Source organism: Dermacentor variabilis, chromosome 1 (genome assembly GCF_050947875.1).
Source record: "Dermacentor variabilis isolate Ectoservices chromosome 1, ASM5094787v1, whole genome shotgun sequence".
Lineage (NCBI taxonomy): Eukaryota > Metazoa > Arthropoda > Arachnida > Ixodida > Ixodidae > Dermacentor > Dermacentor variabilis.
Genome location: NC_134568.1, coordinates 274,226,762 through 274,298,850, shown reverse-complemented (window position 1 = coordinate 274,298,850; position 72,089 = coordinate 274,226,762). Strand labels below are relative to the sequence as shown.

The 72,089-nt window shown below is 46.1% G+C and overlaps 1 long non-coding RNA gene across 5 annotated transcripts; it reads right to left on the bottom strand.

Annotated features, from left to right (window-relative positions):
- Nucleotides 1-17,813: 17,813 nt before the first annotated feature.
- LOC142564852 (uncharacterized) lies at nt 17,814-53,736 on the bottom strand. Of its 5 annotated transcripts, XR_012824695.1 has the most exons (6): nt 53,584-53,736; nt 52,142-52,181; nt 48,711-48,866; nt 40,019-40,227; nt 34,027-34,143; nt 17,814-22,060 (listed from the first exon to the last, which is right to left on the bottom strand). It is a non-coding gene; the product is annotated as an uncharacterized LOC142564852 (long non-coding RNA). The 5 variants fall into 5 exon arrangements; XR_012824692.1 differs by lacking the exon at nt 52,142-52,181; XR_012824697.1 differs by lacking the exons at nt 52,142-52,181; nt 53,584-53,736 and adding an exon at nt 52,508-52,623.
- Between the last annotated feature and the right edge of the window lie 18,353 nt (nt 53,737-72,089).

Genomic DNA, 72,089 nt, shown 5'->3' with positions numbered 1-72,089 from the left:
AATCGAGATCGAATTAGGCTCTTATAAACATTCATCAAACACTTCCTGTCGCTACCCCATGTTGAGTGGGATAGAATTTTAAGTAGGTTCATTGTCCTTAGACATTTTTCTTTAAGATATTTAATGTGCTGTATAAAAGTAAGCTTGGAGTCTAGTATAATACCTAGAAATTTGTGTTCTTTGTTGATAGGTATTTGATGTCCACAGACTTGAACACAAGGATCTGGAACCAGGCCTCTCTTTCTAGTAAAAGGAACACAGGAACTTTTGTGGGGGTTGATTTTGAATCCGTTTTCGTCTGCCCACTTGGAAACCTTGTTCAAGCCCTGCTGTACCTGTCTCTCGCATACTGTGAGGTTGCAGGATTTGAATCCTATTTGTATATCGTCTACGATGTGGGGTTTCCGGCTCTCGCAGTGGTTGTGTGGAGCCACTGCGTTGTGTTGCCGGGAGCTCCGTGTCCTACTCCTCCTTGCCTGGACGGGGTGGCAGCGGGTCATAAAACACTGTCGCTCTGCTGTCATCCCGCCCACGCGAGGGTCAACAGGCTTTCGCCATTGGCTAACATTTTGGCGGGATTCGGGCCCTGCTTGCGTGCACGGGGAGACCACATCGGGGCGTCTGAAGGTGCGTACGTGTTCCTCTCTGCCGGCGGCGGCCCCCTTTGTCCGCCGCCGGCCGATGGTTACTTGGGCTCGTCGGGGTCCCGGCCTCGGCGGGCGCGCGCGCACTCTTCCGTCGTCTCGATGTCCTGAGGCAGCGTCTGCCGATTGTGTTCCCGTCTGTTTGTCTGTCGTTTCTTTCTATTTCCCTTTTCTCTGCTGTGGGGCGGGCGATGGCAGGCGCTGACCGAAGGATAGGCAACCTCTTACTGCTTTGGTTCTTTGTTCTTTGTTCCTCGTTTCTTTGTTCTCTCTCTGTCACGGTGCGCCGTTAGCGGCCATCGGCGACCGTTTGACTATGTTTTGTGTCATATGTATGTCATAGTATGTCATGTAGTATGTCATATGTATCATATGTCATACTATGTTTCATGTTTCTATGCACATAGAAACATGAAACTTCATATGTGCACTCTTCAAACATTCAGAAACATACCTAGTTAGTTTTAGTTCTCTCAGTACAGTATCTTTCTTGCAAATCACCTCCCAAATTTATAAAAAAAAAAATGCATAACGTTTTTTCATTGAACTTATAAAAAGACTGATCACATATTTGCAATCAGCACACTAAACTAAATACACATGAATGCCTTTATAACGAAGTGCTTGGGGCTTCTCAAATTGTTCTTTATACAGGTCATTTCGCTGTAAATGTCGCACACCGCGCAGCTTGCAATAGAACCGAGAAAGAAGTATTCTTTCGTTATACAGCTAGGCGATTTCGTTGCAGAGGCCTCTGTTGTAGAGGTGCTCGACTGTATGTGCTGAAAGTTTCAAATCTCTAGAGTAATAACAATAAAGGTCTGCTGGGGCACCAGGTCCCCCCTCAAGGATTGTCAAATCATCTCTTTGTAGACAACACAGTCGCTCCAGACACCCAACCTGGCAGGCACATACGCTCTGCATTGGGTGTACTTGTGGAGGCAGAATTCTCGCACCTTCGCTCTGAGGACATCATTGAGCCAGCAGTTGGTCCCACACCATGGGTGTCCAGTATAGTTATTGTCCCCAAATCTCATTGTCCTGATACTATAATATGCATCGACATGCGCAGTGTCAACACATCCATTCAACGAGAAAGGCACCTGTGCCCAACAGGTGTAACAGTTTCCTCCAGCCTTGATCTGAAACATGGCTACCATCAACTGGAGCCTGATGACGCCTCCAGACAGCTGACCACATTTTCCACACATATTGGCCTGTTCCGCTACAAGCGTCTCAACTTCAGCATCTGCAGTGCAGCAGAAATATTTCAGGACACCACCTGCCAAGTGCTCAATACCATATTTGCACGATTCTATTGCACACTTTTTTTTTATTAAAAGGTGCGTTCAAATGTGCATGCGTGTTACAGTCGTAACTACTTCTACTCAATATAAAAAATGAAACTGAGCCTAACTAAAAAAAAAAGAAAAAAAAAGCTCAATGGAAGGTAGCTAGCCACACTGCCATCGAAAGGATCACCTGAGGAAAGCGATGCTCAGAGACATTGCAAGGTGTGTCCATGGTGCGTGCGGTGCCCTCCCGCAGACGGTGGTTGCACAAGCCTTCAAGAAGTGTGGCATTTCTAATGCATCAGATGGAAATGAAGATTTTTTTCTGTGGTCGGTAGTCAGCAAAAAGGAGGTGTTATCGGGCTGCGATAGCAACTAGCTGCTAAGATTCAGCTGTGTGCGTGCTGGTGTGCCTTTGTATGTTACATAAGATAGTTTCTACACACTACGCATCAACTCAGGTTTCGTTACTTGATGTGTGCGGTAGAATCGACACCAAGTTATTTTTTTTAATTATTTGGGTGGTAATATAACTGTGCGTCACAATCGGTGGCGTGGTAGAATCGTCCAAATACGGTAATAGTGACGATGTATTGGTCTTTGGTGCAATTGAAGAAGAACACAACACTGCATTGGATGCCGTTCTTTGCAGAATTTGAGAGGCAGGACTAACGCTAAATGAAAAGTGCCGCTTCCATCAGAGAGAGATAGCATTCTTTGGGCTTGTGTGTTCAAAAGAAGGTGTACACCAAGACCCACAGAAGATTGAAGCCTTCTTGCAAGTCAAAACACCACAGTCACTACAAGAAGTTAAGTCTCTGCTCACCATGGACTCAGGTCGTTTACTGTGAAACCTCTACGCAAACTGACACTCAAGAACACAACTTGGGAATGGACCACCCGCCACCAGAGACCTTTGAAAGTTTGAAACTGGCCATGTCTGATGCTTCTACACTGGCCTACTTCGATCAATCTAAACCCACAAAACTTGTTGTCAACAGAAGCCTACATGGCCTTGGTGCAATTCTGACACAAAGGGAAGACACAGACATTGTGGCGATAGCATATGCGAGCAGAGCGCTGATGCCACTTGAAAGTCGCTGCTCTCAAATAGAACAGGAGATGTTAACAGCAGTGTGGGCAATGGAGCACTTTCAGCTTTACAGATCAGAGGCCTCTAGTTAGCATTCTGGGAAACCCCAGATCCATGCCATTTGCTCGCATACAACATCTTGCTCTCCGCATACAGCAGTATGCATATGACGTGCAGCACACTGCTGGCAGCAGTGTGCTGCCATATCTGGTGGAGGTGTGGGGTATGATTCCAAGCCCCACACATGCCAGGGAAGGTAGCCCGGATCCCCAAAGTTTGGAGCCAACGAAATTAACACCTGTCCACCAAAGCACGAGCTGCCACATACGAGGTCAGGCCCCCCGAGTTTGGTCCTCTCGCCGATTCACCAAGGGCAGCGGCAGCAGTCAGCCCAACCAGTGCGATGGCTACTCAGGTAACCCCTCCTCACGTTGTGGTTGACTCACTCCAGATGCTAGAATCCTTTCACGGAGACACATTCGAGGATGCCAAGGACTGGCTCGAAAACTTCGAGACAGTCTGGCCGGTCTGGGACCAACATCTCATCATCTGTGGAACACAAGTGGTGCAAGCAGCAGACAAGCTTGCCAAGGACTTTGACTTCAAAGTTGGTGGACACCTTCCCCTTTCGGGGCCATGTGAAACTAAATGGTGAAGTGTGCCGAGGTGTGGTCAGTGTACGGGCTGACAAAACTTCCGCATCCCTAACGGCTAAGCTTGAATGGCGAGAGGGCAATATTGCCTTCATACAGAAACTTGGTGCATGCAATGTAGCGGTGGTGACCTTCGTGGGCCAGCGGTTACCACGTTACATACACTACAACTGCGAGTGTACCCTGGTCAGGGAATACAAAAGGACCATCCCCACCTGCAACATATGTGGCACGAGGGGGCACCATGTGGACAATTGCCCCCACCCAGATGTAGGACGGTATGGATATTGTGGCCAGCGCACTGGAGCTTTGAAGCAAGGCCTGGCAGAGCACGAGTACACCCCGACATGCATGATCTGTGGAGGGGCCCACCTCACTGGCTCCATAGATTGTGCAAGCAAGTTTTGGAAGCTACAGCGGCCAGGACAACCTACACAGCAACGAGGTCCTTAGACTCTTCATTACAACCCTCCCTCAACTTCCCGCTGTAGTAGCCCTCCAAGAGCCGGGGGAGGGCATCACTTTCACGAACTACATAAGCTATCAGCAGGATGCAGAGCTGTATCTGTGTCCATAAAAATTATACGGCCTCCTCGGTGGACTTGGACTGTAACGTAGCTTTTTTGTATGTGATGGTAACCCTTCTTCCGCTTCGAAAACACGATCCCCCGCTTCACATTCTAAATGTGTATAGCTCACAAAAACTACCAAATGTCACTTTTGCTGATCTCTTCAGCAGGGCACTAAAGGTGGTAAACAGGGAACCCCTCATAACTGTTGGGGACTCCAACGCCCCCAGTCGATTATGGGGCTACCACTAAGAAGAGAAACGCCGCAAATCCAGCATCTTGAGTCATCATTACTGATTTGAGGGGTGCTTGCCGCAATATAGAAGAAGGCCAAATCCCATATCATGCATTCCAAATCCCTAAGAAATGTGAGAACCAGGGATTCCAACCCCGGTGCTCCATCATTTGGGCCCCAGCTCATCAGGGAATAGAGGGGAACGAAGTAGCCGACGCTACAGCCCGCACGCTTCATTTCCGGGCGTCGCCTCTATCACCTGTCGACGAGGTTCCTGAATTCAAACCAGCAATCACCTTTAAAGAAATCGCACAGCTGTATCAGCTTAATCACGGCAGATACTTCCCCCCTTGCAAAGGCCTCGAAAAGACGGAGGAGCGCTGGCTTCTCCATCTCTACACGAATACAGTACTGTGCCCAGCGGTGCTGAAACACTTCAACCTGGCATTTTTGGGCGAGTGCCCGCACAGTGGGGAGGTGTTTGCGGATACATACCACATGGTGTGGACATGCCCCTCCAACCCTGCTTTCCCCCCAAACCCCCCCCTACCCAAGAGGACTGCAAGGCCGCCCTGCTCGGCTGCTCAACCCTCCAGGACCGACGTAGCCTGGTGGCCCAAGCCAAAGCCGCTGCAGAAGCCACGGGGGTCCCGGACTAGGGACCCCCCCCAATACCTTGTTAGGGCTAGGCCCTTGGGCTCAGCTCACACCTCTCCTGTAAATAGCAGAAATAAAGTTAATCACCACCACCACCACTGATCTACTCTTACAGCTAGGAGTGCACAATCCCCGTGCCGAAATCATCGAGGCTCAGCTCATGGCACAGATCGCATGCCTATCAAGGATCAAAGTTGGCAGAGAGATTCTCATCAAGCTCGGCTTCAACACTATAGCAGAAAGGGACAATGTACTGCCATTACCTAAAGTCATGCGAGAAGCAATTAAAGTGCTCCCCTTCCCAAGAAACGTATACACCCAATCCACAATCAAGGAAGAAGACTCGCCCACGCCAGAGCCCTCGGGGCAGACGTGGAAAGGTTTCCCGACCAGACAGCTTTCGTGGATGCAGTCTACATACCGGGAAAGCACGCCTACTCGGTAGCAGTAATCGACGGACACAGGCGAGCGCACGACTCACTCATGCTTTATACCAAGAAGCCAGAGGTAGCTGAAAAAGCAGCGATAGCACTAGCTCTCAAACACTCGAGCTTCACAACTGTATACAGCGACTCTAGAGCAATCACTCGAGCTTTCGCCAGGGGCAGGACAGACAAGACGACGCTAAGAATCTTAGGTGGAAGTAACATCATCAATCAGTCCATCCTATGGTTGTCAGCATACGTGGGCAGCTTAGGGGGCGGCCTGCAGAATCTCAACACGATCGCACACAAGGCGGCGCAAGGACTCATTGACCGGGTCCCTACGGTTTTCCCCGCCACCCCACATATCGAGTACAGGGATCAATTATTCACTTACAACGAGCTCACTAAGCACTTTTATCTAGGCAGACGAGAGTCCCCCCTCCTGAATAAGAAATTAACGCACAGCCAGCAGGTCACGTTAACACTTTCTCCAAACGAACTCATACCCCAACCCCTGGCGCATGAAGCACACTGACCCAGACTACAATGGACAACATGTGTGTGAACATTGCAGTGAACGTTGTGGGGATCACATCCATGCTCTTGGGACAAAGGAACGACATCACAGTAGTGCAAACAATCACAAGGGCATTTATTGCACCTTTCATAGATCAATGCCTGCTAGCTGAGTTGCTATCCACAAAATATGCCAATGGGGGCGCGACAAATCACGGAGTTCCAGCTCACCACGACCGGATAGCGAGCGAATATGTTAGGCCCATGCTGGATCCCAACGCCTGGTCATTCGCGCGTACGGTCACGCGAATGGTGGTGAGTTCAAAGGAGGCCACGCGAGACGGTCTCACAGAAGCATGGATCGGCGCACGCGCGGGACATCCGCAGCGTTCGCCGACCCGCAACCCAAGACGAAGCGCCTTGTCTTTTCGCACCCAAGTAACCCCACTGGTAGATAGCGTTAGCAGCGCAATACTCGCGCCATCTCTCGTACTGCGCCTCCAGCAGACCAACTGCCGCAGGCATCACACAGGCCACGCAGCGAAGCCGGATTGCAGAAGACGGGAGCTATGCGGGAAAACAACATATCAGGGGACGCGTGAGAGTCGCGCATCCCCACATCCCCCCCAACCTTAAATCACTACATATTCCGACGAAAGATACCACACGGTCTAACATGAACGCGTGCTTCGCGAACAAGGTAGTACATGCAACATTGGCCGCGCCGAGGAAATGTCCACACGCTGTCCATAACATGCGAGCCGACATTGTCCTTGGGTACACCGCTAGCGTCCACTGGTCACAGCAGCAGGTCTGCAGACTTGTTGGCATGATTCCAGGCCAGAACTCTGGAAACAGCAACGCAGTAGTCGGCACGAGCAAGCATCGCTCGCGCCCTGCTGGCGAGAGTCGCAGTAGCTGTCGGTGACTGCCAGCCCTTTTCTCCGCCACCGAGGGTTGCGAGCCGGATATAGGCGGCCGCCGAAGTGGCTGCGCCGAACTGGCCACAGCATCACCATCGCCCAGGGTGGCTAAATCGTATTCCGGGGCAGCAGCGCAGACGATGTGCAGGTGACAGCAAACCAGGGGTGACTCTAATCACGCTGCGTACACTCAACAACGTGTAGACTTGAACCATATGCTGTGTGGTTGTGCATCGAGTGACGCTTACGCCAAGAACAAGGAACATTGGGACAAAGTACTAAAAAGTGCTTCACTACATGACCAACTTCGGGCTGTCCAGGAGGCCCGCGCAGCAGAGGAGAGAGCTCCGGGCTCTCTGTGCCGACGTGGGAGGTGCCCTCTACACCTGGCGCCTAGTCGAGTGTCCTTCACGACCCCTACTTTGGGAAATAAAGTTTTACCACCACCACCACCACCACCACCTAACAACCAATCTGAGCACGTCTCTGTGAGTAGAGGTGTGGCTGAAAGGTTCAACCGGGCGGAGATATGCGTGTACAAAAAGGAGCAGTCAGACTGTCACTGCAGTAGAATGTGCCGCAAGAGTGAGGGAAAAAGGAGGCTGGCAATTCTTCCTGCATTTACGGCCTCCTTTTCAGGCACGAAAAAGCAAGCAGTGGGGACACAAAGTGGCAGATGACAACAGAAGGTAGCGTATGCCTGGCGCCCTTTGTTGCCTTTGGTGACGCCCAAAGGCCTTTAGACAGCAAGCCAATCGAGTGTGCATTAAGAGGTAATAATTGTCGAATTAGGTGCATCCATAAGTTTCTTGATTGTTGTAAAAAGGCTGATGATGATGTATGGCATATTGTGGCGCAAGGGCCAGGTATGGCCAAAGAGCGTCATGTCTGTGCTAATGAGTTTGCAGTGTACTTATGATTACTATGGAGTTGGTGTGAGGTGGCTGTAAAGAGGCCTTAAAATATACACTCTAAAGCGCGTAAAATCTGTATGATAAAATTATGGCGATGACGTATGACTTGTACTATGAAAATTTAGATGCATATAAAAAGAATGATACGATAGGTAAAATATATCAGATTATGAGAAATGCCAGAGCACTACTGCCTCCTTAGAGCCCTTGAAACACAAGGGCCTGGAGGCATGTGCTATGCAAAACAATTATCGCAGTGGCATCCTCTCGAGAGAGGAGGCGCTACGAATTCATGGGACTAATAACATTTAAGACCACATCTCTCAGAAAACCTAGCACTGAGTCTGTATTAAAAAGAGGTTCTGGACCAAGAAGCATTGCAGGATGAAGAGGAATGTGCTGTCGGTATGCTAATGAAAAATGTCTCTTTCTCTCAGATTCGGCTTCCCGACACTCCAGGAGGACGTGGAGTACGGTCAGCCTCTCCCCGCATCTACCACAGGTTGGAGGCTCACTTCCGGTCAGTAGAAAGTTATGGGTGCCACATGTGTGTCCTATTCTTAAACGACAGAATAGGACATCTGTTCGGCGCGATTTTGTTGTAGAGGGCCAGAGTCCTAACTGTGGCTTTATTAGGTGGAGCTTATTATCTTTTTCCGCGTCCCACATGCGTTGTCAGTGGGCCCGCAGCCGCCTTCGCAAGAAAGGCCTCAGATCTGTGACAGGCACCTCAGCGGTAGGGTTGACGGCTTGCGATGCTATAGACGTGGCCATCTCGTCCACCAGAACGTTGCCCTCAATGCTCCTATGGCCAGGCACCCAGCATATAATGATATGCTGGTTAAATATGTATGCTTTACACAAGACGGAATATAGTTCCTTAAGTACTGGATTTTTGTGTCTATAGGGTGACATCAAGGCCTTCACGACGCTTAGGGAGTCTGTATATATCGCTGATTTTTGAAGTTTCGATTTTCCCATGTGATTTACAGAAGAAAGTACTGCATAGGCCTCGGAAGCTCGAGGAGTGGGACACACACGCATTTGATCACTAAGCTCCCTCACACGAAGCGAGAAAGGCCATCTTACAGAGGGACGGTTGTGGAAAAGTGTAGTACATGTCATATCGTTAACAGTGTGAAAACATCGATGTTGATGATTGGAATGTATTTTCAGGAAATATGTAAGGCTGATGTAAGTTCTTTGTAGATGGAGGGACCATTCATTTGATTCCGCGTATAAGCTTTCAATCGGGCTAGTTCTGAAAGCGCCAGTGGCTAAGCGGATACCTAGATGGTGGACAGGATCTAGGATCTTTAGTGCGCTCGGAGTGGCTGAGTTATATACGATGGCGCCATAGTCCAATCGAGATCGAATTAGGCTCTTATAAACATTCATCAAACACTTCCTGTCGCTACCCCATGTTGAGTGGGATAGAATTTTAAGTAGGTTCATTGTCCTTAGACATTTTTCTTTAAGATATTTAATGTGCTGTATAAAAGTAAGCTTGGAGTCTAGTATAATACCTAGAAATTTGTGTTCTTTGTTGATAGGTATTTGATGTCCACAGACTTGAACACAAGGATCTGGAACCAGGCCTCTCTTTCTAGTAAAAGGAACACAGGAACTTTTGTGGGGGTTGATTTTGAATCCGTTTTCGTCTGCCCACTTGGAAACCTTGTTCAAGCCCTGCTGTACCTGTCTCTCGCATACTGTGAGGTTGCAGGATTTGAATCCTATTTGTATATCGTCTACAATGTGGGGTTTCCGGCTCTCGCAGTGGTTGTGTGGAGCCACTGCGTTGTGTTACCGGGAGCTCCGTGTCCTACTCCTCCTTGCCTGGACGGGGTGGCAGCGGGTCATAAAACACTGTCGCTCTGCTGTCATCCCGCCCACGCGAGGGTCAACAGGCTTTCGCCATTGGCTAACATTTTGGCGGGATTCGGGCCCTGCTTGCGTGCACTCCGGGGTAAGCGCGCGCAAGCCGGGCGCACGGGGAGACCACATCGGGGCGTCTGAAGGTGCGTACGTGTTCCTCTCTGCCGGTGGCGGCCCCCTTTGTCCGCCGCCGGCCGATGGTTACTTGGGCTCGTCGGGGTCCCGGCCTCGGCGGGCGCGCGCGCACTCTTCCGTCGTCTCGATGTCCTGAGGCAGCGTCTGCCGATCGTGTTCCCGTCTGTTTGTCTGTCGTTTCTTTCTATTTCCCTTTTCTCTGCTGTGGGGCGGGCGATGGCAGGCGCTGACCGAAGGATAGGCAACCTCTTACTGCTTTGGTTCTTTGTTCTTTGTTCCTCGTTTCTTTGTTCTCTCTCTGTCACGGTGCGCCGTTAGCGGCCATCGGCGACCGTTTGACTATGTTTTGTGTAACTAGCTTCGTATTCGGACGTGACGTCAAAACTGATGATTCTATTGAGTCCCAGCTCAATAAATGTTCTTTGTGACCTCTCGAGAGCTTTGCCTAGGGTCTCCCTTGCTGCGCGCGCGGTCTTGCCTTCCCCTAAGCTGTGGGGGCCGGCGGGGCGCATACGCGCGCAGCTGCGCGTCGGCACACGGAGTGGACCAGAGCAGGCGCGGACGCGCGGTGCCTTGCACGCATGGCGGCTCGGAGTGCTCGAACCCGCGGTGGTCGTCCGGCGCGCGAGGAATCGGAGCGTGCGCGCCGTGAGTGTCGCGGGTGAAGACCACAATTTGGCGCCCAACGTGGGGCCAGGGGCCTAATCAGCCTCTGGCCGCCGAGTGTCCGGGCTGCTGCGTTGCAGAGCCTGCGTTGCGAACGCGCTTTGTCAACCGAGCCATGTTTATCATCTGTGTGCCGAATTCGTCTATTTTCTTTTCACTCTTTCTGTCATACCTTGCCTCAGTAAAAGTAGCGTGGTAAGCGTATCGGACCACCGCTTCGAAGTTCCTCGCTGCGAAGCGCGGACGAGGAAAGGAGTCAAGTGGCCGCCAAGATGCTGCAGTCGTCATCGATTGTGGAGACCATGCGGGGCCGGAGGTCTCGCCGATTCGTACCGGGAGGGCTGACTTTTCCGTCCTTCCATCTGCTCAACGATTCGGTGAGTCCGACGGATTTTCGTGGGTCTCTAGCATCATTACCATTCTGGCGGCTGCTAATTGCGCGGACTGCTTGGGGACAGTGCCTCAAACGCCGGCTAATTCTGCAAATATACGCACCTTTGCTATTGTTGGCGCGGCTCAGTGGCCTGCCCGGCAGTTTTCAGTTGCTGCGTGCCTTTCCTCGCAAAATTCAAGCCGTGATAGCTGACGCACTATTAATATGCCCTCTGTCACCGAAAATCTCCATTTAGGCAGACGGGTTAGTGGTGGTGCTTCTGCACCATCAATTGAGGGGCAAAGCTGGCAGCGCAATAGCCGAGCGGAGACAAAGGCCGCGAAAGAAGCCCACTCCGCGAAGAGGCAAGCGGCTCGGACATCCCACCGTCGCGCGCGCAGAAGGGGACGCTCCCCCGCAACCCCGCGGCGATGACGGGGAGGACAGGCCGGGTGGAATGCCAGACGGGGGAACGAAACCCACCACCCCCACTACAGGGTGTCGGAATCGTCTTTTTGTATTTTTTTTAAGCGGCCCAAAGAGCGCCAAAGGGACCGCAGAGTGACCCGTTTGTAAATAATTGTAAATAGTTCTTCGATGGCCTCAGGGAGGCGGAGCGCCGGAACGTGGCTGGTATTGCACGGGCGCGGGCGCCGTAGCGTTGCTGGTATTGCAACGGGCGCACGGGGCTGGATACAGCGTGTGTCGCTGTTGCCCCGGGTGGGTTCGCTCTGCGAGGTCACAACGAGCTCGGCCGATGAATATCGCGTGCCACCCGCTAACACTGCAATCTGAGAGCTGTGTTCAAGGTGGTGACCCCAGGCGCCGGAGAAACGAGATTTAGCGCCACTCCGGCAAGTATCGCACGGTCATCAGAGCGCCAAGGTTTTCGTTAAAATCGATTCGCGCTGTGACTTGGCCCGGCGTGGAGCGACTCTTCGTCTATCGCCGCACCTTCCACGTCTGTTCATCACATAGACATTGCGTAGTCGAACTTAATTTTGATTGGTGCCGCGGATGGACAGTGTGCGTCCGTGGAAGGAATTTCCGCTAGCGTCGAAGTCGTATGTCATCGCGCTAGTGAAGACCACGTTTACTGTGTCCGGCTGAACTCAGACGGAGTAACCATTTATACTGAGATGAGGCATGCCTATGGGTATCCACAACTTTGGATCAGCTACCCATTTCTCTTCAAAAAGCTCTTAGCTATCCACTTTGCTGCAATCAAGCAGGCTGCTATCCGTCTTTCTCTGTCCTTGTTTTCCCTTTGTTCAGTGTTTCTTTGCTACACTACTTGTTTCTCTGTGTCTTACCTAGCCGTCTTCATTTTGCTTTTGTGTATGGGTTTCCTTAGGTATGGTTCGTGTTGCTTTTGTGTTAGTCATTTATTTGTATCTATGTGTTTTGCGTTTCGAGAATGTTTCGCGTGTGTTTCCGCTGCCGTGTTGCGTCAACGGGTGATGTCAACCTGGATCGAAGCCTGGCGACGGTGGGGCTGTGGATCGGGCTGTGCGGTCACGACGATTGGCGCGGATCATGGCTGTACAATGGAGCGGACACTGCCAGAAGCACCGGCACCAGAAGCCGTTGCCGGACGCTGTTAGAATGGCTTGGAGTCGCACGCGTGGCTCGCCAGAGATATTTAGCACGGACATTCTCTGTACATCTTCTTAACCGTTTGTTATTCTCTTGTGTTTTGATTGATTGTATAGGCCAACGTTTTGTCATTTTCCCTTGTCCGCGTTTGTGTCCGACTGTCATTATGTCTCTAAGCGTTTGTCTTTTACTGTTACTCTTACATTTTCTTCGGTGGATGCTTTTATTGTGCATGTTCGCGTTAAAGCATGGGTTCATGTGGACTTTCTTTCGTGTTGCTGTTGTGTACCTCAGAAGTCCCTATTTAATTTATTCTAATAGCTTGCTTTTCTTCCTTTGATGTCTTTTTTTACTTATGTTTTGGGGGCTGGTGATTTTAGGTTCAAACTGCCAATGGATAGCCCCGGGTATTGGCAATGTAATGAATATTTCTTTGTTCTTTGTTTTCTTTTCTTCTTTGGCTGACATCGGAGCCACCAGCCTTTGCATTGGTAGGGAGCATTTAAGGAGGGAGGGATGTGGGGTTTCCGGCTCTCGCAGTGGTTGTGTGGAGCCATTGCGTTGTGTTGCCGGGGGCTCCGTGTCCCTCTCCTCCTTGCCTGGACGGGGTGGCAGCGGGTCATAAAACACTGTCGCTCTGCTGTCATCCCACCCACGCGAGGGTCAATAGGCTTTCGCCATTGGCTAACATTTTGGCGGGATTCGGGCCATGCTTGCGTGCACTCCGGGGTAAGCGCGCGCAAGATGGGCGCACAGGGAGACCACATCGGGGCGTCTGAAGGTGCGTACGTGTTCCTCTCTGCCGGCGGCGGCCCCCTTTGTCCGCCGCCGGCCGATGGTTACTTGGGCTCGTCGGGGTCCCGGCCTCGGCGGGCGCGCGCGCACTCTTCCGTCGTCTCAATGTCCTGAGGCAGCGTCTGCCGATTGTGTTCCCGTCTGTTTGTCTGTCGTTTCTTTCTATTTCCCTTTTCTCTGCTGTGGGGCGCGCGATGGCAGGCGCTGACCGAAGGATAGGCAACCTCTTACTGCTTTGGTTCTTTGTTCTTTGTTCCTCGCTTCTTTGTTCTCTCTCTGTCGCGGTGCGCCGTTAGCGGCCATCGGCGACCGTTTGACTATGTTTTGTGTAACTAGCTTCGTATTCGGACGTGACGTTAAAACTGATGTTTCTATTGAGTCCCAGCTCAAAAAATGTTCTTTGTGACCTCTCGAGAGCTTTGCCTAGGGTCTCCCTTGCTGCGCGCGCGGTCTCGCCTTCCCCTAAGCTGTGGGGGCCGGTGGGGCGCATACGCGCGCAGCTGCGCGTCGGCACACGGAGCGGACCGGAGCAGGCGCGGACGCGCGGTGCCCTGCACGCATGGCGGCTCGGAGTGCTCGAACCCGCGGTGGTCGTCCGGCGCGCGCGGAATCGGAGCGTGCGCGCCATGAGCGTCGCGGGTGAAGACCACAACGTATACGGAATAAAAGATGGCCGGTGGCAGTGAAGCACGTAGTGTGTTCATCTTAACGATAAAGAGAGTGCAACTCAGCACGCCTCCCTGGGGTACACCAGTTTCCTGCGTAAAAGGACGTGACAACGCATTACCAACTTTTACTCGGAAGGTACGATTTGACAAATAAATAGCTTTCTATTAGGACGAGCATATTGCCACGGATGCCAATTCCCGACAAGTCTCTCAAGATTCCGTAGCGCCACGTGGTGTCGTACGCCTTCTCCATATCGAGGAATACGGATAGGAAATATTGTTTATGTAGAAAGGCGTCGCGAATGTTTCCCTCAATGCGCACAAGGTGATCGGTTGTGGACCACCCTTGTCTAAAGCCACACTGGAAGGGATCGAGAATATTGTTGAGTTCAAGGAAATGTACAAGTCTGCGGTTAACTATTTTTTCAAAAAGCTTACAAAGACAATTTGTAAGAGCTATCGGGCGGTAACTTGCCGCCAAGGAAGGGTCTTTACCCTGCTTAAGAACAGGGACCACAATTGCTTCTTTCCATGTGGATGGGAGGTATCCCGCAGCCCAAATAGTGTTGAAAAGTGTGAGAAGTGTAAGTTGTGTGTCAGTATGTAAGTTTCTGATCATGTCATACATGACTCGGTCAGGTCCCGGTGCAGTGCTTTTGCATGTGTTCAATGCAGCTCTCAACTCGGCAATACAGAAAGGCTGGTTATACGGTTCATTCTGTCTGGATTTTCGTAAGATTGGCTTACGTTCTTCTATTTCTTTAAGTTTAAGAAAGGATTGGGAATAGTTGATTGAGCTTGACACGCGCTCAAAGTGCTCCCCAAGTGAGTCTGCCTGACCTTGCAGTGTATCGCCCTGTGTATTTACTAGAGGGAGTGAATATGTTTGTCGCCCTCTAATTCTATTAACCCTGTTCCAGGCTTTGGCTTCATCTGTATAGGAGTTGATACCGGATAAAAACTTCTGCCAACTCTCTCTTCTGGCCTGTCGGCGGGTTCGCCTGCCTTGAGATTTTACTTTTTTAAATTTGAGAAGATTCTCCGCAGTGGGGGAGGCGCGTAGCAACCCCCACGCTTTGTTCTGATTCCTACGAGCGATTCTGCATTCATCGTTCCACCACGGGACATGCCGTTTGCATGCCGAGACACTTATTTCACGTATGCATTTAGATGCGGCATCTATTATGACTGCTGTGAAATACTGCACAGCAGCATCAATTTCTAACGAGGGCATCTCATCCCATGATATACTAGATAAGTTTCGGAATCTCTCCCAATCTGCTGTGTCTATCTTCCACCTAGGAGCTTGTGGAGGATATTCGTGTTCTTTAGATGTTCTTATGAGTATGGGGAAGTGGTCGCTTCCGTAAGGATTGTCGTTAACTTCCCATTCAAGTTCCGGCAGTATTGACGGGGAAACTATACTAAGATCAATTGAAAAAAAGGTTCGGTTTGCGAGACAGTAATAAGTGGCTTCCTTCTTATTCAGCAGACACGCACCGGACGAAAAAAGGAATTGTTCAACGAGGTGACCTCGCGCATCAGTACGAGAGTCGCCCCACAGGGAGCTGTGCGCATTGAAATCGCCAAGAACAACATAAGGTTCTGGCAATTGGTCTATAAAGGATTGGAATTCATGTTTCGTTAATTTGTAGTGTGGGGGTACGTAAAGCGAGAAAATGGTGACGAGTTTATTGAGAAGAACAGCTCGAACCACCACTGCTTCAAGGGGCGTTCGTAGCTGTAAAGGTTGGCATGCTATAGTTTTATGAGTGAGAATCGCAACACCACCCGATTATGCGACGGCATCATCGCGATCTTTGCGAAACGTAACATACGTACGGAGAAAGTTTGTGTGTTTGGATTTTAAGTGTGTTTCCTGTAAACACAGCAATTTCGGATTATGTTTGTGGATGAGTTCTTGCAAATCATCAAGGTTTCTAAGGAGACCTCTGATGTTTCATTGAATAATTTGTGTATCCATATTTAAAGAAAACTGGTGCTGTGTTTACGGAAACGGAAGTGATGCCTTAGGTTACAGAGCTCTTTCGAGGCCCTGTAACGGGGGTTCTGCTCTTTCTGGAGCGTTCGAGCGAGTCTCGGCGCTCCTTAGGCGTTTGGTGCGCCTTGACGACAGGTGTAGTGTCCATTGCCTCCTGAGAGACGCCGCACAAGCGCTCTTGCGAGCGTGAGCTTTTCCGAGAGAGTCCTGCCCCGGAAGGCAAGACCCCTGTGCCCACCAGCCCGGAGGTCGATGGGGCTCCCTGAGGGATTTGGCTGCGCTGGCCATTGCCAGCGCTGGAAGAGGCCTCGGAGCTTGGGGCAGCCTCGGCTGCGCCTACCTTCGGGGTCGATGGTCCCCTCTGCTGTGTTGACGGAGCAGCGTTAGCTGCAGCCGCCGCGGGGGCAGATGGCGTAACTGCCGACTCACTGCCTGTGGGTCGGACAACCGCCGGAGGCCATTGTGACGCTGCCCCCTTACGCGCCACATCGGCAAAGCTGCTCTTAGGTAGGTATGATACCCACCTACGTGCCTCCTTGAAAGATATGTTTTCTTTGACTTTGATTGTCACAATCTCTTTTTCTCTTTTCTAGGACGGGCAGGACTGCGTGTATGCGGCATGCTCGCCCTCACAGTTGACACAATGTGGAGTGTTCTGGCACGTTTCGGAGGAATGTTCTTTGTCACTGCACTTGGCACATGTCAGCCGGCCTCGACAGTTCTGTGAACTGTGGCCGAACCTTTGGCACTTAAAGCATCTAAGAGGATTGGGCACGTATGGCCTAACACGAAGTTTGATATAACCGGCCTCGATGGACTCGGGGAGGACACTTGAACCGAAAGTGAGTATCAGGTGTTTTGTTTGGATTTCTTTTCCATCTCGCCTCATCTTAATTCTTTTGACATTTATAACATTCTGTTCACTGAAGCCCTCCAAGAGCTCAGCCTCAGTGAGCTCCAGGAAATCATCGTCCGAGACAACGCCGCGTGAGGTATTCATCGTGCGGTGCGGGGTTACTACTACTTGGGTGTCCCCAAATGATACTAGCTGAGGCAGTTTCTCAAATTGCTTTTGATCGCGGAGCTCCAGGAGGAGGTCACCGCTAGCCATCCTCGACACCTTATATCCTGGACCAAAAAGTTCGGTAAGAGACTTAGATACAAGGAACGGGGAGATTGTTCGCACTTGTTTAGCTGGTTTTTCTGCGTGTATTACATGAAAACGAGGAAAATTGTGGACTTGGCGTCCGAAAAACTGAAGGATCTCTTCGGTGCGCCTTCGTTTCTGAGGGCGATCAGGGAGTTTAGGAAAAGCGTTTTCCATGAGTACAGTTGGGTTTTCGGCCGCGATGCCGACCACCCACCATGGAGCCCAACAGGGGGACGTGACAGGACTTTCTGCTAGAGAAACCCTGCCAACGCCAGCCGTACATCGCTGCTATAACCAAATACAGCATAACCAAGGCTGGCTAACACAAGGTTAACACAAGGTTAACCCTTGCCGCCGGGAAACTAGGAAGTGAGGAGAAGTGATGAGAAGACAGGAAAGATGAAAAAGGCGAGAGAAAAAGACGAAGATTGGAGAGGAGGACAGGAAAAGGCGACTGCCGATTTCCCCCGGGTGGGTCAGTCCGGGGGTGCCATCTACGTGAAGCAGAGGCCGAAGAGGTGTGTTGCCTCCGCCAGGGGGCCTTAAAGGTCCAAACACCCAGCATCGGCTCAACCTCCAGGATCCCCTTTTCCCCGGACACGGCTAAGCCGCGCACGGCTACACGCGGAAGGGTCCAACCCTCGTGTGCTCGGGTACGTGGTGTCGCAACACACCAAACGCCTGCTGTAAAAAGGCTCCTTTTCATTCTTTGCTTTTCTTCGAGGGAGTTTTTTTTTTTTTTTTTTTTGTCCGTTTTGAATTCATGTTTAAAGCCATTAATGTTGGGTTTCAATACATTCGCAGTCTCTCGACCCCCGTGGCTTTCTTGGAAAAAGGAAACACAAAGACGTTAGGCATTAGGCTGGTTGAAATACGCACTGAAGTCTGGTTTTCTCCTTTGTTAGTTTTCAGGAATCTCGAACGAGGGCTGCAGGTACGATTCTGATGGGGTTTTACGTCAAGGACAAGTGGACTTGGCAGTTCTCGTGTTTGGTTGGGTGCTCTCTGTTTGTTGTGCCTTTGGCTTGGCGTGGTTTATTTCCAGAAGGTGTCACCAGGCAGGCCTTGGAACGATAGGCGGAATGAAACAGAGGCACGAGGCCTACCGGTCTTTTCGAGGTGCTTGGATACTGCAACCCCTTCGAGACCTCCTGTGGCGGTGGACAGGCTGTCATGATCAACCTGTCAAGAGTGAGAGACATTCAGGCGTACATTCCCATGACAAGATGATTTGCCTTGTCCCAGAAAAGGCTGATCAGTAAGCCTGTACCTCGACCTGTCAAGTGTGAGAAGCGTTCAAGCGGGCGTCCCCATGTCATCATAATTGCCCTCTTCTCCGAAACAGCGTCATCCTTTTATTCTCTGAGCTGACACAAAAGGACAGACGAAGAGAATACAAACCGTAGGTCAGGAGCTCAACGGCAGAAGCTGACGAAAGCACTAATATACTTCCACAGGCTTCCGAAGGAAACGTCGACGACCACAAGGCTGCCAGTGGTTATTTAAGGCCGTCCTGGCACCCGTGTTAATCAGAGCTACTCGAAACTCGGATGAGAGTCATCACCATGCACCAATGAAGTGAATACAATCTTTTCTACTTATTTTCATCATCACGATGCCCGGCTTCGTCATCGTTTCCTGATTCTTGTGGTGAAGACCCACCTCACCCGGTCGAGATCGTAACACTGGCTAATGTCATGAAGCTTTGATCTATGAACTTGTTGATACTAGACATTGGCAAGTTCACAATAATGGAAAGGGAATGGTAAGAAACACGTTAAAAAAAGGCATAGCATATGCTCATGTTTGAGTTAGCGCCAAACAATAAATGTATACTGGATTAGGAATAATAAGCAGCAGGAAATTGCTCACTGACATGACGGTAAACATGAAGTGCGATGCAAGTTGAGAAATAATCATACTGACACGTCCAAGAATTTAGAAGAAATGAAAACAAACAAGATTGAATCGTCGCGACGGCATATCACAAGTTGCCGTATGTATCGAAGTCCCTTATAACAAACTTATTTTTTAACAGCTCTGATAGCGTCCACGCAACAATGGTTGCTTGTGTACTGTTACATGCTCATATGCTGTGGCCTAAATCTCATGGAACGGTATGAAAACATGCTCGCAGTGAAAGCGAAACATTGTGCGTGGACATGCATACAGGCGCGCAGTCAGTAAGAGTGAACCCTTGCGATCACTGCATTGAGACTTCATTCTGTTATACTCCATCTGGTTATACAGACAGCACACTATGAGAACATATTTCACATAGTTTACTCTCGGCAATTGCGACCTTTCACGCAGGAAGCCGGGTCAGGGGACTCGATCGCCACTGTCGCGCGCAGTGGGCATTCACTGTACGTATTCGGTAAAGAGATAGTGTCTGTAAACCATTCTGTGTTTTCTATTTGCCCAAGATTATTATTTTGACAGCAAAAAACTTCCTTCATTTAGAGAGTAGTTACATAAATGTACAAGAGGGCTCCTATGTGGTGTGTTTATTGTGTGCTGACAGCCAAACCTATGAGGAGCGCGCCGCGTTATTCATCATACTATGCATGCGAGGCACTTCCGACAGATGGCCTCACCCCCAATATGTGAATGATTCTACATTATCTTGAGTAAATGTGTGTACTGCTTCTGGCACACAATGTTTATTGTCATCATTCTCTTGTCTCAATGGCATGCTTGTGTCTCTATCTGTACTCAAAATAGCTAGTGTCATTTTTCTAGCGTTCGCACAACAACTTACATTAAGACTTTTCTTTTTTGTGTGCTATCGGGACTTATATTTCTGCATACAGCATTCCTGCATGGTGCTGTGCTACAAGGCATGTGCATGTGGCCATCTGTGTACCTGCTTGTGGACATTAACACTCCTCGCCAGCTTGTTCGTAGTCCTACTGCCATGATCCCACGCCTGTTTCTGCGTACACGGTTTTGGTGGGGTTAGGGCCGATTTACATCTCGGGTGCATTATTGCCTTAGTATGGTGGCAATCCTATCATTCACTAATTTCCTTCTATTTTTTTTTTTTTCAGAAAAGCTCAGTTCATTGTAATCACGACATAATTATTCTAAAAAACTAATCTATTTGCCTAGCTTCTTCCCCTATAACCTACCCTTCCGTGTCCTTTAAAATACCATGAAAAAATCATTGCAACTACTATTTCGTTATACTATATTCATTATAGTCAAGGATTTCCTTTTAGACAAGACATGTATTTGCCATAGTCACTATACAGAAATACTGTTTTGTGTGACAAATGTACAAATTAGATGGAACAGAATTAAGGGAAGATGCAGCTTTTACATAGCTAACATTACCTAAAAACAGCTTTTGAAAATCACAGTTTCAGTTTTTATAACTCTTTTTTCTGATTACAAAATATCTTTGAAACCACAAAGAAGCAGTCTAAAAAGTTTGTTGTATCAGCCAAGGTGGCAAAACATTTCATGTAAATCGCAAGAATAACTCCATTTTTCAAGCCACGATATCACCACAACAACGCAATTGAGCGCCACCATATTGTTTTCATGAAAAGGCGTGTTTCTCCATTTTCAAGTACGCTGCTTCCGCTCTCTCCTCCGCATAGAAACAAGCACACAAAAGGTTTGAAGGTTGTTCCAAAATGTCCGATTGGCTGTGCCCGATTGGCTGTGCCAGCAACAGGGCTCTGGCGCACTTTGCGATTGGTCTCCTGGGCAGGTGTTCCAAGCAACTGGCACAACCTCTACAGTAACTCGTCTGGTCCATGCCAGAAGTGCCACAGCTGCTGATCTTTAACATTTTCTGCTGATTCAGTGATAAGCCATTTGAATCTACTAATGTTTTTGCATTTCTACGGAAACGAAAGCGAAAGCTGCTACTTTGCCAGTACGGAGTTTATATTAATGTGATGCCAACTGGCGAACGAAAAAAAAAAAAAATGCGGTTGGCTCAGAGGTGAACACATTCTTGCGTTTCCAGATTCTCAAATGTGGAGCTAACTCTGTCTCTGAGCAAAGATGTGGAAAGGGTGAGGCAGTGAATCGGTGAACGTGAGTGCACTACCGTACCCCACAACTATGAAGCCACAACTATAGAACCACAACCAATCACTCTTTTTTTCTGCGGTGCTTCGAGCGCCTGCCCTGGTCTAAAAGGGAATAGGAACTTAAAATGGAAATAGAACTTACTTACTAGTTCTGAACAGTGCAGTTAGGTTGTCGGTTGCTGCTCGTGTACTGTAGTACATGCCACATGTGACAGGTCACGTCACCCATTGCTTCGCATCAATTCCCGCATTAAGCGGTCAACTTCGGCATGCATGCTTCATTTAGGGCTTATCAGGTAAGTACACTCTGTATGTCTTGAGTTCTGGATATGTTAGTACTAATGACTAAGTGCTTAACCAGTTAGAATTCATTTAACACAAAATTGCACATAGGATTTCCTTTGGTATATGAGATTACCAATGACAGAAAAGCACAAGTGAAAAAAATTCGGGCACAACTCATCTATGATGACAATACAAGTATGCGAATAGCAGCTTGAACAGCCTGGACACTCCGATGCTCAACCGTTTTGGCAGTATAGTGTTGATGGTCGACAGATTTCGGTTCCTCCAAATGGGCAGCCCTTTCCATGTCTGTGTCGGTTGCTCGACGTTCACACTGAGCATCCTGCATTTGTTGTAGGCTGGTAGACCGGACTTCAGTCGTCTTATCCACATAGCGTCAGCGAGCAGATTCAGTGCATTGACGCTTACATTCAGGTTCCTCTTCAGTGGTGAGCACATTCTCCAAGCAAGGCATTTTGCATGGCAGAGCAATGTGGCCACCGTGCAGAACCAAGGCAGTGATGCAGGTTGGATTCCACCCAGCACTGAAGAAATTTTAATAAAGCATTTATTTTATTGAACAGCACCATGAGGGAGATTAGGTCCTCCTTTTTAGACTGTACTACTATCAGGATTGGCCCACATTCTTAGACTGCACTATCTTCGGGATTGGCCCATATTTTTGGTTAGATAGCCAGTAGAAACTGGTCTGACAAAACCAAGAATGCTATTGGCATTGAAAGATACCTAATTTCTTTTCACTTTTGCACTACCTTCAACATCGGCATATATTTGCCAACACAAACTCATGGCAAACAATATCTGAACTATGTGCTTTCTGAGCCTATACTCCCTTTCAAACATGGCAGACAACGCTGCAGAAGATACACAATTAGTGCGGTCATAGAAGTCTCACTCCATGCGTTTTGCATTGCAGTTGCTCTTGATCTGGAACGCTTTATAAGAGTAAACTACTTCATCTATTACAACTACTACTTGCAGATGCAAGTTTATGTGAAATTATGCATTATTTGTGCACCTGCATGCTTCCAGTTTCAGGTGTACTACGTTACAGTCGTGAGTGCAGATGATGTGCTTTGGCTGCTGGTCGGAGAAAGATGTCTGGCAGACCTATATTTTCTGAAGATCGAGTAATCCAAAGGTACAAATTTAACGTCAGAAACACAGTCACGTTTCAGTTACACACAAAAACAACGAGTGGTCGTGCACATTTACATTTAAAGTGTTAGGTCTACAACACAGACAGACTGTCCTTTCAACAGTGTAGTTTTTGGGTGATATAGGCATGGAACTGCTGGCGTCATCTCAAATATGGCAAACATTTTATATATATTGTCACATGCTAAAGCAAGAGTAAGCAGTGGTATCAGCAGCCAGACATGAAAATGTCAGATACAAGAAGGACGGTTCTCCAGCTGGCACGTGATCCTTGACTTCGTTGTCTTCTTCGCCGTTTTTGGTGGGCACGCAACGCTGGCTCAAAACACCAGGTGGCAATATATAACGCAACCATGCGCCCATCAAATGCTTTCCTCATTTCAATTTAACACTCCCTGCACAGCTCCCTGCACACTTTGCACATGTGCACAGAAAATCATGGAAGGTCTAGCTACCTTTAAGCTTACTGGCACTTTTTATAATCAGTCTTTGTCCTGCGATTCAATATTTTGTTATAATACACCGCTGATATTGGCGGAAAAACTGCCGATCATGTCTATGTGAAAAGAATGCAAGTACAATGTCTCCAACAGGCCAGCAAAGGCCCTCCTGCAGATTTTAACGACCTGTTAGTGTGTTTTCGTGCTAATGTGCAGAACGGGAACAACAATAGTGAATGTTATGTGCCCTTTACACCACTGCTGATATGCAATTGTGTGATCAGTATAATCACACAGGATCACTACGTTAGTCTGTCCACTGCCACTTCAACCAGGCCAAGCCATGGCCAAAACGTGCATGCACATCCAGAGTGCCGTTTAATTCTGTTCAGCTATTTAATATTGAGAGGGAGTAATGTTTGACACCAATTCATGGCACACCCTAGTTTAGGTAAGACGTAGTTTACATAATGGCTCCATAACATTTCTTTCACGAAAAGTGAGTCCAAGTGTCTTAAATTTATCAACAATTTCAAGCTCATCAGAATCTATTTGCAATTTTTTTGTAACACAAATAACATTGTTGGGGCAGAATACGATTGCTTTCCTTGTGTTTTTTTTAACATGCTATGCTTTGCCCATGTGCAAAGGTGATGAGTGCTGTGTTGCCTTGATCTATCAGCACCATAACAACCACAAGCTTTGAAGAACATACATGTCATCCGTGTAGATAAAAAATGCCCTGAGGCATGTTGCTGGTGACCTCTCTAGTTTCAGGTGCAAAGCTGTTGATGCTCAATTATTGTTTGTGTTGAGAAATGTACAGTAGACTCCCGATAATTTGAAGTTGCTTAATTAGAACTGTTAGTTAATTGGAAGTGAAGTGAGGGTGTCGTCGGTTTTGCATGCAATCCAACAGAAAAAAATGCTCGGTAATTGGAAGCTAGAAGTCTCAAATATCGTTTAATAAGAAGTTATTTTCAATCGAATGCCTGGAGGCGATCGTAATGTTTCATAAATTTGCTATTCTTAAAGTGCAGAACAGCTTTGTGTGCTGCACAGGCATCGTCAACATCGCAGCTGACCACAGCGCCACAGCTTATTGTCGTGTATGACGGAAGGACAGAGCAACGGTTGAGCGAAACAATACAGCTTTATTTAGCCATCAACTTAACAACGGCGGGCGAACTGCCCGGTTCTATATTACAGGAATGAAAGCCCGCGCCAGCTTGAATGCTGGCGCTTTTAAGCACAACCACAGAGTGATAACGTTGGCACCGCTGCCACGGCACATGCCTAGCTGTGACGCCTTCTCGCCTAGGCGCGCAACATATCACTTATGAAGCGTCAAAGTTACATCCCTGTCAAGCGGGCAAGTTAAGTGCACTTACGGAGAATGCACTCGGTGTTAAGTGCACTTTCGCAAATCTAAACGTCGCAAGCTGAGTGTACTCGCAGAAGAGTGCACTCCGGTCGGAGTGCGTTCATGGGACGCACTTTGCTGGTCGAGTACGTAGCCTCACCGCCAGCGGTTTCAACGGTACAAATTGTAATGCATAGAAAAAGGACACAGAAATGAATTCTAGCTGTTGAACAGCTTTTAACCAAATAATCCAAGCATAACTTGCTGATACTCTATTTTAGCAGGATCAAATGCTGCCTTGTCGCACACCACTATCTTGTTCTGGATTGGCTAGGCATTCGTGATTGCTGGCCTTGACTTGCAACACTCTTATGATAAAAATACTTTCGTTTTTTTTTAGTAAATATAGATTACGATTGTTTTTTATTTATACTACAACTAATGCAATCGCTTTTTAGAAGTTTTTATTTTAGTCTACATCTTCAAAAAACATGGTTTCAAGTCTGTTGCCTTTTTTTTTTTTTTTTTTAGTGCAAGTGCACTCCGTTTTCCCTTGTAGCGTCGCTTAGCCTAAAGTGCCACTCAAGGTCCCGAAGCGCACTCCCCATAAGTGCACTTAACTTGCCCGCTTGACAAGGGTATTAAGCACCAGGGCAGTTGGCATCGCAGCTGACTACACCGCCGCAGATCACGAAGCGGCAAGATTAGCCTTGTGCTACAGTGTACGTGTGCAAACAGCACGCTCCGAGCCTCTCCGATTGTTTCCTCAAGTGGATTCAGTAGTTCCACGTGCAACAAAGTTCCCCGCGCATTTCGGGTGCAGTCGCGACAATGGCAACTCGCGGACCTTATTGGACACGTGACTTGGCAACGAAAGTCAAAATTTGGAAAGAAGTTGAGGAAGGAGGCACCGCCAAGCAAGATATTGCATGGAAGTACAGCATCAAGCTGAACGCTCTTTCAAACTTCTTCAAGAACAAGCGCTCGATACTCACAGCATTTGAAAATGATCAGTTCAAAATGTCTCGTAAGAGAATGTGCACCAGCGCCCACCCGGAGTTAGAGCAAACACTGCTCATTTGGATTAGGGAGGCATGAAGTAACCATTTTCCGCTCAGCGGCGATATCGTTGCAGCGAAAGCCTTATCGCTTGCTACAATGCTAGGAATTCAGAACTTCGCTTCTTCCGATGGACGGCTGAAACGCTTTAAGCAACGTCATGACCTGGTGTTTAAAAGCATGACTAGAGAAAGGGCATCCGTCAACCAGGAAACATGTGCGACGTGGAGAGAAGACAAGTTTCGCAAGTACTTGAGCGAGTATCAGCCAGAATACATCTTCAATGCCGCCGAGACGGCACTTTTTTACAGAATGTTACCCGAGAAGACTTTGACCTTCAACGACGATGACTGTGCCAGAGGGAAACGCAGTAAAGAGAGAGTGTCTGTTCTGACTGTGGCGAATATGACTGGAACTGAGCGATGTCACATGCTGGTAATTGGTAAGGCCGTTAAGCCTAGATGTTTTAAAGGTATCAAAACGCTGCCCGTCGACTATGCATTTAACAGGAAGGCTTGGATGACGGCGGACATATTTAAAGACTGGCTAATTAAACCGGATTGTGAGTTCGTGTCGTCAAACCGCAAGGTACTGTTTCTTGTCCACCAGTGCAGTGCCCACATGAATGTGCCACCCTTGACTGTCATTCGCATCGCTTACTTGCCAGCCAACACAACACCAGTGTTACAGCCCATGGACCAGGGGATCATAAAAAATGTAAAGGTATTGTACCGGAAGCATCTTCTCGAGTGGATGCTATTGTGTATGGACAACTCAACTCAGTACGAGGTGAGCATCCTCAGAGCCATCCACATGCTGGCGCGAGCGTGGGGTCGCATTAACCTTTTCAGGGTCAATGACGTAAATATAGGGCGCTGCAAACGAAGTCCAAAATGGTCGATGCCGTATATTTACGGCGCCGTCTGTACGTTTAAAAAGCGCACCAATTTTCTAACTTTCTTTTTCTGTCATATGCTGCCACTACGTGGGAATACAGTGAATTTTTTTCGTGCGCCTGCCTTTCTCGGTTTTCCTTGCATGGTTTGTTTTAGCACTAGTTCGCTCCCGCGCGTCTATATAGTACCGCTCGCACATTGGCGCGCGGGCGGGCGGATGGCGGTTTGGGCTTTGTTGCAAGACTGATGGCTATCTCGTTACTAATCGCTCAAAGGGAGACTGCTTGTTTCTCGTTCGTTTAGTGCTCATGGGGGTGCGCATAGGAACGATGCTACCATGCATGTGTTTCCGTTGCTTTTTCTTTTCCTTCTTTTATTTTTAGACTCGCGAGAACTAATTGCCTCTGGTTGGCGATAAGATGAAGATTAGTGGAAGTTTGTCACACGTTTTGCTTTTTTGATGGGCACACAACCACACAGTTTTCTTGAGTGCGCGCACCTATGCAGTTCGATTATGCTGTGGATGTACATATTGTCACAAAAAGACAATGGACGATGTACCCAGCGTCGGCAAGGGAGGCAGTTGTACAAGATGGCGTGCAATAATTCAAGCCAGCGTCCTCAGCTTCTACCTCTTCTACTTCAGCGCCTGTCTCTTGCTGAGCGCGTGTTTCAGTCCCAACTTCTTTTTTCAGCGCTGGCTCGTGACACCTAGCGGCATTATTCCCCCGCCAAAAGAAAGGCATCGACCCAATGCTTACTAAACTAGAAAGAGGAAGTGTGGAAGTCGTATGATATCGAATTGGCGTCGCCTTAACGCGCGAAATACGGCTTGAGGCGAATAACATGCACTATCTCTGAGCAGTGCTGTCGACGCCGAGGCGACGCGGCACCGTCGGGAATGACCTCATAGTTCACTTCACTAACGCGGGCGGCGTATCACTTTGTAGCGTCCAAAGTATCTACTAAGGAGCTTCTCAGACAACCCCTGGTGACGGACTGTAGTCCACACCCAGACTTGGTCACCTGGCTGGTACTCGACTTGCCGATGTCGAAGCTTGTAGCGTCGTGCGTCTGTACTCTGCTGCTTCGCGATGTGTATGCACGCGAGTTGACGAGCTTCCTCTGCGTGTTGAGTAAGTTGCTCGGCGTCGGCAGTAAGTGATGCGTCGGTGTCGTGCGGGAGCATAGCGTCTAGCGTGGTCTGGACCTCACGCCCTTAGACAAGACGGAACGGTGTGAAGCGTGTGGTTTCCTGAATGGCGCTGTTTGTACGCGAATGTAACGTACGGCTGGACTTGATCCCATGTTTTATGCTGGACGTCCACATACATAGACAGCATGTCAGCAATGGTTTTGTTTAGCCGTTCCGTCAGTCCGTTGGTCTGCGGATGATAGGCAGTCGCCTTGCGATGCTGCGTGCAGCTCAGCTCGAATATGTCCTCTATAAGTTGGGCTGTAAAGGCAGTGCCTCTGTCGGTGATGACGTGTGAGGGGGCACCATGTCTGAGGACTATGTGATCAATAAAGAACTGGGCAACTTCGTAGGCCATGGCACATTGTACAGCTTTCGTCTCGACGTAGCGTGTTAGTCCGTGGCGACTATAATCCACTTGTTTCCGCTGGCTGACAAGGGAAAGAGTCCCAGAAGATCCATGCCGATTTGATCAAACAGCGCGCTAGGTAGTACGATGGGTTGGAGTAACCTCCTGGGCTTCAAAGACGGCGACTTCCTGCGTTGACACTCACGGCAGCTTTGCATGTAACGCTTCACCATGGTAGAAAGTCTGGGCCAGTAGTACATCTGGCGTACTCGTGCAAGAGTGCGTGAAAATCCCAAGTGTCCAGACTTGGGCTCATCATGGCAGGCTAGGAGAATGTCATCACGAAGGGCGGCAGGTACTACCAATAGATACTCTTTGTCGCTGGCACTCGAGTTTTTCTTGTAGAGGACACCCTTTCGCAGGCAGAAGGTCGAGAGACTGCGAGAAATGTGTCGTGGGATTGTAGCATTCTTGCCTTCTAGGTGATCGATGAGAGGGCGTATTTCGGCGTCCTCGCGCTGCCGTATGATCAAGTCAGATGCAGTGAGGGCCCCAAGGAATGCGCCGTCTTCGTCCATGTCCTTATCGCAAGTTTTGACGGGAGCGCGTGACAACGTGTCGGCATCTTCATGTTTTCGGCCCGATTTGTAGACGATGGTAACATCGAACTCCTGCAGACGGAGACTCCATCAAGCAAGTCGCCCGGACGGGTCTCGTAAGTTGGCTAACCAACACAGGGAATGGTGGTCTGTCACCACCTTGAAAGGGCGACCGTAGAGATAAGGCAGAAATTTCATGATGGCCCACAGAACCGCTAGACACTCTTTCTCGGAGGTGGAGAAGTTGATTTCAGCGCGTGAAAGGGTGCGACTGGCGTAAGCGATGACTCGCTTGACGCCTTCCTGGTGTTGAACGAGTACAGCGCCAAGACCAATGTTGCTTGCATCGGTATGCACCTTGGTGTCAGTGTCCTCGTCAAAGTGAGCGAGGACGGGTGATTCCTGCAGGCGTTGGCGTAACTCGATGAAAGCTGCGTCCTGCTCATCCGCTCAAACAAAGGGTGCGTCTTCTTGCGTGAGGTGTATGAATGGTTCAGCGATGCGCAAGAAATTAGCGATGAAGCGACGATAGTATGCACACAGACCGAGAAAGCGGCGTACTGCTTTCTTGTCACGAGGAGTCAGAAAAGCAGCAACAGCAGATGTTTTGTCTGGGTCAGGCTGGACGCCGTCGGCGTTCACGACATGCCCAAGGAACTTCAGCTCTTCGTAACCGAAGTGACACTTTTCTGTCTTTAGTGTGAGATTAGCGGAGCGGAGCGCCTCAAGTACCGCCTCTAAACGCTTCAGATGTTCTTCGAAGGTCACCGCAAACACGACGACATCATCTAAGTATACTAAACAGCAGTGCCACTTCAGACCCATCAGAACAGTGTTCATCATTCGCTGGAATGTGGCCGGTGCAGAACACAGGCCAAATGGAAGTACTTGAAATTCGAACAGTCCATCCAGGGTAACAAAGGCAGTTTTCTCGCGATCTCGTTCATCAACTTCGATTTGCCAATGTCCGCTCTTCAGATCTATGGATGAAAAATACCTGGTTCGCCGGAGTCGATCTAATGAATCATCGATCTGCGGAAGCGGATAAATGTCTTTTTTTGTGACGTTATTCAACTTTCTGTAGTCAACGCAGAACCTAAGCGTTCCGTCTTTCTTTTTGACGAGGACTACTGGCGATGACCAAGGGCTTTGGGATGGTTGTATGACGTCATCGTCAAGCATTTCTTTCACTTGTGCATTAATCACGTTGCGCTCTTTCGCCGATGCGCAATAAGGCAGTTGTCGTATGGGACGAGCATCGTCATACGTGATTACTCGGTGTCTTGTGATGGGACGTCTGGTGTACCTTAGAAGAAGATGCGAAGCACACCTTCAACCGAAGGAGCAATTCGCGCAGCGCTTTCTGCTTTTCCTCCGAAAGGTCTGAATTGATGTCGATATTGCTGAGTGTCTGAGCTGGGTTCTTCTTCGTCACAGACGCAAAGCATTCAGCAACATCTGCTATGGGCTCAGCGAAAGCGATAGTAGTACGACGAAATAGGTGCCGATGTTCCTGACTGAAGTTCGTCACGAGGAGCGTCGAAAGTCCACCTCGAAGCATAATGAGGCTGCGGGCTGCACATACACCATGAGTCAGCATAAGGGAAGAATTGCCCTCTGCAACAGCTTCGCCATCACGCAGATCGTCGCACATGACCATTACCAGGACACTTGCGCGTGGTGGTACAGTTACACTGTCAGCGTAAACTCGAAGCGCGTTACATCGGCAATTGTCGCGGTTGTTCACTGCTCTTTCTGTCGAAAAAAGTGACTGTGTGCTCCCGGAGGTCTATAATGGCACCATACTCTCGCAGAAAGTCGACGCCCAAGATAAGGTCCCGAGAATAATCGCGGAGTATAAGGCAGCTGGCTGGAAACGTGGACCCACGAATTTGTACTCTGACCGTGCACATGCCCAACGGTGTTACGACATGCCCGCCAGCAGTACGAATTTGCGTTCCAGACCAAGGCGTGATAACTTTTCTAAGTTCCGTTGCTAGTTTTCCGCACAAGATTGAGTAGTCGGCCCCCGTGTCGAATAAAGCACTAACGTGACGGCCGTCGAGCACAACAGGTATGTCAAGCGACAGTCTGTCGCTGAGTTCGGCTGCTGTCACCGTTGAATCGTGCTGAATAGACCGTGCTCGCGTCGATGGGAGGTCTTCGGAAGGGCGATTATCAGTGGCCTCGCCCCCGAAGGTCGCTGTTCTTAGTTTTCCCGGCGAGGGCTTGGCGATCGTCCCTGTGCTGCCATTGGAGAGCTTCTAGGAGCGGGGGAAGAACGCCTGGGGGACGGCGAGCGCGACTGCTGCCGCGGGAACAGTGGCATACTCTGCTGGGTCAAGTATTCTTCAATCGGCCTAGGCCTTTCGCCATATCTGGGCCTGGGTGAATCCGCAGCAAAACCTTGCAGTCCGAGGCGGCGGTATGGGCACTCGCGGTATACTGACCGGCTTCTCCACAATGATAGCACAGAGGCCTTCTGTCCGGGGTATGCCAGACATCAGATTTCCTTTCGAGCGGGTGACGATCCTCCATACATTGGATTGGTTGCACAGATGGGAGCCGCGGGACGTATGACGCGGCGTAAGACGTGGCGGGGTCAAAATGGGTCGGAGCGGGGACAGGAACTCGCCTCAAAACTTCCGCATACGACGGCCGCTGCAACTGTGCTGTCACAGGCGGCGCATTGTTGCTTGGAATGGAACATTGGATCGCTTGCTGCACTTTGTTCCTCACAAGGGCAGAAATGGAACTTAGCGTGGGCTGAGGCGGGCAAGTGAGCCGTTGAAGCTCATCACGCACCACAGAGCGGATAAGATCTCAGAGAACGTCCACGTTTCCAAAGGCAATCGCATCCGTGAGTGAAGCAGCATTCGCGTGCCTGTCATACGGAGCTGAGCGCTGGTCCGAAGGTGAAGTTGGGTTCAATTGTCTTTCATAGAAAGTTGAGCGCTGGTGTAACATCTTTTCCATTGTGGTGGCTTCGGTTAAGAATTCAGCCACGGTCTTCGGCGGGCTTCGAACAAGGCCAGCAAATAGCTGTTCCTTAACTCCCCGCATTAGATGGCGCAGCTTCTTTTCCTCAGACACGGTTGGGTCCACCCGACGGAAGAGGCGCATCATATCCTCGACGTATGACGTCACACTCTCGTTCAGCAGATGAATGCGGGATTGGAGCGCCCATTCGGCTCGTTCGCGGCGATCAGCATTGGTGTAGGTCTCCAGCAAGGCACGACGGAACTCGAGCCACGATTTGATGAGCCCTTCTCGGTTCTCGTACCAAGTGCGGGCACCGTCCTCCAAGCTGAAGTAGATTTTCCTTAACTTCGCCGTGTCGCTCTATTAATTTATCTCGGCAACACGCTCAAACTGGGCTAACCAGTCTTCTACATCCTCAAAGATATCTCCGTGGAACATTTTCGGCACTCGGAGATTCTGCAGCAGATACTGCGTTGCCGTTCCTTCCATACCGGTGTGTGGGGGCGTCGATGTTGTTGCGGAGAGGTGATCAAGCTCCGGAGGCAATCCTCGGATTCTCCTGCTTGCCCAGTGAACAGGGGTGTCCACTAGGATAGGGATGGTACTCCTGCTACCAGGAGGGGTTTGTGGCATCGAATAAACCGTACCCCGCACCTCCACCAGTTTTGTCACGAAAAGACAATGGACGATGTACCCGGCGTCGGCGAGGGAGGCAGTTGTACAAGATGGCGTGCAATAATTCAAGCCGGCGTCCTCAGCTTCTACCTCTTGTACTTCAGCGCCCGTCTCTTGCTGAGCGCGTGTTCCAGTCCCAACTTCTTTTTTCAGCGCTGGCTCGTGACACCTAGCGGCAATATTAGTGTAAGAGCAGGAACATTTGCGTCTTGCGAAATATTCTCGTGTGCGCATTTTCAAAGCCTTGAACTATAACAATGCACCAATTTTCAATTCTTATAAGTTTATTCCCTTTTTTACTGTTGTTATTCATGAATGAAGAGTACATATATACCAACGCAAAATATATTTTTCTCACTCTACAGTCACTCTAGAAAAATTACAGTAAATTTTTTTCGAAATAACTCCCTAAGAATAATTGGAATCTGCAATAAAAAAATCGACCCTGGGCAGTCGCATATGGCGAAAAAAATCGACCCTCAAAGGGTTAAAGAAGAAACCATTGCAAACTTCTTCAGGGCCTGTGGTTTCATTGCAAGCGCCGCAGGAGATGATTAGACTTTTTCAGCGGGGGAAGCACACACAAGTGAGCTTGACAACAATAGTCTTCAAACAGCTCTCGGCGACGTCCCTTTCGAAGAATACATTGCCGTTGACAGCACAGTAGAAACATGCAGTGCGCTGACGGACACTGAAATCCTCGAGATCGTTCGGCCCAACGAGGCTAGTAACGGAGGTGATATGGACGACGACATTGCAAGTGAGCCACAACCGCGGGCTGCTGATGTAGCTGCGAGCCTTGCTCTCACACAGCAGTTTTTTTGCTGCAGAGAGCAACGCCGAGGAAGCACTCGGGCGAATCTACAGCCTACAGAACTTGCTTCCTGCAGCAAGATTTTGCAAGCAGAAGCAGACGGCAATAGCCGATTTCTTTTTTTATAAACAGTCCGCATTGAAATAAATATGTTCCTTTTTGTTCATTGTGGTTCATTGGAAGTTCATTTATTGTGAAGTTTTTCGCAGTCCCCGTGAACTTCGTATTAACGGGAGTCAACTGCATAAACAAAATGTGTAATAGTAGCCCCATTATATCACAGAACTATAGTTTCTTTATCTGTAACTCCTGGTTAAAACAATCCTTTAGAGAAGCTTTAGAGAAGTCTACAAATACTTCTTTAGGCTTTGATTAAAAAATAGTGTGAAGCCAAATAATGTCTTGCAGGTGCCCCAGAGGGCTCAATTTCCAACAAAGTAGCATCACTAGCATTATTAGTCATTGAAGGTGCACGCTTTTTTATGATATGTGCTGCTTCCTCCTAAATGAAACATTAACTAGTTTCATGTGTTGGCACAGGGGTCTTGTCAAACTACAAACATGGTAGAGCACAAGTGCTCAATCTAGCGTTGAGATGTTCCAGCATTACCCACAGCAGGTGGCCATAAGAAATAACTACTAAATATTTAGTTGCCATGGAAAAACACCGAAACCATACGCCAGTAAAAGAATTGTCAAATCAATGAAAAACCAATAAACACCGATTTTTGGCCACTTTGGCATCCAAATGCTTATGCCCGAGGAGTGTCATGCAATGCTATTACTGATGTCACATAGCCATTAAACAATAAAGTGATAAACTGCCCATATTACAATTAAAAACAACTTAACTAGACGAATAAGAGCCCTTTGTCACTTCACATTTTATTATAAGCGTTAAGCAATAGGGGAGTGTGAATAAGTAGCAGATGTGAAATGCATGGGCAATGAAAACTGTACCTTGGCTAATGAACAGTGAACTTCGGCTTGCACAGTCGGCTTGACAAGTGTGGTCAGTCAATGCAGCAACCAATCTTATTGCTGCTCTTGGCTGTCAAGGGAGCAGGTCGCACTGGCCTGGTGGGTGAAACCCGACAAAAGAAAGGTTAACATGAGCTGAAACTACACAATGTGAAAGACATCTGTAGCAAGGAGGTCCATCACACAGAAAGGGTGCCCTTCTTCAGAAACCAGGGAGGAAAAAATGTGTCCTGATTGCATCTCTCCTGACATCACCTAAGGGGCCTTAAGAAAATTTGCTGCTTCTTTTTCTGTTTTATAAAAGCTGTAAGAAAAAATTCAGAAGTGATTCAGCAGTAAATGCGAGAGAAATGTGTGAGCATTACATTGCACCTCTTAAAAGTCCTGGTTCTATGATTCAAAACGCGTTCACCGCATTGCAAGGTGTTGTTCAGGAGCTCAATAGACACACGTCCTGTGTCTTCGAGGAGTGAAGTGCAACTGACGATGGTTCGGTGCAGACCACAGTCAGTTGTACTACATATATACACACACACACTATTTTAAGCTCTCCTCTCCCCTCTCTACCTCTACCACGTGATCAGCTTCACACTCATACTTTTTTTCCACTTAGACCCTCATAACGCTAATGCATTAAAAAAAATTTAAAGTGAAGAAAAACTCCAATGAAAATTTATTTTAATTTTTAAAAGCTTGACGTTTTGGAACCTGACCAGCTCTTTCTTCAGGGGTGAGATGGTGTGAGCCGTAGCAGTACTTATACACGTTTTTGGCATTTTGACAGGAGTGACAACACTTTTCATAGACCTTGAATGTAAGCAGCAGGAAGTGCATCTGACAAACGATTGACATTACCCGGCGTCTCCTGGATGTGCCAGGATTTCAAAACCGAGCCCCTGCCGGTGGTTGTTTTCTCTCTTCAAGACAACAGCACTGTCGGGGCTAATCTGGTGATCAAAAAACTCGCAACGTTCTGCCACAGCACTGCATTCTCTGTTTAGGTGGTGAAGGTCATTCTTGTATTGACAAATTCTTCCTGGGAAGTTTTTAGTCTCACCGATATACGACACGGGGCATTATATGCAGGTAATTTTGTAGACACACTGCACCTTTTTGACAGGAACACAGTCTTTTGGATGAGGGAGGAGGCTACCGACCATAGAAAAGGGCTTGTGAGCAACATCAAACCTTGCCCCTCACAGTGCACAGGCTAATGTCTTGCCGATGCCTCAAACCTATGGCATCGTGACACGGCGCCGTTGCCGGGGTGGTGTGCCAGCTGCCATCTTCCTTTCATTCTTGTTCCGTTGGTGGAGGGCACAGTGAATAAATACCTTTGTATAACCGTTCATCCCAAGGTTACAGATTCAAATATTCAATCGATGTGCGAAAATGCACATACTGTATTTACTCGTATAATGAGCGCACTCGCGTAATGAACGCAGCCCCCCTTTTTCCTATCAACAAGTGTGTTTTTTTCTTTTTCTCGCATAATGATCGCACCCTGAACTTGCTGCCGTGAAGTAGGAGAGACACGGTACGATTCAGCGTCTGATATGGCGTTCGATGGGTGCGATTGTGTTCGACGCTACGTTGGATGCCAAATCGTACCGTGTCGGTTACTTTTATTGTGATAGCAATTATATGGACGCTCAGGGTGCATTTTTGCCATCGTTGCTGTTGCCGAGCATCACTTGGTGCAGGCGTGAGTAAAAAGCACAAGGGAAGCCGATGATCGCGGCTCAATCTCACGCGCCGTCTTTCGTTGCGCAAAAGTCCCCAGAGGGGGGGAGGGGAGGGAGGGACAGTGGCGTTGTACTCTGGCAGCAACTGCGTATTGCACAAACGTGCACAAGGGGCACCGACGATCGCAGCTCAATCTCCCGCGTACAAGGGAGGAAAGCAGGAAGGAAACATGGCATCTTCCGTTGTGCACATTACATTGGGGGGAGGGTAGGGAGGGGGTACGCGGCATTTTACTGCGGCAGCCAGCAACTGCACGTTGCGCGGCCGTGGCGCGCCCTATCTTCAAAGTGATCTGCGTCGGGGACTGAATTGATGGCGGCTCATACCTTTGTGCGTGCTGCATTCTCGCCGCTCATATTGTGTTGAAGCGAATGTTTTCAAGTTTCTACGGCCGATAAAACTACTATCCTTACTTTCTGTAGCTGTCTACACATTTGCTATTGCAATCGATGGTTCGCCTTTCGGGCGAAACTTACTTTTTTAGAGGTGGCCGCAGAAATAAATATTGCTCAAACTTTTACCCTGCATAATGAACGCACCCCCCAACTTTGCGCATATTTTTCGTGAAAAGCGCGTTCATTACGCGAGTAAATACAATAACACTGAATTTGTACACTACGAAGACAGGTGACCTTGAAGTATACAAAGAATATGACCTAAAAGAACGACACTTAATAGTTTAAGCCTCTACTGATGAAATGGAGTCTAGACCGTGATAGACCACATCATATTTTGAAAGCTACATGCAGAGGATTGGCCAGTGGTCTCTAAGGCATCACTGGACATTTTATGATACTAGATTTTGAGCGGCAATATTAAATGGGAGTTTTCAAAGCTGCACACTCTGAACACAAAGGAACGCGCTTACATGGCAAATTCAAAATATGTGCCAGTTTTCTTTTTTTGTATTTTTTTTTATGACCAAGTGTTATGACGAGCCTGTAAATGTGCAAACTTGCTCAGGTTATTGTAACATTTCACAATAGAAATCAGCAATTTACTTTGTTTTCTAATGTCATTTGGCTTTCATTCTGACAATTATTGCTGCCTTTTGACATATTGCGGTGCAACACACTGAAATGCGCTGGTTTTTCTAAACCCAACAAATGCCCAGGAACATCTAGCAAATTTTCCTAAATTCAATCACAGTGGCTCAAAGGCTATGGCATTTTGCTGCTGAGTATTAAGTCATGGGTTAGATTCCCAGCTGTTGTGGCTGCATTCCAATGGAAGTGAGTGCACCAAGATTTAGGATCATGCTAAACAGCCCAAGATGATTGAAATTGGAGCCCTCAACAATGGTGCCTCAAAGTGCTGATGTTGTGCGGGTACCTATTTTCAAGATGGAAGTGACCATCAGCATCATACTTCTTGGCACACAGCAATTGAACTACGTCATAATTAAGTGGTGGACTTTGCATAGAGCATAACTCGGGTACTTTTGGAGCCTCCAGTGTGACTGTGCTGTCACCAAATTCACCTCAAAGAATGAACAAAACACATCGACAAGCAGATAATGCTATAGCTTTGAACTTCAGAAAGTCACCAATGACAGCTAATCCATAGCCAGTGCTTGACACTGCAAGGTCTTGGCAATGTCGGTTTGGACGAAAGAGTGCTCGCTGCTGCTATCTGGTAGAACATGAACCAGTAACCGCGGGTCTCTGCATTTCGCCCAAACCCGGCCAATCTGTAGCAGCACAGAATTTGCTCCGATATCGCCACTAGTGACAATCAATGGAATCGCACCAGAAGAAGCAGTTTATGCTGTCGTACTGGGTGTAGCGGTCCTTGAGATGGCATTTGATAAACTGCAAGGTTGTGAGGTCACAACATTGGCACGTATTGCACATGAGGTTGCAGGATACTCCTCATAATTGAGCAACATGATTCCGTATTCCATAGCAGTAGCAGCAGCATGCATTGCACCATCTTGTCTATTTCTCATCTGCAGGAAAGTTGGCTGTGCATTCTGCGCACTGCTGTTGCACAACGGGCAAGATGGAGCCCATGGGTGAGCTGATTCTGTCACTGCCAAAGCTGGTACCGCTGTAACAATAGGTGCACATCGTGACATGGCGCTGAGTTCGTCAGCCTCCAAAGTTGGGTGGCAAGCTTACAACGATGACTGCTCTTGCATGCCTTTTTCTTGCACCTCTACTTAAATTTGCAACACCAACAAAAGTTCTTTCACTTGCTGCATTTTTGCTTCAATCATCAAGGACTCAGCTGTGGTATCCTAGTTTATTGATTTATAACAGTACTCACAGTGCCGGTAGGCATTACAGCCTCTCTCGTTCCCTGACGGGACAAAATTGCCAGGTGCACCAGCAGGCACCTCATCAAGATGCAATTGAGCATCACCATATACTGATGCAGCGGTAAGCCTAGACCTTCAATCATGCTTACATGCAATTAATTGCACAGTGTCATGCAGTAGGCGCAGTATTTCGACGTCCCTCAATGTCTTCACCAGCAACAACACTAGAAGCTGGTCGATGTGTTAATTAACCAGAAGTTCCCATCGACTGATGGGGTCTGTCAGCATCGTGACTGCAATGTTGTAGCTGCTGTTGGTCAGCCTGATTCCTTCAAACGCTCATTTTGCAGCTCTATGTGAAGTATGTCAATAGATACAGTCGAATCTCGTTAATTCGAACACGCTGAATTTGAACTTCTAATTTATTCAAACTGAGGCTGTGGTCCCGTCAAAGTTACGTGTATTCCAATGGGTGAAAAGGCCCGGTAATTCAAACGCACAAGCATTTGCAACAGTTAATTTGAACATACCATGCTCCAAAAATGTTCTCAGCAGTGCGCCAAATCACATGGCGGAGCCGCCAACCAGCACTGCTCTCATCCCGCCATAGAGGAAAAGCTTAGTAGAGACCCCTTAAAGCAATGTGCGAAAAAAAAAAAACATAGCTGAAATTTCACACTTTCTCAAATGGCAAGGTCGCCGTTCCTGCGTCGCGCCATAATGCCCGAGCCGCACTAACAGCAAAACGCAGGCTGCCACAGGGATCAGACCTAGGTCAATTTGTCGCAGCTCGCTGCGGCAGCAAGCAAGCTGCGAGCAGAGGAGACCAGTAAGAGTGGCCCCGACAGTGACGTACGCACGGGAAACTGGTGTCATGCGGAACCGCCCGACCGCTCTATTCGCACTTGCGTCTGGTTCAGCCAGGCCGCTTGTTTCGCACTATCGTCTCCTCGCATCAGTTCTCACTCGCGCTTTTTTGTTTGGCTTGGTTTTATTTTGTTTGCGGTTGTTTTTTTCACAATGGCGAGTCTAAACTGAGAGGTCCCGATGAAAAGGTTGTTGGAGACAGTGCGCCATATCTGACTGTGTACAAGACAGACTCTGAATACAAGGACACAAAGGTGACACCTATGAAGGTGACACCTACGAAGGTGACACCTAGTACCTCATTCTCCTCGTGTTTTGAACGCGGCGACACTATACCAGAAGGGAGCGCACCAACATCATCATGATCAGTAGAAATGACTTCGTTATCTTCATAAGACATCACTCGCATTAAGAATGCAGGATGAAGAGCGTAAACACAGCACCGATCTGTCAGCAGGCGAAGAAAAAAGCATGCGAGCATGTAGAGGGAAGCAGTGGCGGAGGCCCAGTCCAGCCTCTGCAACTCAGCTGCTTCGGTGGCAGTCTTAGGTGGCAGAGGTAATTAACGCCACCCATCAAACTGGCAGGAAGGCAAATCCGCTTCGCTCCCGCCCTTCCTCGCAACTACGCTCCCCTCGCCCTCCCTCTCAACTCCCTTGCCTTCGAAGGTCTCGGCATGCCTCCCCGCTGGCACCACCAGCCCCGCCAGCCTGGCGCCAGCTTGCTCCTCAAAGTTTCGTTTTCTGACATTATCGGGAAGCGAGCAATGGCCGGCATGGGCAGTTTCATGGTACTCACTCACTGTGTACTTGCGTGCCACAATATTTCACGACTCGCACCGTTTGTGCATCGTGCTCTGGTGCACGAATACTTCAAGAACAAGTCCTTCCTTTAATTCGAACTTTCTTTTCGGGCTCCTTCGAGTTCAAATTATCGAGATTCGACTGTATTTAGATTTCTCTGTGGGGGCAGCTCAGGATTTTCGTGCATCATTGCACTGCAGTGACCCCAGAACCCTTGTCACTGACGTAAATCGCCAGCGTAAGTAGGCACCCGAAGCCTCAGGAAAGCAACTGAATGACGACACGCCGCACTGACCTGGCCATGCGACGCAGCAGCCTGCCTGCTGCTACTCTGCATGGCTGCTGCAAGGTTGCTGGACTGTCGGAGGATTGTGTGCGTTGCTCCAAGACAAACAGGGCACCCGAGATCGCATCCAGGATTTTCTCGTTGTAGTCTGCATCGTCCTTGAGTTCGTTGTGTAATTAAAGCACCAGTCTTTGTCTAGCTGACGTAGCTCATCTCCCCTGCATGTCAGAAAGTTGGCATATCCAGTGACTTCGCATGTTTTGAAATCAGGTTTCTGTAGCAGTTAGGTGACCAAAGCATTTTTCAATACATGCTCACAGATATTTGACAAATACCAGGACTCACCTGATAAGAAGAGACATTAATTATGTAAAATAGATTGAAATAGTGGTACGATAAGCTGAAGCATTCATGATCACATCAACAAGTCCCTGTAGTTTAGTGAATATCAGTTTCTGTCAGGCTGACATGAAATTGAATGACATGAAATTGAATGACATGAAGTAAATCTTATAAGTGGGTCATTCCGCACCAAAAAGCACAGCGTCTTTTTTACCAAAATGAATTTTAGCGAAAAAGATTTGTAAGTGTTCAGACCTGTGTGAAAATGAATTTTCCACTTGATTTTATGTATGCAATGTTTCCCCATCAAATAACAAGGCTTCAACTTTCTGCAAAAATAAGTCTTTACAGTACCACATAACATTTTCTTTTAGTCCTATGCTAGGCGACCGATTTATGCTAAGGCTGCTTTTTGCAAGTGTGCAAGTTGCTCTGACTGTTACAGTTTGCATCAAATAACCAGGTATATCAACAAATAATGGCACAGAAATGTGGGGTCAAAATTGAGGACTTCAGTAATTTTCTTGAACAAGTGCTAAATCTGTGAGGAAAAAAAATTAAATACAGATATTAAAAAAATATATGTGCTTTCAAAAGGTCGATTTAGTCTTAACACAAATGAAATTACAAATGCTGCACTTTTGAAGCAAAAACTGTTTTTAAGGCTGGTGGTTTCTCCAAAAATTTGCAATAAGTAGCTCCACATACCTCAGTATGCTTCCTGTTAAATGATTTAATGTGCCAATGCAGCGCACAACCTATGAGAGGCACTATAATGGGAAGCTCCAGATTCATTTAAACCACATCAGATTCATTAACTTTTTCTTGATCATAGAAAGAAAATGCATTTCATGCTGCTTTATGCTACAATTCTTTTTTTTTTTTTTTCAGGAGAAACTGTTAAGTCTAGAATATGTGATGTTATGCATAGAGATGGGCCAAATAAACATGCTTTTGAGTTATGTGAATCTCAAAATATGGACTTGATTACTAATTCAAAATTTATTTCATCAATCGTTGAGATTTGATACCTATATTAATTGATGTGTTTCTTGAAAAACTTCATTAGGTCAACATTTCGGATGCAACATAACCTTTAAGATACAAAGCTCGCAATGAACGTTCGTCATCTTCATATTGAGAAAGGCCAGGCTGCAACCGAAGTGTCAACATAATGAACAGTTTTTGAAGAAACTTGGAATCGTATGAACACAAGCACACATACATCCGCGTCGAAGCGAAACAAGGTGTTTTGATACAACCACTCAGCTCTTTTACCGCTTCACCACTGTCTGTAAGAATCATAGAGTTTCATTAAAACTAAATGCAAGAAAACTATTGTATTTTAGCTACTCAGTCTGAGCCTCAAGAAGATCCAAATGTCTTTTTACACACAAGTCTACTTATGGTTATAATGTGGCACTCAACACGGGCGTTTCGCATGAATGACAGTGATGCTCAGAAGTCACATGCAAACAGAAGTTTTGGTTTAGATGCCACAGTAGAGAATGCTTCGCTAGAAATTTGGACGAGAAGAGTAAAAGCAGTCGCACCTTGCGTGCACCTTCAAGCTAGCTAGCATAGAGTGTTTAGTGCCACCATCTGTCAAAGGATTCAGTACAATTCAGTACAACCTATGGTACAAAATATGAAACACTCATAAACTTCACAAACTGCTACACATGCAGCTTCACACAAAACTTAATTGACCTGCACTGGCTTTGGCTCAGTTGCAGTTGTTGTATAGGACGACTCAATGTTTTCATTGTGGCTAGAGCCACCAGAGCATCCTCTAAACCCTCTAACTATAATACCTAGAATATACTCAAATATAACAGGCTCTTAAAAAAGTTTGCGCCCTTTAGGGCTTATCTTGTCCCACAACAATAATCGTCACCTGCTTGCATTTCTTGAAAACTCAGCGCTCACTACTTCCTTGTCGAGAATGCTATGTCACACTGATAACGCGCATGCCGTTCATGACCTGGAAGTATCGGGCACACAGCATTAAAGAAAGGAAAGGCACACAAGATAGATGACAAGTATTGTTGGGTGACAAGATAAGCCCCAAGGGGTGTGAACTTTTTTAGGAGTGTATACTCTAATTATGACATGTGGCAACAAAACCAAGTGTAGAACATTTGTTTTTATTGCATGTTGCAGGAATCAAACATCTCCTGTGGGAGTTTGCTTGTGAATCCGGCATCATAAAAAAAATCTGTGAGGAGCCCTCCGATGCCTCTCACCTCCTCCCCTACTACCAAATAACCCCACTCTCTGCATAGGCCACAGGCCAGTCTTATTCTTTCGTAATAGACATTTTTCATTCAATCAATAGCATGTTTCTAGCAAGTCATCCACAAACCCGTCACCGGTCTGAAGGTCAAACGTTTGTTCTAGCATTCTCTTCCCGTCCTCATGCTCTCTTTCACCGATTCCAACCATTTCATAGAACGATGATAGGACTGTTGTGTCAAATTCCAGCACTAAGTTTTCTTTTTTTCCCTTTGTGTTGCTGTAAAAACTGTTGTGCCCATGATTGCCCTCCAAGTTAGGTGCTGGCCATATTCCTGAAATAATCGTACATTCGTTTTGAATCACACACAACTAGAGATTTAAATGTGATTTGTCGACTGCAACCCAAGGAGGTTTAGAACAAACTTGCTGGAGTGGCAGCCTTCACAGTTTCTTACCAGCAGAAGTGAAGACAGAGCTTGCCTCTGAAAGAGGCCTGGCCGCGACAGCAGAAGTCTGCTCACAGGTCAATTTACTCAGTTATTGTAAATGCTAAACCAATTGGAAAATAAAAGCTTGTGGTTCTGGGTTAAAATATTGCCTTTCACAGCATATTGATATAATGATGTGCCATAAAATATGACATTTAGGCTTCCTTTTCAAGCCAGTGATAGAAAGAAAGACATTAAACAATATGTGGGTGGCAAATTTTATCATCTTGAACCTGAACTTAGTGGGAAGAAGTGCTTCGTACACTCTCTGCTAACGATTTTTCATGCCTATGGTACAATGGTGGTCCGGCTTCATTTTCAGGACATCATCTCCACTCCAACGTGCAACACATAATCCATACACTTTGCAACTGGCACATAAATCGCAGGCATCAGTCCTGTAGGAGCCAAACCAAGGTCAGTCTATGAAAGGAGCCAATGCAGTATACCCAGATGGCTTTAAAACTTTTTTTGCCGAGTGGAAATTATGTTCTGACAGAGAAACCAGACCGCCATCGTCTTAGGAGGGGCACAATAAAACCTTATATCTCATAGTGAAGGACAATAAATGCTTTCCTCACACTCCCCACTGGTTTAAGATGGCTAAATTTGCCGTTCAGATACTGGTCGACATGCATCTTTGTGTTACTGGTTTTAAGCAGAAGCCTGAACACCTTGGAAAATTTTATTGGAGTTCATGCCACCAATACTCAGCCGACAATAATACTTTCGTCAGGAACAACCAGCTCTCATTTTTTTATATAAGCAGAGCAAAAAACACTAGCTTGTTCTGTAAGCGGACAGGAGCAGACAAGGCTCTATTTCAGAGGTAAACTAGGGGCAAGCGCTGGCTTCACCGCTGCTGGTAAGAAGCTGCAGGAAACCTCCTTGAGTCTACACTCCTCGTCCCCCCCCCCCCCCTCCCAGTTAATGAGTAGGAAATCCTCAAGCACCACCATTCTTAGTTTGATATCCGTGTACGTAACTGCACATTTAAGAAACACTTGCTCATGTTAATGTAGAGTGGTGCATGGGCCGTTTTTTCTGGCTTGGCGAGTTCTAACTTGACGAGTTCAGACACCCATAGTCGGCGTCTAAATGATGCAAGGTCTAGTTCTCGGTTATTGTGAGGATATTAGCTGCACACAGATTATTTGCAATGGTCAAATTTCATGGTGTCATATTTTCCACTGGAGCTGCTTAATAATAATAATAATAATAATAATAATAATAATAATAATAATAATAAATTAAAAACAAAGTTATATCCTTTGTTCACCCGGCTCATACACTTAAGTGCGATATGAACACTCATACTACATTTTCCTAATTTGTGTGGAAATACATAGCAAAGGCATAGGTGAACACTCCTGTACACACCGCTAGCCTTTTCATCTCACTTTTAATTATCAAACAAACATTGCAATGTACAATGATTAAACTTGAGCCAATAAACTTGATGGCAATGTCAATTCAAATACTATGTTGGTCAAATACCTTTCAGAATATAATACATTGCCAGTAGAGTATCGTTATATCCATTAAATAGACATTGGTTACATGCAAGGGCAGCACTTGTGTGCAGTCATTTGTGTCACATAAAACGGCCAATTTTAGTTGCTTTATTTGGCTTCATTTTAATGATGTCAATTTTTCAGTCTATAATTTAGGCATCCATGTTACGTAATACGACTACATATGGACGCTATCTCTTGTTTCAACATCGAGGGTGTTAAGCACAGTGCATGTATAATGTAGGCAATGCAGTCTTTTTCTTCTTTTTTTGTCAAGTTAGGATATGATGCTTGCCTGTTCACATTAATTTCCAGGGAACCCCCATCATGTTAGGAAGACAAACGCAAGGCATTGAACATAATGGTTAAGCCACTGGACGTGTGAAATATAACTTATAAATAATTCGCTCAGGGATTACATTTTTCTGTGTTCTCTTTTATTTTCCACCTCCCTCTCACCGTTACCATATATTGCAGCATCCACATCAGCTGAAATTTTTTGTATAAGGACAATGGACACTTGAAAGTCTCAATTTAATTAGTTGGACAAATGATGTGGTAAACTACAGCACACTATTTAACTAGCTTGAAAAAATAATAAGTTAAGTGGAAACCAGTACTGCATTGCAGTATTCCTCACCACACAACTTAAATTGTGGATGAATATTCCTGGATTTATTTGCTGCCACTTTATTTCATTACTCTATAACACATTTAAAATTTGTTTCATTTTTGTTTTTGCATTAAAATGATCACACACAAAGCAATGTAAAGCAGCACATCAATGGCTTCGGCCAGACATCTACATATTTATGTGCAGCAACAAAAGATTGTTAGCAACTCTGCCTTTAACAGGTCTTCTGCTCTTGAAGAATGTAACTAGTTTTACTGAAATTTCTTTCTTTTTCCTCTTGTAGCTGCTATATGAAGGATACTTTGGGCAACTGAAGACAGTCTAGGCAACTTTTTTGCAGTGAGTTATCCACCATTCAAATAATTTCTCATATCTTCAATGCCATTGCAATCTAACTCGTTGTCATTTTGATCCAACTCTGTGCACAGGAAGCACGCAGCTAGCTAGTAGACATCTACCTGTCAACATGACCTAGCTAAGGCTACAGCTAGCAGCCACCTTTTGTAAGCTGTACTCTAGATGTAGACCTCTAGAAGCCAGCTGGTAATTATTAAAGGGAAAATGAGATATCCACCCAAACATAGCTAAGTGCTACAAAGGAAACCAATACGGGTTCCTCGAAAGAAAAGCTTTGCAGTTGAAGAAAAATTCGTCCTGGTCCGGGACACGAATCCGCAACCACCACCTTTCCAGGGTAGACGCTCTACCATCTGAGCTAACCAGGCAGCTAGCAGATGGCAGGCGAAGTCAAATTTATCAAAAACTCAGAAGCAAAGGCAAAGCTAACCAGGCAGCTAGCAGATGGCAGGCGAAGTCAAATTTATCAAAAACTCAGAAGCAAAGGCAAAGCTAACCAGGCAGCTAGCAGATGGCAGGTGAAGTCAAATTTATCAAAAACTCAGAAGCAAAGGCAAAAGTGATGTAATAGCTCTGTGGAAACCCACAAGGTGGAGAGAAGTATTCGTCCTGGTCCCGGTGCGGGACCAGGACGAATTTTTCTTCAACTGCAAAGCTTTTCTTTCGCGGAACCTGTATGGGTTTCCTTTGTAGCACTTGGCTATGTTTAGGTGGATGTCTCATTTTCCCTTTATTGATTACTTCTCTCCACCTTGTGGGTTTCCACAGAGGCATTACGTCGATGCCAGCTGGTAGCTCAGCTAATGCTCCCTACATTTACAGCTAGTAGCCACCTTCGGAAGCACTGCTGTAGCTGCAGTGCAGACGTTCAATGTTCAGGCTTGTTTGAGCTTTGCAGATGCTATGGTTAGCTCTACTTAGCATGTGTACGATCCTGGAAGGTTGCATTCTTATTTTACATGTCACTACAAAAGCAGTGCAACAACCACAGTAAAATCTTCGCTTAGACTGTAGCCAGTGTCTTTCTTGTGCCAAGTTCATTCCCATCCAGATGAGCTCTTGTCAAGCCATTAATTTTATGCCACTGCAATATTGAACAAATACTAAATTGATAATCATATAAAGCAGTATAAATACAGTGTAATTTTTTTTTTCAATACACAACACCAGTACTGAAATAGTTATCCGAACATTCACAAAGAAACATATTTGCGCTCTATATATTGTTCTCCCACACCTTCCTTTTAAACTGCAAGACAAGTTTTTGCATAAGCTCATGCAACTACTATAAACCTTTCTAGCAATCAAATGGCATTTGCATTCACCAACTTTACTGTGTAGCAACGTTTGTATGAAAACCTCCAATAATGTTTCATTACCAAGTCTGATGTCTGCCACTATGCATATGTGGCCGAAAAAGTAACTTTTCATTATGGCCCTTTATTTTTAAGAACTTAAGATACAGCTTAAACAGGTGTTGCAGTTCAGCCTAAGTACATACTGAGTGCGCTCATTTTGTTTAGCCATTCTCAACGTTCGAGCACCATGCCTGTATATTGTTCTACATCTTCAGAGTCAGAAAAGGACCATGAATATGTGACACTAGTGGATCAGTATTAGCGTTATATGCCATGCATGTCGGCTGTAGCAGTGCACTTAATAAGCATATCTGTCTGAAATGTTGCAACAAATGCACGTTTATATTTCTCTTGTTCCACAGGCCATGAATAGATTGCACTGCATGTGCATCTTATGCGCCAGTAGACTTGCACTGGCATGAAAATGCATGGATCCCTATGCATAAGCCCCATATGCCATTTCCACGATTGTGTACGGCAAATAAATACCCCTATCATATCAGGTAAACTGCACTCTAAACCGTTGCATGCAGTGTTAATGGCAGCAGAACTGAGTGCACATGTGTGAAGAGTACATATTAAGCTAAAGCAGCATGCAGAAAGGCTGTTTCCTGTCTCTACACAGACACAACCTTCCGTAATGGCCCATAGATGCTTAAGGGAGCAGTAAAAAATGCAGTTTATTTCATAAATACAAATATGATTCAGTATGGTTGACATGAATATGACTAATACAGTGGATTTTTAGTAAATGCAACTTTTTTACAGAGAACTTAGAAATGTTAATTATCAATGCACAACAAAAAAATTAAATTGACTTAGTTAAATTAGTAATTGAAGTGTTCATAGAATGGGTACAGTGACCACTTTGCTTCATTTGAGAGCATAACTAAATGTAGCAGATGTGCACTTGATTTTTAAATAAAGCAAACAGTGCAGACAAAGAACAGGCTATGACTTGGACAGAATTGTAAGCTTAAAAGGCAGCAAATAGGCACATTCACAATGCTGGGTCTGAAGAGCTCCCGGTAATTTAAGGGGCCCGCTCCCCTATTTCTTCTCATTATGTCTGGTATAAGCAATGTTCAAACATGTAGAAAGGTCAAAGACACCTAGGTGCTGTAGAGGTTGTCTGCTTTAAGCGCGGCTCAGAACCATATTGTAACCATAGTATTTACTCAAGAGCAAAAGTTTCGGTATACATGCAAACGACAGCCAGCGGCAGGCAGACGCGACAATAAGCGGACGAAAGCATCTCCGTGTTTACGCGGCTTTGGGCTTCTCGTTAGGCGCTGAAAACGTTTCCTTATTATTATTTTTTTTCACACACATTTTAAGTGCTGTTCAAATTCTTCAAAACATATCGTATACCTAGGCACATTCCCGGCCGCATGCATGCGTGAGATTCTGGAACCACGATGTTAGGACCACTGAGAATTGACACTATAGTGAGCAACCTATGGCGATCAGCAAAACCCGGCGATGCGGATAAATCAAGGGACCTCTTAGGCATGCAAGGCTCTCTGGGCTGGACTTCTTCGCGATAAGGTAGCCTCGCCGCCTCAGGAATTATCTGACTGAGCTGTGTCGGATGCTCGGTTGCCATAGCCGGAAGTTCGAATCCTCCTATGAAAAATGTTTTTTTAAGGATGGTGAGCTCGACTTTCACTTCCTCCAGTGCACTACATCTCCAGGCTAGCGGGGCTATACTAATTCACGTACAACTAAATTAGGAAGGCTCACTAAACTTCAACAAAGACACTTCCTCACCAGAACAGGAATTGGCCTCCTTGGTGCAGTATTCAGCCACTACCTCCCTCATGCTTCCTAAAATTAACCCATGGGCCTCAGTCCCCAGCAGCAGGTGCTATGGTGCTATGCCAAGGCGGTCAGGTGCTCCGCACCTCACCAAGGCGGCAGTCAGACCTGTAATGCAGCAGAGCGTGCTAAGAATCTCTGGATCCGGACAGGCTGCCAATGGAAACTGACCCTGGCAACCTTTAACACCTGAATTCTGTCAAGTGAGGCTAGCTTAGAAGTACTCTTTGAGGAACTATTATACATTGTTTGGAATATCATTGGCCTTAGTGAGATCAGAAGAACTGTTGAGGCTTATACAGTGCTGACTAACAACCATTTCCTCTGCTATAGAGGTCTCCCAGATAAGAGGCAATACGGTGTAGGATTCCTAATTCCTAATTTGCACTAAACAAACTAATTATGGATTCGCACCAACTAGCCCGCCAACGCATTGTGCTGAATTTTACAGCATTAATGAGAGAGTAGCAGTAGTCGTAATGAAACTTAATAAGAGGTATAGATTAAAGGTAATACAAGCCTACGTTCAAACATCCACTCACGATGATGAAGTAGATCAGTTTTATGAAGATGTTGAATTAGCGATGAGAAAAGTGCAAACTCAGTATACTGTAGTAATGGGGGACTTCACTGCAAAAGTGGGGAAAAAGCAATTGGCAACTACGGCTTCAATTCTAGAAACGCTAGAGGAGAGGTACTGGTAGAATTCACAGAAAGGAATAAGCTGCAAATAACGAACACCTTCTTCAGGCAGCGTAGCAACAGAAAGTACACATGGAAAAACCCTAATGGTGAAAGAAATGAAATTGATTTTACACTTTCTACTGATCCCAGCATAGTGCAGGATGTAGAAGTGTTAGGTGGGGTAAAGTGCAGTGATAATAAGTTAGTGAGGGCTAGGATTCACCTCAATTTGAAGAGAGAAAGAGTAAAATTCGTCAAGAAACAGGCCAACCTAGATGCAGTAAGGGTCCAAGCAGACAAATTCAGGCTGGTACTTGGAAACAAATATGCCGCCTTCGAACGGAGAGATGAAGATGACATAGAGGTAATGAATGAAACCGTAACTAGGCTAGCTTCAGAGGCAGCAATTGAAGTGGGAGGCAAGGCATCAAGGCAACCAGTAGGCAAGCTCTCCCAAGCAACAAAGGACCTAATAAAGAAGTGACAAAGGATGAAAGTGTCCAATTCAAAAGATAAAATAGAATTTGTGGAGCTGTCAAAACTGATCAACAAGGAGAAAATAAGGGATATTCGAAATTATAACGTGAGAAAGACTGAGGAAGCTGTAAAAAATGGACGCAGCCTGAAATCAGTGAGAAGGAAACTTGGCCTAGGACAAGCCAAGATGTATGCACTGAAAAATAAGCAGGGTAATATAATCAGCAATCTCGAAGGTATAGTAAAAGCAGCAGAAGAATTTTATACTGACCTGTACAGTACCCAGAGGAGCTACGATACCTCCGTTCAAAGCAGTAATGAACAGGTTGCAGAGACTCCTCCAATAACTAGCGATGAGGTCAGAAGGGCCTCGCAAGACATGAAACAGGAAAAAGCGGCCGGAGAAGATGGAATAACAGTCGGTTTAATCAAAGATGGAGGAGACATAATGATTGAAAAACTGGCGGCTCTGTATAGAAAGTGTCTATCGACTTCAAGAGTTCCAGAAGCCTGGAAGAACGCAAACATTATACTAATCCACTAAAAGGGAGACATTAAAGAATTGAAAAATTATAGGCCCATTAGCTTACTACCAGTATTATATAAAAGATTCACCAGGATAATCTCCAATAGAATAATGGCAACAGTGGACTTTAGTCAACCAAGGGAACAGGCAGGTTTCAGGAAGGGATACTCTACGATGGATTACATTCACATCATCAATCAGGTAATCGAGAAATCCACAGAATACAATCAGCTTCTCTATATGGCTTTCATAGATTACGAAAAGGCATTTGATTCAGTAGATATACCAGCAGTCATAGAGACATCTTGGAAAATATCTACAGAGATTCCACGGCTCCACAAGGAAAGTAGGAAGATACCGATAAAGAAAGGGGTCAGACAAGGAGACACAATCTCTCATATGCTATTCACTGCGTGCTTGGAAGAAGTATTCATGCTATTAAACTGGGAAGGCTTAGGAGTAAGGATCGATGGCGAATATCTCGGCAACCTTCGGTTTGCCGATGACATTGTTCTTTTCTGCCAAACTGGAGACGAGTTACAAAAATGATTAAGGACCTTAATAGAGAGAATGTAAGAGTGGAGTTGAAGATTAATATGCAGAAGACAAAGATAATCATGAACAGCCGGGCAAGGGAACAAGGGTTCAGGATTGCCAGTCAGCCTCTACAGCGTGTGAAGTAGTACGTTTATCTAGGTCAATTAATCACAACGAACCCTGACCATAAGAAGGAAATTTACAGAAGAATAAAGATAGGTTGGAGCACATGTGGCAGACACTGTCAGCTCCTGATTGGAAGCTTAACCATTATCATTGAAAAGGGAGGTGTGCAATCAGTGCATTTTACCTGTGCTGACATATGGGGCAGAGACTTGGAGACTGACAAAGAAGCTTGAGAACAAGGTAAGGACTGCGCAAGGAGCGATGGAACGAAGAATGCTAGGCATAACATTAAGATACAGAAAGAGAGTGGTTTGAATTAGGGAGGAAACGGGTATAGCCGATATTCTAATTGACATTAAGAGAAAAAAATGAAGCTGGGCAGGTCATGTAATGTGCAGGTTAGATAATTAGTGGACGATTAGGGTTACAGAATGGGTGCCAAGAGAAGGGAAGTGCAGTCGAGAACGACAGAAGACTAGGCGGGACGGTGAAATTAGGAAATTCGCGGGTGCTAGCTGGAATCAGTTGGCGCAGGACAGGGGTAATTGGAGATTGCAGGAATAGGCCTTTGTCCTGCAGTGGACACAAAATAGGCTGCTGCTGCTGCTGATGATGATATTAACAGCCTTAAGCTGCACTGGCTGGCAACGAAACAGTGCAAATGTGATTGCTCGCTTCAACAAACAAAATGCACCTTGTGTTAGCCTTGTTTCGTTTCTCAAATTTATCGTCATTGCTTCCTCTTTGCAGCCTAAAATTAACTCTACATTACTTCAAGGTCACATTTAATAGCAGCTATGAATAGCTTCAGCCAAGGTTTTCCTTTTGGAGCGTAAAAGGGCACCAGACTTCTCTCTACCACTGGCACAGAATGTCCTATGAACAGCGATGGCTTACAAAGAATTTCAAATGCGACCTCCAAGTGAGGACAGGTGCTCTAAAGAAAAAGAAAAGAAAGAAAGATTGATATGTACAGAACAACAAAAATGGAAAAAGATGCAGACTGCACTGACTATGAACAGCGATGGCTTACACAGAATTTCAAATGCAACCTCCAAGTGAGGACAGGTGCTCTACGGAAAAAGAAAAGAAAAAAGATTGATATGTACAGAACAACAAAAATGGAAAAAGATGCAGACTGCACTGACTTCACACTACTCTGTGACAACACTGTACGCAACAAAGCTGTATTGAGTCACATGGGTTAGTGTAGCATAGAAACCATTCCATAAAAATAAAACGAAGGTCCACTAAGGTTTAATCCACCTTACTGAAAAAAATTTTGAAAATAAGTTATATGCATTCAACCAAAACAACACACGCAAAAGTAATTTAAAGACAGCGTCTATTCTCCCGAAAGCCGGGATAATTTTTGAAACGAATTTCTCCCGGCACTCACCTCCTACTGGCGCTCGAAGTCAAACTGCCGGGAAAAAACTGCCTGCAGTTGTGCCCGAGAGCGTGCAGGTGTGCCCTAACCTAATCTAACCTAAGATTCTGAGAGCCAATAGGAGGTTATTGCCGGGAGAAATTTTTCCGGCTGCCGGGAGAATAGATACTGCCTAACTTAATGATTTGCAGATAGACATTTTACATTTTACACAGAAACACTGAAAGCACTGAACACTGAAAATTTAGTCGCGCAGTGCTAAATTTCTTAACCTTAAAATTCCAAGTTTCGTTTAGCTGATGTGTAAACGTGATTTTTTTTTTTTTTTTTTCGTTGCGCTCAAGATAGCAGTGCCCGTCAGATTTTTGAACCACTATAAAGGTTCAACGTTACTGAAACGTTGCATATGTATACTTATGAGCTGCTGATAATTATGCTTTACTCCCTTTTGGCTTCCCTTGACACAGCATCATTAACTGCTGCTCTTTACTGGCATTGTACAAAAGAGGTCTCAGCTGTAGGCGGTCGTTACTTCCGGCGACGCACTTCTTTGCGGCCTATAGTTGCTATATATTATTTGCATTGCCTTCATGCCTAATACTGTAGTGGACACGCTTTCATGAGCTAAATGTGGGGCTATTAGCACGTCTTTTTCCCGATTTGCATGGTCAACGAACGTTCGGTGCTGAGGCGACTCTCATATGCGAACTTTTTATGGTTTCGTTTATTTTTTGTCTGCAATGGCAGTCTGCGAGTGTTGTTTGCGCGATCATGTTTTAATGCAGTGCATAGTGATGAATAACAGTATCGCAACTGTTTAACATCAGGGCAAGGCTGGTGATCGACCAACACACATAGAGTCAGTAACGGAATTACAAAGCTCCCGTCGTCGTCTCAAGGCCAGCATCCAAGTTGCAAAGACGAAAAAGAAAAAAAGATGCTGCTAACAAACCTAAAAAAGCTTGCAATCTGAAAGAGGCTCTTTCAATAACTGTATAAACGCAACAATCCGTTCGTGCCGACCAAATTATGCAGCATGATTTCCAGCAAATAGGAACCCTTCAATCATATAATAAAATCATTACCGAACCGAAACCACGCAGTGTTGTTGCTGCCGTTATTGCAAGAACGATCCAAAGTTCTCCACTCGAAAACTAATGCCACTTCAGCAAGTGAGTACGAACGAACCACCGTTGCCGCCGCGGGAAGTTTCATGGGTTTCATAATCGGGAAAAAAAAGCGCGAAGACGCATTTGAAGTACAGCCACAGAACATCTATAGTACTACATGTGGCGCCACCGGCACTACCGGCGCTTCGCTACATAATCTTTCCTAGTGCTTATAAATTTTCACTTTAAAACAACTTTAATGCACCTAATATATTTTATTTTTACTTGATCTTTATGTAAATCTTAAATTGCGCGTCTTCTTTGTGTTTTGCAAGTTGCAGCATGCGATCAACGTGGCGGCAGGTTTGAACTGGTGGACGTGCGCGCTTCAATACGAGAGTAGGGAATCTATGAAGAATCGGCTTCCGGGCACGCTTCACTGTGGGAGCACTTATAGGCTGCTTGTAGGCGCTGATTACGTCACAAGGGGTTTAATATGTCCTATCAGCGAAACTATCCCCTAACTGCTTCCGAAGCATGCCGTCAACTTCCGCGCTTATAAAATTAAGACGATGAAGGCGTGTTTTTTATCTGCATGCAATAACAATTATACATAGATGGTAGTGTCCACACAGCATGCAAGATCGCGGCGGCTGTCCGGCTAGGCGGGGCTAACGAACTAAATTGAAGTCGACGTCCGCTTGTTTGAAGGCGAACGGCAGTCGAGTTCCTCTGACATAATCTTTTTAATTGCATATGCAATGAAGTAACGTGCTATTAAAAGCCATCTACTGCTATTAAAAGCCATACACGCTCGCGTTGTGGAGAAGCTTCCGCTATCATGCCCAGCTTTTTTTTTTTTTTTTTTCTAACGGGGGACGTTATATCCGTATTTGAAAACAAACAGCTTCCTGAAGTCGAGGTTTTGACGAAAGCCCGTCTGGTCGGGAGGCATCATGAAGAAGGGTAACAAGAAGGACACCGACCACTGAAAGACTACAAGAAAAGACGTTTCGGCTCCCCGGAGGGGAGCTTTGTTCACAATGAAATCAAGGACGTGCAATACAATGTTTATATGACTTTAAAATATGACGTAAGCAGCGCGTGTAGATGGGGGGGGGGGGCGGTTCCGTCATTCCGGTTGAGCAGTGGCGTAGCCAGAAATTTCGTTCGGGAGGGGGGGGGAGGGCTCACTTTGCAGCTCGGCCTCCTTCTCATTGAAGTTGTACTCATCCAGGCTTAGCGAATTCGATAAATAATGGCCACTGATGATCGATAAAAAAAAAGTCAACAACACTTTTCCGGCAGAAATGGCGGCCTTTGCTTTCCTTAGGGGTAGTGAATTCAAACGTTTCCACAGTAAGCTTTGCCGTCGTGTTTCAGGCTCGTAGCAGTGGCACCATGATTCGCCCCCGGTCACAATTGCAGACAAAAAGTCGTCACCCTCATCATGTTACCGGATTAGATGAGTCAAGGCAGCGCCGAGCCTCTACAGCTTCTGGCGGTGGTTCAAAATCTTGGACATCCATTGCGCACACAAGAGCTGATAACCGAGATGTTCATGAATTATGGTAGGACCCGAACCGTGACTGATGTTCACACGCCCTGCCGATTCATCAATGCTTATCATCCGTTCTTTTCTAATCAGCCTTTGCAATTGTGTTGGGGGTAATTGCACGGTGGCTATGGCCCGGTCTTGGATCGTCCTGGCAACTTTCCCGTCCTTTTTTGAACCGTTTGCTCCAACGCTTTACAGTGGCCAATGAAATGCAATGTTCAACTTACACGGCAGTCATACGGCAACTGATTTCTTTTTGGGAAACATCTTCATCTGTCAGAAACCTCACGACACCCCACCGTTCAACTTTGGAATGTCCATTACGTGACGCAATCATGTTCAACCTAGTGTATGAGAGCATTAAAGAACCTTGATACTCACACCTGCATGTCACTTTTGTAAATGAGAGATGCCTCTGTGCCAAGCGCGTGCGTCGCAAATAATGAACCGAGTCATTGCGCAGGGTGAGTTGCCTCACTTTCATTTGACTCGCCTTCGTACATTAGAAATATGAAGACACAATGGAATACACAAATGCGAAGATACACCTTGATAACGGACAAAGAAGTGTAACTGGAAACAAAGTTCACTGCACATATACACAAAACCTCGCAATAAGATATTTAAATATACGTATAACTCTCCAATAAATCTACGTATCTAAGCAAAAGTCACTATATATGATGCGTCAACCAAGGCAAATAAACATGTTGCGCAACCACAGATTCACAGATCACCGCCCCCTCCTTCCTCCAATCCCCCGATGTATCGCGCGCGACGGAAGGCAGCGCGCTTCCTCCCCGATTTTCTCCCTTGCGCACACAAGAATGAGCAACCATCGTCGGCTCACCTATGCTGCCCCCCCCCCCAATTCGCTTTCACTCGCTCATGCAACATAGAGAGCGCGGTCGCGATGTTATCGCCTTTGGACTTCATAGAGAACACGAGTTCGACGGCGACGGCAGGAATGCGCCTGGAGTTTCCATATAACCGCTATCGCAATAATATAATAGGAGTACCCGGCAATTGAATCGTCCCGTGGCTCTTTATCCTCCGCAAAAGAAGTAACGAAATCGAACTTTCACCATGCGGCAATTCGCTGCGCCGCAACAATGTCTTTTTTTCCTTTGTGGGGCGCAGGCACCGAAATGAAAAAAAAGAAAAAAAGACGCGAAGGAAAGCATGTTGGCCACAATCGAATGACCACTTTATGCACCTCATGTGGCTACCAGTGGCGTAGCCAGAAATTTCGTTCGGGGGGGGGGGGGGGGGCTCACATTGCAGCTCGGCGTCCTCCTTAAGAAGCTTTAGCTCGGGTGCTCATCTAAATACATGTAAATACGTTTTTCTCGGCAACCACTACACCAAATTTGACGAGGTTTGTCGCATTTAAAATAAAAACTTAAATTCTACTCACTTTTAGTTTCGAGTTTCTCATTTAGGTTGGCAGTTCTTTATTAAAAAATTGAAAAAATAAAAAATTTTCAGAAATCGAAACAATCAAGTTTAACACTCTGTAACTCAACAATGAAAAATAATATCGCAATTCTGTGAATTGCATCCAATAGTACATCTACAGCGGACAAAATTGATATGTTACACATATGAATCTAAAAAAATTTAGTATTATGGAAATACGACTTTTGCAGAACCCTTGTACACAACGTAACCATCATCATCATCATCATCATCAGCCTGGTTATGCCCACTGCATGGCAAAGGCCTCTCCCATACTTCTCCAACTACCCCGGTCATGTGCTAATTGTGGCCATGTTGTCCCTGCAAACTTCTTAATTTCATCCGCCCACCTAACTTTCTGCCGCCCTCTGCTACGCTTTCCTTCCCTTGGAATCCATTCCGTAACTCTTAATGACCATCGGTTATCTTCCCTCCTCATTACGTGTCCTGCCCATGTCCATTTCTTTTTCTTGATTTCAACTAAGATATCATTAACTCGCGTTTGTTCCCTCACCCAATCTGCTCTTTTCTTATCCCTTAACGTTGCACCTATCATTCTTCTTTCCATAGCTCGTTGCGTCGTCCTCAATTTGAGTAGAACCCTTTTCGTAAGCCTCCAGGTTTCTGCCCCGTAGGTGAGTACTGGTAAGACACACCAGTTCACGTAAGATACAAAATGACATATCAAATTTGTCCGCTTTGACTCTTATAATAGATGCCGTTTACAGAACCGCGATATCTGTTCTTGATGCAGAGCTATTAGCTTTAAACCTGGTACTTCTATTTTTTTTTTCGGACTTTCGAATTTTTCAAGATATTTAAACAAAATTCAGACACTACAATTTAACTTTCTCTCTCAAGTGCAACAAATTTCAAGAAAGGCGATCGAGGAGTTATCTCAGAAAAGTGTTTATGCGTTTTACATGTACTTGAATAGGCCGCGTCGGAGTTAGGCCCGAGCTAAAGCTTCCTCTTAAAGGATTTGTCGAGGTTTCGAATACATGAATAATAACTGCATTGTCATTGCCAAAGATGCTGGAAACGAATTCTTGAACGCTACGCACTGTCAAAACAAGTAAAATAGGTATTTTTTTTATAAAAGAATGTACTTGTATGTGCCAAAAATTGTGCCCAGAATACCTGATGTCAACGCTTCCATGTTTTTTGCCTGTCTAATAAGTAAAGAACATATCACACGTACTTTAGAACCATATCAGTTAGAAACCAGAAGAGCAGTACATGCCGCTGATATGAAAAATGTAAAGGCCATGAAATGAACAAGTTGATGACAAATGAGTTAATGAAACTTTGTCATTCAATAACCTTGTTCACATTCTTGTACATATGCAACGGCCAGTGAAAAATCTCAATGACGCTGTCATTTGTTCGAATGTATTACGCAGGAGCAGTCGTGTGTCCGCTCGTGTGTCGCCAGTAATTGCATCGAAATTATAGTCGCAAAAAAGGGCACGTATAAAAAGCGGGAGTTCTGCAAAATATATGAGGGCGAGTCAAATGAAAATGAGCCAGTGGGAATACATGACAAATGGGCTACTTTATTTAAAAGTAGTCCTCATGAGCATTTAGACATTTCTCCCATTGACTATCGAGTTGCGTGATTCCCGTCTCATAAAGCTCCTTGGGTTGCTGCTTCCAAAAGTCTGTAACTGACTCTTTAACGTCATCGTCCGACACGAATCTAGTTCCCTTGAGCTGTCTTTTTTTTTTTCAGTTGCCCAAAAATGCGAAAGTCGGAAGGTGACAGGTCTGGGCTGTATAGCAGATGTTGCAGTTTTTCCCACTTGGAATTTGCCAGTTTTGTATTAACCACATTAGCGACGTGGGGACGGGCATTGTCGTGAAGCAAGATGACCCCATTCGTCAATTTTCCACGTCGTTTGTTCTTGATTGCGACACGCAGCCGATCCGGCGTGTCACAATAACGGAAATAATTGATAGTACGTCTCTCAAGATTTAGCAAATTCTATCAGTAATGGCCCCTGACGATCGAAAAAAAAAACTCAACAACACCTTTCCGGCGCTAATGACTGCCTTTCCTTTGTTGGGGGTGGTGAATTCGAATGTTTCCACTGTAAGCTTTGCCGTCGTGTTACAGGCTCGTAGTAGTGGCACCATGGTTTGTCCCCGATCACAGTTGCAGCCAAGAAATCGTCACCCTCATTATGATACCGGATCAGGTGACTCAAGGTAGCGCCGATCTCCTCCGTCTTCTGGCGGTGGTTCAAAATAATGGGCATCCATTGCGCACACAAGAGCCGATAACCGAGATGTTCATGAATTATGGCGTGTACCGAACCGTGACTGATGTCCACACGCTCTGCCAGTTCATCGATGCTTATGCTCCGTTCTTGTCTCATCAGATCATCAAGCTTTGGAATTTTGTTGGGGGTGATTGCACGATGGCATTGGCCCGGTCTTGGATCCTCTTTGCAACTTTCACGTCCTTCTTTGAACCGTTTACTCCAACGCTTCACAGTGGCCAATGAAATGAAATGTTCAACGAACACGGCAGCCATACGGCGACTAATTTCTTTTTGGGAAACACCTTCAGCTGTCAAAAACCTCAGGGCACCACGCTGCACAACTTCTGGAGCCTCCATTACGTCACGCAACCATGTTCAACCTAGTCTACGAGAGCATTAAAGAACATTTGTCCTCACACCTGCGTGTCACTTTTGTAAATGAGAGATGCCTGTGTGCTACGCGCATGCCTCGCAGATAATGAACCGAACCATTATTGTGCGGGATAGGCAGGCTCACTTTCATTTGACTCGCCCTCGTACATTAAAAATGCGAAGATACAATGGAATATACAAATGCGAAGATACAGCTTCATAAAGGGCAAAAAAGTGTCACTAGAAACAAAGTTCACTGGACATATGCATAAAACCTGGCAACACGATATTTAAGTATGCGCATAAGTATCCAATAAATCTACCTATCTAAGAAAAATTCACTGTATGTAATGCGTCAGACAAGGCAAATGAACATGTTGCGCAATCACAGATTCACAGAATCCTAGATACCACTCCCATTCCATCCACTCTCCCCGATGTATCGCGCTCGACGAAGGCGGCGCGCTTGCTCCGCGTTTTTCTCCTTTGCGCACACAAGACTTAGCCACCATCGTCGGCTCATCCATTCCACCCCCGCCCCCTCAAAGTCAAAGTAGAAAAAATAAATCGGAACGTAGTTACTTTGGCTGGCTACAGTGTCTTGACATGGATGCTTTGGTGTAGGTGAGAAAAAAATGTTGATATATTTTTTATGTGACATGACGGCACGAATGAACCACCACAACCCTTCGTCTCATCGGACCTCGCTGCTTGCTTGGCCAACTTGGTTGAATGATTTACTGATGATTCTTTATTGGTTTATTTTGCTGATAGTGTGTTGATTAGGCTTGCCTCGTTGTATGTTCCGATGTAAGACTTTAGAAAAGTCAATGCATCTTTGGAGTCAAATGTTTATAACTACATTAAACCCATAAAGTTCCGCAATTGAATATCTGAAGCAGAACTTTGGAAATCTCAGTGCACCTTTCGCATCAAAAGTCCATAAAGTTTCGGAATTGACATCCATGCGCTCCGTAGATTCCGTGGCCTCCGCGACATGCTGCGGTGAGTCCTCTTCGCCATCAAAAGGCACTTGAAATTTGGTGCTCGGATGGGGCTCCTTGCGTTATGTGACTCCAGGTGCATGAGCATTGCCACGAAATCCAGCCCGGGTTCGCAATGTTCGCGGTGAAATGTCTTTTCGAGCGTGAAAACTACATCCTAGACAAAATCCAGAATGATTTCCAACGCCGGAGGTTGCTTTGGTAGGCCGTGCATGGACAGCACAAAAAAATTTCGGGGGGGGGGGAGGCTGAAGCCCCATAAGCCCCCCCCCCCTGGCTACGCCCCTGGTGGCTGCCGAATGAATATCGAAGAAAACGTGCGACGCTTGACCCACATAGAATCATGCGCATACTCCTCGCCATCCTGCAGCGGCGAGACAGGACTTTCCGGATAGATTGCGCTCAAGCGAACGCGTTGCAATCCGTCGAGTCCCCACTGTGATGGTGGCGAGCAACCATTGTTTCTTTTACTCGTCTGCTAGCCAGAATGCGTCCAAAACTCTGCCAGGCAAAAATCTACTCGGTCAGACAAACGAACACGCACCGAAGTGCGCCGCGTGGTGGTCGGGGCAACACGAGAAAAACGCATGCGCTCTGGCTGGCTCTGGCAGCCCGCGGGTAGTGAGAACAAGAAAAGTGAAGAGGCTAAATGTGTCATCATCATCATCATCAGCAGCAGCAGCAGCCTGGTTACGCCCACTGCAGGGCAAAGGCCTCTCCAATACTTCTCCAAAAACCCCGGTCATGTACTAATTGTGGCCATGCCGTCCCTGCAAACTTCTTAATCTCATCCGCCCACCTAACTTTCTGCCACCCTACGCTTCCCTTCCCTTGGGATCCAGTCCGTAACCCTTAATGACCATCGGTTATCTTCCCTCCTCATTACATGTCCTGCCCATGCCCATTTATTTTTCTTGATTTCAACTAAGATGTCATTAACTTGCGTTTGTTCCCTCACCCAATCTGCTCTTTTCTTATCCCTTAACGTTACACCTATCATTCTTCTTTCCATAGCTCGTTGCGTCGTCCTCAATTTGAGTAGAACCCTTTTCGTAAGCCTCCAGGATTCTGCCCCGTACGTGAGTACTGGTAAGACACAGCTGTTATAAACTTTTCTCTTGAGGGAGAACGGCAACCTGATGTTCATGATCTGAAAATACCTGCCAAACGCACCCCAGCCCATTCTTATTATTCTGATTATTTCAGTCTCATGATCCGGATCCGCAGTCACTACCTGTCCTAAGTAGATGCATTCCCTTACCACTTCCAGTGCTTCACCACCTATCGTAAACTTCTGTTCTCTTCCGAGACTGTTAAACATTACTTTAGTTTTCTGCAGATTAATTTTTAGACCCACTCTTCTGCTTTGCTTCTCCAGGTCAGTGAGCATGCATTGCAATTGGTCCCCTGAGTTACTAAGCAAGGCAATATCATCAGCGAATCGCAAGTTACTAAGGTATTCTCCATTAACTTTTATCCCCAATTCTTCCCAATCCAGGTCTCTGAATACCTCCTGTAAACACGCTGCGAATAGCATTGGAGAGATCGTATCTCCCTGCCTGACGCCTTTCTTTATAGGGATTTTGTTGCTTTCTTTATGGAGGACTACGGTGGCTGTGCAGCCACTATAGATATCTTTCAGTATTTTTACATACGGCTCGTCTACACCCTGATTCCGTAATGCCTCCATGACTGCTGAGGTTTCGACAGAATCAAACGTTTTCTCGTAATCAATGAAAGCTATATATAAGGGTTGGTTATATTCCGCACATTTATCTATCACCTGATTGATAGTGTGAATATGATCTATTGTTGAGTAGCCTTTACGGAATCCTGCCTGGTCCTTTGCTTGACAGAAGTCTAAGGTGTTCCTGATTCTTAGACTTCTGTCAAGCAAAGGACCAGGCATGTGTAGTCGCGAATAAAAGTCAAAGTCGAAAAATGAATAAGAACGTAGTTACATTCGCTAGGTTTAGTGTCTTGACATGGATGCTTTGGCGCAGGTGAAAAACATGTTGATATTCTTTTCTGTGACATAATGGCACAAATGAACACCCACAACGCTTCGACTCATCGGACCTCGCTGCGTCCTTAGCAGACTTGTCTGGTAGTTTGTTGATTTGCTCTGTCTCATTGTGTGGTCCGACGTACGACTTTAGAAAACTCAATGCACCTTTGGCGTGAAATGTTTATAACATTAAACCCGCAAAGTTCCGGAATTTAAAATCTAAAGCACGACTTTGGAAATGTCAATGCACCTTTCGCATCAAAAGTTTATGAGAACATTATACCCATAAAGTTTCAGAGTTGAAATCCAAGCGCTCCCTAGATTCCGCGGCCTCCGCGAGATGCCGCGACAAGCCCGCTCGCCATCACAACGCATTTGAAACTGCTCGGATGGAGCTCCTTGGGGGGGGGGGGGGGGGAGGAGTTGAGGGTGTTACGATGTGACTCCCGGTCACGGAGCGTGCTCCCGGTGCATTGGCGTTGCCGCGAATTCCAGCCCGAGTTCGCAATGTTCGCGATGAAATGTCTTTTCGAGATTGAAAAGGACATACTAGACAAAATCGAGCATGATTTCCGGCGCCGGGAGTTGCTTTAGTCGGCGGGGCACAACAGCATGAAAAAATTTCGGGGGGGGGGGGAGCAAATGGTTTTGTTTAGCCTAGATGTCAAGCTAGAGAAGCTGAATTTTTTCGCTAATGTCATGAGTGGCTTTTGTCGCCGCCGTTCAGCTCCGGACAGCATATCAGACTTTGTGTCAGCACTCGAATTTGCTAAAGGAAACAAGCATTCCGCCTACATGCTCTTCCTAGACATACAGCGAACTTTCGATTCAGTTCCGGATAAGGCGATTATTTTCGATCTTGCAACCGCGGGAATTTCGGGTCGTCTGCTCCGCTTTATGCATGATTTTCTATCGGAGCGCCGGATGAAAGTGCTTGTCGGAGGAGTAACTAGAGAATACCGAAATGTGAATTGCGGTGTCCCACAGGGCAGCGTATTATCGCTGTTTTTGTTTAACACCGTACTCGCCGCGCTTGCAAGTCGTTTGCCTCGGGACAGTGACCTCCCTGTGAGCATAGCTGTCTACGCAGATGACATTTCCTTATAGATAAGCGGCCCTTCGCACCTTGGTCTGCGGCTTCGTGCAAGCCTGCAAAGAGCTCTAAACGCTAATTCGGAGTACTTGGGTGAATTTGGCCTGCTCATATCACGTGCTAAGTCGGCTGCAATAGCATATCACCCTAAACAACGCGCTCGTCGAACAATGAGCCGACTGTACCTTGACGTGAAAGTCCGTAACCCTTAATGACCATCGGTTATCTTCCCTCCTCATTAAATGTCCAGCCCATGTCCATTTCTTTTTCTTGATTTCAACTAAGATGTCATTAACTCGCGTTTGTTCCCTCACCTAATCTGCTCTTTTCTTAACCCTTATTAACGTTACACCCATCATTCTTCTTTCCATTGCCTGTTGCATCGTCCTCAATTTAAGTAGCACCCTTTTCGTAAGCCTCCAGGTTTCTGCCCCGTGCGTGAGTACTGGTAAGACACAGCTGTTATACACTTTTCTCTTGAGGGATAATGGCAACCTGCTGTTCATGATCTGATAATGCCTACCGAACGCACCCTAGCCCATTCTTATTCTTCTGATTATTTCAGTTTCATGATCCGGATCCGCGGTTACTACCTGTCCTAAGTAGATGTATTCCCTTACCACTTCCACTGCCTCGCCACTTATCGTAAACTGCGGTTCTCTTCCGAGACTGTTAAACATTGCTTTAGTTTTCTGCAGATTAATTTTTTAGACTCACTCTTCTGCTTTGCCACTCCAGGTCAGCGAGCATGCATTGCAATTGGTCCCCTGAGTTCCTAAGCAAGGCAATATCATCAGCGAATCGCAAGTTACTAAGGTATTCTCCATTAACTCTTATCCCTGATTCTTCCCAATCCAGGTCTCTGAATACCTCCTGTAAACACGCTGTGAGTAGCATTGGAGAGATCGTATCCCCATGCCTGACGCCTTTCTTTATTGGGAATTTGTTGCTTTCTTAATGGAGGACTATGGTGGCTGTGGAGCCGCTATACATACCTTTCAGTATTTTTACATACGGCTCGCCTACACCCTGATTCCGTAATGCCTCCATGACTGCTGAGGGTTCGACAGAATCAAACGCTTTCTCGTAATCAATGAAAGCTATATATAAGGTTTGGTTATATTCCGCACATTTCTCTATCACCTGATTGATAGTGTGAATATGGTCTGTTGTTGAGTAGCCTTTACGCAATCCTGCCTGGTCCTTTGGTTGACGGAAGTCTAAGGTGTTCCTAATTCTATTTGCGAGTACCTTAGTAAATAGTTTGTAGGCAACTGACAGTAAGCTGATCGGTCTATAATTTTTCAAGTATTTGGCGTCCCCTTTCTTATGCATTAGGATTATGTTAGCGTTCTTCCAAGATTCCGGTACGCTCGCGGTCATGAGGCATTCCGTATAAAGGGGGGCCAGTTTTTATAGAACAATCTGCCCACCATCCTTCAACAAATCTGCTGTCACCTGATCCTCCCCAGCTGCCTTCCCCCTTTGCATAGCTTCCAAGGCTTTCTTTACTTCTTCCGGCGTTACTTGTGGGATTTCAAATTCCTCTAGACTATTCTCTCTTCCATTATCGTCGTGGGTGCCACTGGCACTGTATAAACCTCTATAAAACTCCTCAGCCACTTGAACTATCTCATCCATATTAGTAATGATATTGCCGGCTTTGTTTCTTAACGCATACATCTGATTCTTGCCTATGCCTAGTTTCTTGTTCACTGCTTTCAGGCTTCCTCCGTTCCTGAGAGCATGTTCAATTCTATCCATATTATACTTTATGTCAGCTGTCTTACGCTTGTTGATTAACTTAGAAAGTTCTGCCAGTTCTATTCTAGCTGTAGGGTTACAAGCTTTCATACATTGGCGTTTCTTGATCAGATCTTTCGTCTCCTGCGATAGCTTACTGGTATCCTGTCTAACGGAGTTACCACCGACTTCTACTGCACATTCCTTAATGATGCGCATAAGATTGCCGTTCATTGCTTCAACACTAAGGTCCTCTTCCTGAGTTAAAGCCTAATACCTGTTCTGTAGCTTGATCCGGAATTCCTCTATTTCCCCTCTTAATGCTAACTCATTGATCGGCTTCTTATATACCAGTTTCTTCCGTTCCTTCCTCAAGTCTAGGCTAATTCGAGTTCTTGCCATCCTATGGTCACTGCAGCGGACCTTGCTGAGCACGTCCACATCTTGTATGATGCCAGGGTTAGCGCAGAGTATAAGGTCTATTTCATTTCTAGTCTCGCCGTTCGGGCTCCTCCCCGTCCACTTTCGGCTATCCCGCTTGCGGAAGGAGGTATTCATTATCCGTATATTATGATGTTCTGCAAACTCTACTAATAACTCTCCCCTGCTATTCCTAGAGAATATGCCATATTCCCCCACTGACTTGTCTCCAGCCTGCTTCTTGCCTACCCTGGCATTGAAGTCGCCCATCAGTATAGTGTATTTTGTTTTGACTTTACCCATCGCCGATTCCACGTCTTCATAAAAGCTTTCGACTTCCTGGTCATCATGACTGCATGTAGGGGCATAGACTTGTACCACCTTCAATTTGTACCTCTTATTAAGTTTCACAACAAGACCTGCCACCCTCTCATTAATGCTATAGAATTCTTGTATGTTACCAGCTATATTCTTATTAATCAGGAGTCATACTTCTAGTTCTCGTCTCTCCGCTAAGCCCCTGTAGCACAGGATGTGCCCGCTTTTTAGCACTGTATATGCTTCTTTTGTCCTCCTAACTTCACTGAGCCCTATTATGTTCAATTTACTGCCCTTTAATTCCTCCAATAGCACTGCTAGACTCGCCTCACTAGATAACGTTCTAGCGTTAAACGTTGCCAGGTTCAGATTCCAATGGCGGCCTGTGCGGACCCAGGGATTCTTAGCACCCTCTGCTGCGTCACAGGTCTGACCGCCGCCGTGGTCAGTTGCTTCACAGCTGCTGGGGACTGAGGGCCGGGGTTTGATTGTTGTATTCATATGGGAGGTTGTGGCCAGGTACTGCCCCAGGCCCGTCCTGCTCTGGTGAGGGAGTGCGTTACCGGTTCTGGTCACTGGGATCAGGCCGCACTCCAGGCCTTTTTGTGCAATTTTATCAACACGCGGATTTTTTTTTAACCCGGTGGAAAATTGCGCGGCAGCGGGATTCGAACCACGGTCCTCTTGCACGCGAGGCGGATGCTCTACCTCTACGTCACCGCTGCGCGTTAATTGTATATATGTGTTCAAAACAAATAATAATAATAATAATAATAATAATAATAATAATAATAATAATAATAATAATAATAATAATAATAATAATAATAATAATAATAATAATAATAATAATAATTCATAGTTTTTCCCACTGTCCCAAAAGAGCACTATGCTACAGGTATTTTAAACCTCGAAGGAATGGGCATCATTTTAAGTGCAATTTGTCATGTAAATTTAACGCTATGCTTTTTCTTTCTTTTTTTTAACCTTTCCACGCGTGATATATTAGGTTCACCTTGTGTCCTCACTGAACTAAAGGAGGCAACTTCTATATGTTTGGCGACTATGAGGCCAAGGTAATCGATGATGCGTAAGTAAAGTTAAAGATAGATGGGTAATTGGAGCTTTTGCAATAAATTGCGCATGCAAACACTCTAAAGTGTTATGAGCTTGTCTAACGAGCGGGGCAGAAAATTGATCCCGCTGCCCCACCAAAAGTATAAGAGCCACCAAGACCAAATTTACTGAAAATTGGTAGTACGAAAAGGAAACTCTGTGTGAAAAGTTAATTGTGGTTGGATCAAACACAAGCTTTGTAAAAAAAAAATCCTATTCAAATGTTAGAGCGTGTGAAATGGCAGCTATCAGCTACGTTTCCCAGGGTCCTGACATAGGTATATGTTACAACAGGTTTATATTTCGTGGCGAAGGGATGGGGGTCATGGTAAATGCAATGTGTGGCAAAATTTTGACGTTTCTGGTCCAGTTAGAAGCGTTGTATATAGGTACTGAGCAGTCGTCTCCCCCCCCCCCCCCCTATTTTCATGCTTATAAGACATACCTGTGTAGTTTCAGCGATGTCCTCAGTGAAGTACACAAGTCACTTTTTTATATTTATTTATTTATTTATTTATTTATTTATTTATTTATTTATTTATTTATTTATTTATTTATTCACATTACCTTACAGGCCCATTGAAAGGCATTGAGTAAGGGGGGCAACAGTAATTACATGGCAAAAATAACAAAGTGCAACATCGTTATACAATATTAACACGCAACGAGTTCAGGTTATCACGGAATGTTTCGCGATTGGAGATGGATGCAATGTGATCCGGGAGGTTGTTCCAATGTGCAATAGCTCTTGGTAATGGCGATGAGTTAAATGCCTGCGTTTGACCATGAATGCGCATGAAACTAAGTGCGTTGTGAATGCGACGAGATGTGCGCACAGGAGCATGAAGCGGCAAACAGTGAAAGCTATTACTATAAATGTACCTGTGAAACAGACTTAAAATAGCAATGACGCGGCGATCTTCTAATGACTGAAATGCAAGGTCTTGTTTTATTCGGGCAATGCTCGAATGACAGCAGTAGTTGTCAGAGATGAATCTGGCTGCGCTATTCTGAAAGGCTTCCAACATACGGATTAGATAATCTTGATGTGGTGACCATGTGGATGAAGCGTATTCTAGTTGTGGGCGACCATAAGTAAGATATGCTATTTTCCTAGATTAGAAGGCGCGTTACGCAAGTTTCTACGCAGGTAGCCGAGAGATTGAGAAGCTTTGGATGAGGCAGTTGCTACATGCGTTGTCCATGATGAGTCCGATGAAAGATAAACGCCGAGATATTTGTACGATGGGGCAGTCGAAACTACGGCATTATTAATCGAATAGTGGAACACTGAGTTAGTGCGCTTTCGACTAAACGAAATTAACTTGCATTTGGAGGCGGTATGGGACATCTGCCAAGTTACGCACCACCTATAGGTTAGTTCAAGGTCATTTTGGAGAGTAGGATGATCATCGAAACATTTAATATTGCGGTAGATGACGCAGTCGTCAGCGATCAATATAACTGAGGATGAAAGGTTAGCGGGCAAGTTGTATGTATATTAAAGAGAGTAATGGACCTAGCACATTGGCCTTGGGGGACACCGGATGTGACGTCGCACAGGTTAGACGAAATGTTGTTGACCACTGTAAATTGCTGACGTGAAGGCAAGAAGTTACGCAGCCAAGAGAGTGTTAATGAATGAACACAAAGGGCCGACAATTTGGAAATTAAACGGCAATGAGGTACAGTATCGAACGCCTTAGCGAAATCAAGAAAGATGCAATCGGTTTGATCCTGAGAGTTCATGTTGAAGTGAAGGTCAGTCGTGAATTCAAATAACTCATCGTCACATGAGTAGCATGTTCTGAAGCCGTGCTGATTAGAGGAAAAAAAAAGTTATTTGATTCAAGGTGACCGTATATACGAAAAGCTATAATATGTTCAAATAATTTGCAGCATATGCATGTTAGCTAAAATGGGTCGGTAATTACAGGGCGAGTGCTTGTCACCGGATTTAAATAGCGCAACTACATTTGGGGAAAATAAAGGGCGCGTTATGGGCGATATGTAGGTAAACGTCAAAGACAGGGGACTAATTATCACATTTGCAGTAGATTACGCATGTAAGCTATCCGGAGCTTTAAGAATGTGTTTTACGAACAAAGCAGAATTTATCCCGCCGCCCTGGGAGAACTGTCAGACGAACCGATATCATATCTAGCGAAAATTGGGTGGGTGGGATGAGAGGGAGGAGGAGGCAGGGAGGACACCACGGTAAATGTTCTGGCGAAATAACATGTGCGTTGATGAATTACTGGCTTTTAAAAAAATTCCCAACAACAAGTGCTACAGAACATTACATGTGGTCATGCTTTCAAACGTAACAGTAATCTACGGACAACTTTTTAAAGTATGCGATATAATTACAGTGAACTGAAAATTTTATTGCAACTGTTGGAAAGAAACAGCTTCGCTGAAAATTAGGTTGCAATCCTCCAAAGTCGCACACGTCTGCTGTCTTTCTTTTTCTTTCTTTTCAATATTGCAAGTCATTTATGTTGATTGTACTTTATTGTGTATAACATCGACGATACTATTACTAGACTAGCGATACATTTATGCTGTAGACTTAGACAAAAAGCTAAATTTTTGCTTAGTCATTAAAATTGTTTGCAGCAAATGTGCATTTATTTATGTGCGCTGTACTGCTGGCACTGGGCGAGATTTACATATATATGTATAGAAAGAGAAAGAGAGAGAATGATAAGATCGTTTGCGATCTGCCCCCTCCCTCCCCCCCCCCCCCCCGCCCCCGCACACACACACACTCGGGAAATCGTTGGTAGGCCACTGCTGTGTGCACGCCCTCCTGGATATTTGTGTAAGTGCCTTCAGAACAAGCGAAGTCGGTAACAGCCATGCGACTGGTCCTGAGCAGACTGCGAACACAGATTGCTTTATACACGCCGTATCTTCACAAAATATACTTAATGGACGGTCACTGTACGGTCGCCGCATCGGAGTCCGCCCAGCCGGATTGTTGCGTGAAAGAAGTATTCAAATATATTCGCGTTGTGAAACATTACCTGTAAAACAGTAGCCAAAGTCGTCTCAATGTAGCGATTGCACGCATTCTCAACGAGGACATGGTATTGTATACGTGCGCCAGCTTGTTAACGCGTGATATTTGCATTTCGCTGCGAGTGGTACCGCCTGTGCGTTTTGGTTCTTGTTTTTTTGAAGTTGGAAAAAGTTTTCATGGCTGCGAAATTGAAACCGAGAAGTCGTGAAGTCCTGTCTGCCTTGCTGAAATCCTGGGACTAGCATCACTTTCGTATATTCATCCCCAAAATGTACTAAAATATGCATTGGCGTTGCAGTTCTGTTCCGAACTCTTAGAGGGGGGCTCTTGTGAAACTGTAAGCAGGAACGCCCATATATTTCGTACCACATTTCGGAGAAGCAGGTGTCAAAATGGGTGCTAGTCATAGGATTTCCACTAACCAGGCATGGCTTCCCAACTGCTCAATTTCGATATTTAGAATGCAACATGGGTAACGGATTAGACATTTAATCAGTGAATATCTTGAATTATATCTACGTGAACATCGCGACTTGCCATGCAAGCATGTCAGCCTCTAAATAGATGTCGACGTCATAGGCGCTCTTTTTCCGAGTCAGTTTCACTTTCAGCGAGCCTTTCAGCTTGAAATGCTTGTTTGCGTAGCTCTCACAAGAACTTCTTCATTGAAAATTTCATCGCTGACCTTCTGATTTGCTTTAGCCACTTAAAATCACTTATTAAAACGTTGATTAACGAAACGACGTTAATGGCGCACATATCTGCGCAATATACTCCTTACCTATGGAAGTTTTAGTCGAATCGTAACGATACGTCACCGTTAAATTAAAAAAAATATATATCACGAAAAATTTTGCAGAACCCATCTCACGATGTCTGTGGGCGTCAATACAATTAGCATTCAAGCAATGCAGCGACGTGCCGTATTGCTAAAGACATCTTCATCTACAATTTTAGTGGTCATTCTGAAAATTCTATTGCTTCGGTTTCGTCACCAATTGCCTGGATCCCACGCTTATGTGGGAATAGGCGTTAAGCGAAGCTTTCTTTGATGTTTGCTCAAATGTTAAATGTAGACGTTATGGAAAAGAAAGCGCTAACGATGGAAAAATTCTGGTGCGGAAATGACGCGAGTGGAATGCATACCTTGACGCACTTCTCTGTAGCTCGACACTCCTCGGTCAGTGTATGCTCAAGTGCCGATTTGCTCACTTCTTTTAGCCACTTAATATAGGCACCTAGCCGGAAGTACCACAGGGGTTGCATTTTATTATGTATTTATTCATCAACTTTTTCTTTCTTTCTCTTTCTCTCCCTCAATTACTTCTCCACACTCGGCTGCTTGTGTTTTCAACTTCTTCACTTCTTGCCTTATGACCCACTTGTCTATTCAGGTAGCTACATCATCATATATCCATTCATGCACCCGTCGGCGTGACTTAAAACGAATCACGTGGGCACAGCTGTAGCACTGGCCCTGTCGGCCGCGTCGAGAGTAAAGGAGGGTAACTGAGAATTAACGTTTCTTTTTTTTTTTCTTTTTTTTAACCATGTCATGTGAGCAGCGATGTGGTTTGCAGCGCAGCTATGCTAAATAAGGAGATATCGAAGGATTCGCTTTTAAGAGCGGAGCGAAATAGCATTGAAAGGTCCCTGACTGCTTCTCACGCTTCCCAGCAACTGCAGCTTATGTCATCGTAATGTTTACCGGGAAACGCTGGCGGCGAACGCTATGCGCGAAGGCGAGCTTTGTGGGTTTTTTTTCTTCCTTTTTTTTTTTTGATGGTGCGCAAGAAACCGAGGGGGCGGCGCCGCTCCTACTAAGACAGACCTCAAATGGAAGCTGGAAAACGCTAACGCGTTAAAAGGGGTTTGGGTTTGAGTTTCCGCGTAACAGAATAATGCTTCCTCGTATATTCAAATTACATTCCGACGCTATCAAGTCTGTAGGCTGTGTGTAAGTCGTACTTTACGATTTTTCTGACGTATTTTACTTTCAGAAATTCAATTCGTTCAGTAAGTTCTTCGCGCGACACGAAGGGCCTGCGTCGTTGGGTACGCGTGGATCGGAATTATTTTTCCCGGAACGACGGTCGACGCCGG